Below are 70,445 nucleotides of genomic sequence, written 5' to 3'. Positions count from 1 at the left end.
TGGCAGACTTGCGTCTGAATCCAGTTCAAACTGAGTTGGACTGGGCCACACTGGACTGGAACAGGCCAGAGGTGTGTGAGCAAGCCTCAGGACATCAGATTTTATTTGGTTCAGGCTCTACTGGTAAGGTCCTTAGCTTCTGATGAGAGGGGGAGGTGGCCCAGAAGGACTAGGGAAGCCACCTGGGAGTCCATGCTGGCCATGGAACGTCCACATGCAGATAATTAAGAGTTTACTCTGTAGCTTTTGAATAAGGCATGAACGGTATGAAGATGTATTTAAATCAGCATTAATACCAATTAATATTCTCATATATGTCTGTAGATCTTACCAGAAAAAAAAAGAAAAGTATACCACTATTGGAATATTGCCGGTATTGGAAAATAAATGAATAAATGAAAGACTCATGTGTATCATGAGACCAGCTGATAAAGCAGCTGCCTGGAAGCTGGTGACTTTCCCCAACAGCCTCGTGAGAGCCTTCTCTCTCAGGAATCTCAAAGAAACCTAGGGACTCTGTTGGAAACATGCTGTGTGGCCTTCAGCCAGAACAGACCCGTCCATATCCTTAAAGGAACAAGTTTCATTATGTGCTAATTAAATAATTAGTTCAGCAGCCGTTTTCCTGGTGCTTGCTTTGTGCCAGCCCCTGGGCTGGGTCCTGGGACACAGAGGTTGTTCAGACATGATTTCTGCTCTAAGAGGGCTCACCATCAGGGGTGGCTGAGATGGGAGACAGAGTTCAGTACTGTAATGGAGGGAAGCATGGAGACCCCGGTTGGCTTGATGAGCCCAGGAAACTTCCTACTGGGTTAATTATGAGATGGGTCTTGATGAGTGAGTAGAAACTGGCTGGGTAGGAACAATGTGGGGGATAGGGAAAGTGGGCATTATTTCAGCTCCATTTAGTGAGCACCTGCTCCATATATCAAACCTTTTGAGAGATAGTAGCTGTATGAAAATAAGAAACACAAGAACCCTACTGCTGAGGAACTGGAGGCCCAGAGAGTAAAATGACGTGCTCGGAGTCACACAGCACATCAGGGGCAGAGCAAGGAGTGGAACTCTCCAAGTCCCAACTTTCCCCACCCTTCCTGGGCATATCTGGAGGACAGCACTAGGCAGCTGGTGGGAACACGGTTCCCCACTCTGAGTGCACCCATGCAGGCTGGTTCCAGGCCACCCCCTCTCTCTGACTCCTCAGCATGAATGGATGTTGGATATGCCTTTGATTTCTGTTTTCTGTGCCTTTCTCTACCTCTCAGGTTAGAGACTGTGAAAGCGTCTACCCTCAGGTAAGAAGACCAAGGCGGGTATCCAGGACAGGTAGTCCTGAGGGAGGGTTTTGCTGAGATAGCTGAAGAAGCCAAGTCCAAACAAATATTAGCATAGCACATGTGATGAAGCCAGGGTCTGAGACAGAAAGCAGCTCTGTGTCACCTGCAAGGTCAGAAGCAGGGGATGGAAGTTGATCTATATGGCTTTTTTATGACCTAGCTTTGGAAGTCACACAGAATCACTTTGGCTGTACCCTATTGGTCAAGGTAGTTAGTTGCAAGCACCTGCCAGATCCAAGAAGAAAGGACTTAAATTCTCCCTCTTGGTGGAGAGGCAAGGTTCTAAAAGAGCATGCAGGATGGGCGATACTGTCACAGCCATTTTTGGAAAATATGATTTCCCATACCACTTTGCAACTTCTATTTTCACTTCCTTTATGGTATCTTCTGATGAACGGGAGTTCTAAACTCTATAGTAGTCAAATTTTTTACACTTTTCCTTTATGTTTGCATTTTTCAATGTCTTGTTTAGGAAATCTTTTTCTGTGTTAAGTTCATAAAGGACTGTTTATATATTTTCTTCTAAAATTAACAAAAGAAGTTGGCACTCACATTTAAGTACTTGATCCATCTGGAATTGATTTTTATGTATAATGGCGTAAGGTGCAGATCACACTTTATTTTTTCCAGAAGGATAATCAGAACCAGAAGTGTCAGCACTGTTCAGTGAATAGTCCTTTCTTCACCTAGAATGCAGCTCTCATATATCAAGTTTTTTTAAAATCATGAATGAACATTGAATTTTATTGAATCCTTTTCATTTTCATCTATAAGATGAAAATACAGCTTTTCTCCTTTAATCTACTATTGTTGAATATTAGGATAGGATTCAGCTATGAATGACAGAAACCCAAACTAATAGCAGCTTAAACATAAAGGAGTTTGTCTTTGTCACATACAAGTCTGGAGTAGGCAATTCAGTGACAGTTTGGCAACTGTGCTCCAGAAAGTCCGCAATGTCCCAGGCTCTTCCAATTTGTACTGTCACCTCTCAGAGAGGCTTGCCTCCTGATCCAAGATGGTGTTCCTGTAGCACAGTCACCCGCTTCGGGGAGTGGAGGACCACAGGGCGAAGGGCTGGCCAGCTGGCTCTCAAGAAAGGCTCCTGGAGTCTGGTGCCCTAGACTTTGCTTGTATTTTATTTGGGATTTTTACATATATGTTCATAGTTTCTATAAGCTTATAATTTTCCTTTACCTCACCGACTTTGATATTTGTATGGAAAAGTTGTATAAATTAGGTTTATACATTCCTTGAAGGTTTGGCATTGCTTGTAAGAAAAACTCTTCATCTTGTGAGTTTTGTTGAGGGAAGATTTTTAAAAATTCTTTTTAGCAATTGCACATTTATAGAAAAGTTGCAGATAGGATACACATAATTTATTTTTTTCCAAATGAATATTTTATTGTTTCCCACAAACCAGAATAGGGCCATCGAAATCAGGAAATGAACACGTATATATTACCATATTACTATAATGCTTAGATTTCATTCATGTGTCTCCAGTTGTCCCAAAATGTCCTTTACAGACAAAGGATCCAGTTCAAAATCTTGTGTTATGTCATGTCTCTTAGTGTCCTTCAAATTGAAACAGTTCCTCGGTCTTTCCATGACTTTTATAACCTTGATACTTTTGAAGATTATAGGCCAGTTATTTAGTAGAATGCCTTTCAGTTTGGGCTTGTCTGATGTTTCCTCATGATTTGATTAAGGTTTTCAATCTTTAGCAGGAATATCACGGAAGTGACTCTGTTCTTCTCATTGCACCTTATCAGTGGCACCTAATTTTAGTTTGTTCCATTACTGGAGATGTTCACTTTGATTATTTGGATGGTGTTTGCCAAGCTTCTTCAAAGGAAAATTACTGCAGAATATTATTTCTTTTCCATTTGTAATGAAAAAGTATTTCACGGGGAGGTGTTTTGAAACTATATAAATACTCCATTCCTCATCGAATTCGTCCTCTCTCCTCCTTTCTTCCCTCCCTCTCTGACAGTTTGAACTCATGGCTTCTTATTTTATTCAGTGAATTGTAACCTGTTACTATCATTATTTATTTTGATGCACACAGCGTTCCAGAATTAACCAGTGACTTCTGTGTCTTCGGTAGAGCCCCATCATTCTTTGAGCACTTCCGCACTTTCCAGAACAACAGGCTGTTCCAGGCTCATCTTGTTCTTCCCCTGTCCCAGACCTGGAATAAGCCATTTCTACAAGGAGACCTGGTTCCTTTTAGAAGCCAAGATCTAAGTTTCAGGGGTGCTCATTGCAATGGGGGTGTTACTGTTCCCAGGTCCTCTTGATAGAGGGAGCTAGAAAGCATATCTATCTGGAAAACCATGAGTTCACAGTATGGATTAGTGTTCAGTCCAACAACAGAAGACTAATTCTGTTTTTTCCTTTTTCCATATTTATGACTTCCTCCTGTAATAATAAGAACCTGGCTCCCATCATCCTTAATATATTTACTTGTTTGATCATATATAACCAACCTCCCATCACAGCCAGTGTTCTCTCCTTCATGGGGACACCCTCCTCATCATTCTGTGCTCTGCTCTCCTATGCCAGGCCAGCTTCCCCGTGGGCCCAAGGCCTAGCAAAGGGGAAGTAAAAGTCGGCCTTTATTTACTAAGCCACTCGATGCTCAGGCTTTCTTGAATAACCCTGGCCAAGTCTTAGTCTATGAAAATCTCTGTTAATTTTGAATTGTTATAGAGGAAGAAACCATTTGCTTTCATAACTGAGAAGAGAATTTTAAAAATAATTCCATATAAGGAAAACACACTTAAAGATCCACATAGAAATTCTGTATCTTCAGAGTACATTGCCGGATTCCTGATTTGAGATCCTTTTTTTAAGATACATGCTATGCTTCCACAGCTTTGTGAGAGAGTTCACTAGGGTAGTTACTCATCCCTGATAAACTACAAACCGTTACTAAGCACACTCATTGCTGTAATTCTGATGCCCCTGCTCTGCATGGTTCCCGACTGACAATCGTGGCGACTTCTGGTATCTGTTGTTCACAGCTACACCATCTCCTTCCTCGCTGCCAGTGGACATTTGTGTGCTTCCTCCTGACTCACTGGTTTTAATCTAAAGAGCTCTGAGGAGCCAAATCGCTAGGCCCAATAAAAGCATGTGGAAATAATCTGTTAGTATTTGTTCAGTCCACACCAAACCTGGCTTCTCTGCCTGTTGCCACTGCCAGACCCCCGGCTTAGGGAGAGGTCAGGTGCTCACTGCTCTGGGTGTCCTGGGTGTCCCTGCCACAGCAGCCCAGTCTATGGGCGAGACCTTGGCTCTCTCTTTATGCTCTCTTTGAGACTTTCCATGGGGCTCTCAGCTCTTCTCCAGGTTTCATTTTCCTTTCACTATCTTTGTCGCCTGGATTCTAAGCCTGATTCTGCTACTGATTTGCTGGGCCTCGGTTTTTTCATCGGGAAAATAGGAGAGGGTTGAATGGGAAAGATTCTAAGGCCCCTGCTGGCTCTGCCTTCTCTCAGTTCCTGTCTCTGGCACGTGGCCTTTTATTTGGCCACTTTCTGCTCCCTGTCTTATCACACACTTTCCTTTCTGCCTCTGATTCTCTTGCAGCATCTCTCCTTCTTCTGATTATGACTTTATTTCCCTCTCTGAACATCTGCTTCTTAACCTGACTTTTCTTTCTTGAATCCATTTCTTTCTCCCTTTCTCTATTTCTACTGCTTCTGACGCTATAGTCTCTGTCTCTGCCTACCCTTCTCTCTGGCTTTCTACTTCTTTCTTGTATATGACAACTTTGTTCTGGATTCTGTTTCTCTTTCTTATCCCATTACTATTTAAGTCTTTGCCTCCCAAGTCTCTGCACAACATTGCTTTCTAAGCCTATTTTTGAACCAATGTTTCTGAGCCCCCACCTCTTTCCTATCCCTGCCCAGAGTCCCCCTTCCCATTTGTGCCCTGACCTAAGGCTGAGAGCTGGTGCCACGTGGCCCCTACCAGAGCCAGGCTCCTCCCCATAATGGATATAGCAGCTGTGTGGCTGGCTCCAGGAAGGATGTTGGGCCCAGTTGGCTGTCTCTATCTCAAAGAAGGCTCAGAAAATCAGACACAGCACTCACTCATATGGGGTGTCCTAGAGCAGAAGCCCGGGCAGTCATCTCTCATTGGGAACTGCTACTGGCATTCAAGTTCACCTCAAGAGTACTTCCTCTCTTTGAGTCTACTCTGGCCTTAATTGCCAGCTTTCAGCCCTTGAAATGTTCTCTATGAAGACATGGATTAAGACTCAGTAGGGAGAGAAAATTCTGACCCATTCATTAGGATCTGGCTTCATTCCCATCAAACCCACAGGTTCTACACTTAACAGTCTGTTCCCATGCGTTCCAGAATCCAGATCTAACAGACATTTACTGGGTACCTCTTTACTAGTACCAGGCATAACTGTAACCCCATACAAACCCCACAGCAACCCTGGAGATAGGCACAACTATTTTCCATTTTACAGTGAGGAGACAGGCTCCCAAGTTCACATACCAATCAGAGACAGAATTTTTAGTCCAGTGCAAGTCTGATCTGCCCATATTGTCCTCTACCCACCCTAACCCAATGATGGAAATTTAACAGTGGAAAGAGAAGCTGAGAGATCCTGTAGAAGCCAACCATTGATCGCTGATTCTAGTCCCAGAAAAGGAACAGCAGAACGAAAGTCAGTCAGAGCTGATGTCCTAGTAGGTGCCATGTTACAGTTAGATCTCTGACCAAAGGCTCGGATCTGCATTTTAGGGGTGAGAGAGTATGGCCATCAGGGTTGAGGGACAGGCCGCATCACTGGTAGTAAGTACAGCCTTAAGTGAAGCAAGAAGGCCTAAAGAGTCAGATGTCAGAGCGAAGAGTGGCAGGGCCTGTTGGAAGCACCCATCTGCTAGTACAGGGAGGAGCTGCCTCCTTCCCCAGCTCACTGCCCAGGCTCCTTGACATCGAGTCAGAGTGGGCTCCTCAGGCCTCCATGACATACTGTGCATTCCAGCCCTGTCCATTCCTGTCCTGCTCCCAGCCTGTGGTTAGTTCTATAGACACTGTGCTGGGCCTGCCCTCTCTGAGGTACTGGGGCCACGGAGAATCATTTAACAGTGCTTCAGGCTGCAAATTCTCAGCCCTATGCCCTCCAGGGCACTGGTAGGGGCCCACCTGGTGAGTGTGGCTCACTTTCTCGTCATGGTTTTCTAGACTCTCCGGTATACTCCTTGCTATTTGTTGCTGGCCCTGTGTCAGCTGGCAGGTCTCCATTGCCTCTGGTCCTTCTCGATCATTTTCCTGGAGATTGGGGTAAAGCATCAGGCAGACTCAGCAACCAATACATGCTTGATATGGGGAGGGGCTGAGCTTCATCAGACCTTAGGATCCATTCCAAAGCCAGTGTTCCCGCCTCCTTTTGTGCCTCCACTCTCCACTAGGTTGCAATCCTCTGCCTCCTCATCTAGATTATAGCAGGGGCCCTGGTTTAGTCACCTGTCCTCCAAGGACAGAGCTGGCATAAAGGGGTTCAGAAAACATTGAAGTCACAGATGAATGAACACAAGCTGGACTCATGAATGGGAAGTGCCGGAAAAACTTCATCAAGAACAAATGCAAAGGTCCTGTTTGAGCTGGAACAGGTTGTTGGTCCCGGTGCTGCTGGTGGAAAAGGCTGACTTTCCATGTGGCACCCTGGTGAGAAGCACTAGAGGTTGCTGAAATCCAAAGATGGTCTTGGACCTCAGCAAAAGCAGGTTTAGACCAGGGCAGGTATGATCCCACTCAACTCTTCATTGGTCTGCATCACTTCAGCAGGTTCTAGACACCGCCTTATGAGAAGAAAAAGGCCCCCACCTTTGGTCCTCTCCCAATTTCAAGGCCTGCCCCATACAAGCCACTTTCTGAAGAAGGAACACTACAGAGTGGATGATATTCTTCCTCAGGATCAGGGCCACGGCCCAGGCCAGGAACCAGCTTATGATCTGAAACTCACTCACTGTGTTCAGGGCCGGACACTCCCTCAGCCCAGCAAGGTTGCTTGCTCCAGAAAACATTGGTTTTCTATTTATTTTTTGAAGCTTGTGGAACTGGGCTTGCTTTTCTGCAGGGTGCCTCCTGCAGAAAAGCTCATTCTGAGGCAATACAAGCCAGGCCTGGTCCCTGAGACAAATCCCTGGCAGGGGTCAGGAGTGACAGCAACACATAAAAAAATGCTGAAGGAAAAGCTCAGCTTCCTGAAACACTTTGTTAAGTTGGCCAATTCATACCAGCCACGGGGAGATGAAAGTCAAGTTCCACATTAAAATGTTAATTTCCCACATTACAGAAGTGTTCCTGGAGCTCCTGGACTGGCTGTTAAGTGGGTACTTGGTATTCCCCCTGGGTGGCAGGATGGACTCACTTAATTCCGTCTCTAAGAATCTTACCCAGTCTCTGAGCGGCTTCCCCCCTTGAAAATTTCCACACTTGCCTAGACCGGTCTCCGTTCCCCAGAACCACTTTTATTCTCGTAGAACTTTCTGTATTCTCATAGAAATCTCATTAGGTCCTTACAGACTTTCCACTTTGTACTTTCTAGGTGGCCTTGGATAAGTCACACAAACCTCTCTGAGCCACGAATGCCTCACCTGCGAGTGTTGAGGGCCTTTAGTGTACTTTAGCTCCATGTCCACACGCCCTCTCTTCTTCGTGGAGCACCTTCACATCCATTATATTGTTTGTCTCCTCTGTAGCCATAAGGAGACTTAAGATGCCCATTTAACTGGAGAGGAAGCTGATGCCCAAAGGGGCCAAGCATGGTGCAGTAGAAACAGTCTTTGGGACAGTCTAGAGTGTATCTTGTTTAATCCTCCTGACAAGCCTAGAAGGTACACTTATTTTTTCATTTTACAAAAGGGAACCAGGCTCTGAAGTATGAAGTACTCTCCCCAAGGCCCCTGGCACCAGGGGTCGGTCTCTAAGCCTGTGTCCTTTATACCTCACCCCTGCTCCCCGCAGACTCTGACCTGTCCTCTTTGTCTCAATTCTTTCATCTGCCAAGGCTGTCAACAAGCTATAGGCCAGGCCCTGTGTTGGCTACAGGTGTACTCTCCTGCAAGACGCTTTTTACTGCCAAGAAACTCTAGTCTAAGCCAATTATTGGAACGAAGGTGCCCTCTACTGGATAGATACTAAAATACCAGCCTGAGTGCACACTTGTATACGAATGTCTTTTTCTGATGAGCGTTTATTTCTCCATCCATCTATCTATCAACCTTTTGATTCACCCATTCACCTACTCATCCATCTACCCATCTGCCCATATATCCATCCATCCAACTATTCATCCATCCATCCATCCATCCATCTTATCCATTCATATCCATTCATCCATTCACTCCACTCACCCATCCATCCATCCATCCATCCATCCATCATCCCAGTTTCACTGATATCTTATAGGCATCACCCTCATTCACTGGGGCTCTCGTTGCAGCACCCCCACCTCCTGCTCTGCACCAGGACTTGTGTAAGCTTCAGTGACACAGAAACAGAAACAAGAAAGCCCCATATTATGTGCCCCTCTCCTTTTTGTGGAGCACCTTCACATCTATTATATTGTTTGTCCCCCCTGCAGCCCTAAGGGGACTTAGGATGCCCATTTAACTAGAGAAGAAGCTGATGCCCAGAGAGGCCAGGCATGGTTCAGTAGAAATACTCTTTGGGATAGCGACTGGTTTCAAATCAGGGCTTTGTAATTTACTAATTCTGGCATCTCAGCAACGTTTCTTAAACTACATGAACCTCAGTTGTTCATCTTTAAAGTTAACCCACCCAACTTAATATTTATTGTGCATATACTATGTGCCAGGCTTGGCTTTGGGGGTTAAGTAATGAACAGGATTGGACAGCTCTTATTCCTCCAAATCTTACACTGTAGAGATTAGAATTAGGCTTAAATGAAATGAGAATATGTCACAGTGCCATATAAATGCCACTAATGTCACGTCATTGTTATTACCTATATGAGGAACATGGAGGGATTTGGGGATGTTTTCCTGGGAAAAGAAAAGGTGAGGGAATGGTTGATGTTATGTTTGTTTGTTTGTTTTTAAAGCAGCACATTTGGGGTTTGAGGGGATGCATTCTGGAGCTAGGCTGCCTGGTTCTAAATCCCAGACTCTGTCCTTTAAGAGCTGCATGATCTTCAGCAAAACCGTGCTTCAGTTTTCTTTTCAGCAAAATGGAGATAAAAATTCAACATATACTTATGTATATTTAATAAGTGCCAAGCAGGGTCTTGGGGGCCCAGATATGAATAAGACAGGGAAGGGCTGTCCTATCTCATAGGAGTGTGATGATTAAATAAATCATTACATGTTAAGCACCTAGAACAGTCCTAACTGAATGTGTATAGTATGTTTGCTATTTTGATTATCCTGACTGTTTCAAAGGCTCTATGGATGTTTTTTATTGGTACTTCATGTAGGTGACACTTCTTGACTATCTGGAGTTGATGAGGACAGAGGCTCGCTCTTTTGGCAGAGAAAGTAGAACAAGGGCCAGAGTGTTGAGGTCAGAGGGAGGCAGATTCTCAACTCAACAGGACAGAAACTTTACTAGCTAAGTGGCCTACAACTGGACAGCCAACCCAGGGAGCATTGAGTGGCCAGTGACTAGTGGAAATGTGCAAACATGGTTGGAGCTACCACAGGGAGTTCCTGCCCTGTCTGAGAGGTGGCATAGAGACCACTTAAAGCTCCTTCTTCAGTTAAGGGCTTCCATTTTTCTGGGACAGATGAAGTGAACTCTAGCATCCCTGGAGAAAGTCCCCAAGATGGGGAGGAACCAACCAGGGCAGTACTGCTTCCTGTCCATGGCCACTAGAGCATCTGGCTGCCACCTCCTGGTCTCAACTCTGATGCCAGGCAACTGCCCTCTGCTTGTGTCCAAGACCTAGAAGACTAGTGCAGACTTGGCTACCCTTTCTGGTCCTACACATGCACTCCTCCCAACTTGCCTCAGTCAACTGTCCCAGTAGATGCTGTGGCGTAGAACCAAACCTTCCCTGCCAAACCTTGTCCAAATGGCAGATTTACAAGCAAAATAAACAGTTGTGGTGGTGGTAAGCCTTTAAGTTTGAGGTGTTTCCTAGTATTAAATAACTAGAGCACAACACCTCCTTGAATCCTTCCTTGCCTCTGCCCAGGCAGTTCATCCCTTCCTTTGGCTCTGAACACACTTTGTACTTTCTTCTATAAGAGCTGTTATTGCCACAGGACGTTCCCTCTGGAGGCAAACACCAGATCATGGCCCCCATAGAAACCATGTCTGATTGCAGGGCTGGGCACCCAGGACAAATTGCTTAAAGGCTAAGTTTGGTCAGATGAATCCTGGCAAGAGCAGGGCCTGAAAGGCTGGGTATATTGGGTGAATGGCAGAGCAGAATGTGTGGGGCCTTAGCTGGGGGTAGACCACTGTGAATAGAGTCTCCTGAGGTCTTTGGATGCCCACTGCGGGAGGTGCCAAGTCAGGTAAATGGACAAACTTCAGAAATAGCATGTCTTCCAAATGAAAGGAGATTTGGACTCAAGTTTGATCCCAGGCCTGCTTGTCAACTGTGTGTGTTGACCCTGACCTTTTCCTTTCAGGCATGTAGCCAACATCTGGATGTACCTGAACTCTCTGGTTTGCACATTTGCTTGTGTCACTTTTTTTTTTTTTCTTAGGTGACCTCCTACAATCTGCTCCTGGGAAAACCTCCCTTTCTTCAAAGCCTCATGGGCTAAAGCTGCCTGACCCCTGACTCTTTCAGGGTAAAATGGTTGTGCCGATATCTTCCATTTGCCCATCTAGATCCTCTGTCTGCTCTTCCCAACCCCTTCTGGGCCCCAAGAAGCTGGTTTGTATGAACAATATCACTGGGGTCTCTTGCCTCACTGAATGAGGTTGAAATGCCAGAACTTCCTTGGAACACTATGAAGGAAAAAGTCTGAAGGCTCAGGAAAATGGACACGTGGATCTATTGCATGCCACCTGCTCACACCCTTAAGAGAAGCTGAAGACACTCCCTTCACCAAAGCATTAAGGAATATATTCATGGCAGTGTGAGTGTGTGTGGAGGGCCTGTCACCATCCTTGAAAAGCTCCATAGTGGTTGCCCCTCGTAAGCCAGAGGGTGCCAAAGTGGGTGTTATAATGGAAGTTCTTGATCTCACTGTAAATAATGGAAGTCCAGATAGATGGCAGCACTTAACCATTATAAACAAGATGAACACAATTACCGTAATAAGCCACAGATATGGAGTGGTTATTGGCTATTGGAATGCTTTAGGAATCTGTGGTAATAGCTAATTTATTACAGGGTCCCAAGAGGGGAAACACATGGAAGCCTTCCAAGGTGTTGCTAGACATATATAGAAAGAAAATTTCTAGGTATGCTGGGTAGAAACCTATCCTGAGTCATCACTACGTGGATGTGTTGCCTCTTACCCAGGTCTCAGACTCAGCAGCTCACAGGTTCAGAGTGCTGACTGAGCAGGATTCTGGGTCCCTTTGAGGAAAATGTATATCATAAATTTCTTTCCAAGGGGTTCTGGGGTTACTTACCAGGGTGACTGTTCTCCGGGAAAAGAGAAATACTCAGACCATCCAGGAAGTTACTAGATACTGGCTTTGAAGAAGCGAGCTGCCATGAATCTTACTGCCAACAACTTGAGGGAGTTTGGAAGGGACCCGTCCCTACTCAAGCCTCCAAATGAGAACTCAGCCTTGACTGACACCTTGATTGCAGCCTGTGAGACTCTGACAGAGGTCCCGGTTAAACCGTGCCCAGACTTCTGACCTACAGAAACTGGAATATATGTGTGTTAAGTTGCTAAGGTTGTGGTAATTTGTTATACAACATGGAAAACTAATATAATGCATGGTATTTAAAAATGCTGGTTTTATTTAGAAAAAATTAGAATACTGAATGCTGAAGAGAATATAATGAAACTTGTACACTGTTAATGGGTATTAACACTTTTTTTTCATATAAAAGTTTTTAAACATACACAAAAGTAGGAAGAATAGTGTTATGAACCCAAGTACAACCATTGCCTAGATTCAAAAATTAAGGTTTTTCTATATTTCATTTATCCCGCCTTTTGTATAATAATTTCAAATAAATCCCAGACATCATGTCATTTCCCCTACATACATTCGAGTATACATACTTGAGAAAATGTCTAATTTCTTACATAACTTCCTTCCCATTATCACACTCTGAAAAACTTAAAAACAACCTGTATCAGCTAATGCTCAGTCCATATTCAAATAGCTCCAGTTATCTAAAAAATATCTTGACTCAATACATTTTTTTTTGGAACTTACAATATAAAGCAGTATGTAACAAGAGCCTTAATAATGTTCCTATTCTTTGATACCAGTATGGCTATTCCTGAGAATTTATCATAAAGAAAAATTCAAAAGATGAAAAATCATATCTATTAAAGAATTATTTATAATGGTGAGAAATTGCAAACAAATCAGTTATATAGTGTATCAGTCAGGGTACACTCTGGAAAACAGTCCTTACCAGCAGTTCAATAGTAGGAAATTAGAATGGGGAAGTGACTGCAAAGTTGTTGGGATATGAAACAGTTCAGAGATTGGTAACAGCAAGATGCCTCTCCTACACCTGGTGGTGAGAGACAAAGGGAGGAAGGAGGTTGGGATACCTACAGCCTTTTTTGGAGAGAGAGAGAGAGAGAGAGAGAGAGAGAGAGAGAGAAAGAGAGAGAGAGAGAATCTCCGGGCTTCTCCCTTTCTTCTGTCTTCCAGTTTCCTGTGAGTGTTTCCTATTGGCTCAATCTGACTGAGGCCAGTGGCAAAGGATGCTGGGAAGTGAAGTTTTCAGGGTCAGTTCCCTGGGGGATAGATAACCTCTCTCTTGGGAGCCCAGTTAGCTTTGGGCAGGTCAGAGAATGGATCTGAGAGCAAGCAGGCATATGTCTGGCACATCAACAGGGGCCCTAAAACCCTTCCAGAATGGAATAAGGGCTAAATAAAAATATCCAACGAAAAGATAATTACTAAGTTATGACACATCTACTGAATGTGTTCCTTAACCAATGAAATTATAATGATAAAAATTGTATAGCAATATGGAAAACACATATTGAATTATACTATAATGTTATTATCTTTCTCTATTTTTTCTTTTTTATATCACTTATCACTTTCTTTAACATAAAAAACAAATCTACTTTATCATGTTTATTGTTTGTTGACTCACACGTCACTCCCTACCCCTGATATAAAGTTAGCTCTGCGAGGGGCAAAATCTTTGGGGCATTTTTGTTTCTTTTTTTAGCTTTATTCATTTAATTTGTATGTGTCAAAATACACTTTTATTTCCAAAATAGTAGGTTTGGGGGTTTTTTCTTTGTTGATGTATCTCAAGTGAACAGTGCCTGAAACATAACTGGTGCTCAGTAAATATTGTTGAATGAATAAAGTGATGTGAAGAAGGCAAAATATAACACCCATTTCATAAGATTGTTGTAAGGGTTAAATGAGATTGCGTATGTAGGATCCCTACCACATAGTAGATACTTAGTGTACTTAGCGAAGATTAATTTCACTTAGGTAGAAAAGAGCAGGTGGAGAAAGAATTGAAAGTCCACTGATTCATCCTCTGTGCTGTATTTTCCTTATCTTTAAAGTGGGAACACATTAATAATAATACCTATCTCAGAGGATTGAATCAATGGTGTTCAGCATAGGCCTTGGCACATAATGCTCAATAATGCTGCTTTCTTTAGTGCTGGCTCATCCCTTCCTCCTGGGAGTCCCAGCCAGTCTGGAGCTGTCCGGAGTGCTGAAGACATTCTCCTTCCCTCAGGTCCTCTCTCCTTCATTTTCTCCTTCCTTTCTGGCCTGGCTCCCCAGAGCCTTAGGGTTTGAACAGATCAAATTTTCCAAGTGGCTTCTTCAGGCCCCTGCGGGGGACAGGGAGAGAATGAGCCATATATAAAGCACTTCCCAGGCAGGAGTCTCTGGAAGCTGAAAGGCAGCAGGAGTGGTGACTGCACAGGTGGTGGTGGCAATGGGAGCTCCCCTGGCCAGAGCCTGTTTGAAGAGTTTGACATCGGAGGGCCCTGGTGCAAGAACCTTAGGATCCCCAAAGAGGCAGTGAATCAGCCCCAGCTGCAAAACATGGCAGGTGGGTCTTCAGGAAGCTTGCCCTGAAGGAAGGCAAGAAGGACCAGGTTGGGGGTCAGGAGAGTTACCTTTCGCTACAGAAGTTGAAGGAAAACCCTATCTTCCTTCCCTGGGTTCCTATCACCTTCTCTATTTTGGTCATTTGTCTGTTAATGCAGCTAAAGGAATCTTTATCTTTCGGGGTTATGATAGTATGGAGTTGACTAACTCCATGAACTTGCCTCTGAGCCAAGCAATCTGTGGCTAATCCTTGGTGTCCATCTCTTTGAGTGTAAAAATACAAATGGTCTCTCCCCAGGAGTGTGACGTATTAACCCATTGTGCTGGAGGTGACATTGGCAGCCCACATATTCCTGGGGGAAGGGTTACGAGAGGGGACATGGCCAGCTTCAGAGACAAAAGTCACCTATTTCCTGATTTTTATTGACAACTAGAACATCAGAACTGAAGGATCTCTGGAGACCTAAACATCTAAACTAAGTCCTCCCTATATAGATGGGAAAAACTGCAGCACAAAAAGAGGTGTAGACTCCAACCCACAAATCAGCAGCAGAGCTGGGACTAAAGTGAGCTCCTGACCTGGCCCCAGGCTGAGCCTGCTACAGGCCTGAGCCTTCTGTGAGTCCCTGCAGCCCATCAGCAAGAGAATCCCTGAGACACTGAGTGCTGCCAGCAGGACCACAGGGCCAGGGGATCCTGCTGCTGCTTTGAAGGACTGAAAGAAAGCTCTTCTAATTTCCCCTTTCTGTGCCTCAGTTTCCCCATCTGTACTCAGAGGAGTTGGTTTAGATGTTCAGATCTTCAGGGATCCTTCAGCTCTGATTTTTCTAGGTGTTCAATAAAAAAGGTAATTTTGCCCTTGGCTGGGAGGTGAAAAGTCAAGCCCTGGTCCCAACTCAGCCTTAACTTTTGGTGAGACCTCAGACAAGTTGCCATTCCAACCAGAGTCAGCTTCTTCCCCTGAAAAAGAGGGTAAGAGGTCACTTCTCAGGGCCTCTGGGGGGACAGGCAAAGCAGTGGATCACAGGTGCTTTGGAAAGTGCAAATTGAGGGGAGATGTGGCTGTCATTAACATCAGCCGCATATGCTTATGTTCGTAACCAGGAATGATTAGCTCTCTGTGAGCCCGGAACTCACCCAGCTGCTCTGAGGGGCTCATCTGGAGAGGTGGGGATGTTAGGAGACCACTTAGAGCATCACAGCAGAAGAGAAGGAAGGGTACAGAGGGCCCCTCAGAGGTTGACAGAAGAGCAGCCACCCCCAAGTCCCTGGACCTGAGCTGGGAGAACGGTAGCATCACAGGCCCGAAGGAACCACGGTCGGCCAGCCCTGCAAACTGGCTTCTTTAACAGGTAAGGAGGCTGAGGCTTTGAGTAGGGCAAGGGCAGGACTGGACTGAAATTTGGACCTTAACCTCCCTGTCCAGCTCTCTTTACACTACAATGCACCTGCCTCCCCTCTAGGATCCAAAGATAGCGACAATGATGATGGTGATCACTGTCATTTAGTAAGTACCTATTTACTTCCATTTAGTGAGTACTACTTACCTACTTAGCACAACATCTCCATTGTAGATACTCTACTCATTTCAGTCCTCACCACAACTCTTCCAGATAGCTCTTCCCATCTCTACTTTACAGACAAGGAAACTGAGGCGCCGAGAAGTTAAGCGCCTTGCCCCAGGTTAGGAGCTAGTGAGTCCTAAAATCAGGATTTAATCCTCTGTGAGAGTTCAAGGTCTTTCTTATTCCTCTGCTTGGAACATAATTTCTAAAGAGCTACTCTGCACAGACCATTGCTGTTGGCTTCGGGAGGGCATCCTCTTACTCTCCTGATCTACACTTCCAAGTACAGGCTGGTTCTAGCTGGGTCTCCCCTGGAAGCCCACCCTGAGCCTCTTCAGGAGGACCCCATATCCTCCCCCAACAATCCTGCCTACTGCCTGTACTGTAGTCAGCTCTGCTTTTGGCTCAGACCCACCTCCCTACCAGCCTGGCAGTTTCTGAAGTGTGAGATGGAACCCTTTGCCTTCCTGGGGCACCCACAGTGGAAGGGTGCTGGCTGCATAAGTGGTGCGGGAGGACGTGGCTGAGTCCTGTGGGTGAGAGAGGGGCAATGGCAGGAACGCAAAATGAGGCCAGGCAGGAGTTTCAGGGCTGTAGGATGGGCATCGAGGTCCTGAAACAGTAAAATGAAGTGGGGAATGCCCCAGTCCAAGTGTCCGAGTCAAGGAAGCCCAGTGTGAGTGACAGATGAGCTGAACAGATTTGTCCAAATCCTGTCTCTCTGCCACTCCGTTCAGTTCCCCTTGGTTTCCTCATCTGTACAATGGGGATAAAAAGACATTCATCTGCCCAGGGCTATAAGGGGATCAGAGATTTGACTTTGCACACACAATGTGAACCCTCTAGCCGCAGATACACAATGCGGGAGCTACAGTACCCAGGCCCTGCTTATGATATAGGGCCCACGGAATCTGGCAGAGTCAAGTGCTGTGAAATGGTGCTGGGCTTGAGGTTAAGAAGCAAGGGAGGCTCAGAAGAGCACCAGGAGAACTTGGCCCACCTTGGAGGATGACTGCAGGAAGAATTCATAGTAACAGATTGTAAGAGGCAGGGTTTACTGAACGCCTAAGTACCAGGGACTGTGCTAAGTGCTTCACATTATGTCGTTTAATCATCACATTAACTTTATAAAGTAAGTTTCATCATCCACATTTTACAGAAGAGGAAAGTGAGGCTTCAGAGATTGGCCTAGGGCCACTCGAATGGGAAGCAGTGAGCAGGTCTGGTCAGCTCGGACTCCAGAGCCCATACGCCAAGCCATTGAGCTCCAGCCCAGGACCCTGCATAGACATCATGAGGCTGTTAACCAGTCCTGGGGAGGATGTTAGCCCCCAAATGCTGGAGTCCTCAGACATCATGGGTCCAAATCTCTCATTTTACCAATGAGGAAGCTGAAGTTCCTGGAGGAGGTATCTGCCTCAAAATCATGTAGGAAGCACTGACAGAAAATGCTAGAAAGGAAACCTTTTTCTTATTCCCCAGGACTGCAGGGGTGCTTGTACCCTGAAGGTTGGTACTGGATGCTGCCTCTCAGAAAGACCTGCCCGCCCTGCCGGAGCCCACGGGAGTCTACTCTTGGCCATTCAAAAACTGTCCCTTCTCTACCCCTTCTCTCTGTGGTGCTTTGGGGTGCCCTCCTGTGGGCTGGCTCTCTCCCTGATCTTGCCTGGGGGGCAAGGACATTCACCTTGGGGGTACTGGGTCCCTGGGACTGCGACCCAATCTTTGCCCAGGCTCTCCCCAATGCTGCTGCCCAGCTGGCTGTGGACCGAGCCAATCAGGACTCCTCGCTGGTGCTGGGCTTGCGGCTGGCTTCCGTGGTCCTCCCCACGGGCTGTGACACCCTTCATGCCCTGACCACATTCCTGGCCCACAAGAACACAGTAGCCGCTTTTGTGGGTCCTGTCAATCCTGGTTACTGCCCAGCAGCAGCCCTGCTGGCCCAGGGCTGGGACAAGACCCTCTTCTCCTGGGCATGTGGGGCTCCAGAGGGAGGAGGTAAGCTGGTGCCCACCTTGCCTTCAGCTGCCCAAGTGCTGCTGTCTATCATGAGATACTTTGGCTGGGCTCGTGTGGCCATTGTGTCCTCTCACCAGGACATCTGGGTGGCTACGGCCCGAGAGGTAGCCATGACTCTCAGGACACACGGGCTGCCTGTGGGGCTGGTGACCTCTCTGGGACCTGGGGAGCAGGGGGCCACAGAAGTCCTGAAGCAGCTCTGCAGCGTAGACGGCCTGAAAAGTAAGTGTATGTGGTGCCTTCTTTCTACGGGCAGCCTGGACTTCATATGGTGGTTGATGGAGAGTTTCCTTGGCGTCAGACACTGGCTGAGCACTTGACAATGGCCCCACATTTAACCTCCCGGCAGCCATGTGAGCTGGTCCTGCTGAGGTCTGCACTTTGCAGCTCAGATAAGGGAAGTAATATGTCCAAGTCACACAGTCGGCATTTGGTGCAGCCAGATTTTTGAGCTCTGATTCAAATGTTAGTTGTGAAATGGGAGACAAGGGCTTTGTTCTTGCCTGGTACGATGAAGGAAACGAAAGAGTAGAAGTACCTGAGCCTCGGGAAAGGAATTAGAGCCATTCTTAGTTTCACAGTGACTGGTCTCTAAGGGATGACTGTGGAGTGGAGGGGCAGGTTTGTAAGCCGGCGGTTATGACAGAGAAGTCAAGACCATCCCAGGGAGCAGAAGCCTGGTGATCTGGAGGAGGCATGGGGCTGGGCCCTGGGAGATCTGAGGAGGCTTCCTGGAGGAGGCATGGAGGAATGGGGTATAGGGGAGGCAGCACCAAAAAGACACAAGAAACCTGAGAATTAATCTACACTGGGGTTTTTTGAACTGTGAGTCATTTGTGTCAAGAAACCAGTCTGGTGAATCAAGACTAGCATTACAAACAAGGGAAGAAAAAGAATGAATAGAAAGCAATAGAGAAGACTGGAATTGAGTGGAATAGAATGAAATAGAATCAAAGTAGTGAATATGAGAGTGCATTGCAGATAACAGGAGAGAGTCTCGTTCTGTGAAACTTCCCTTCAGTTTTGTGAAAATCAATTTTATACACTCAGCTATGAGAGCATACCAAAGTAAGACGTATTTATTACATCTTGAGTACTGGGAACGCAGTTTGAAAGCCACCGAGACTAACCACCAAGTGTTCTAGATTTGAGGGAGTTGAAGCCAGCACCAGTGAGGAGGAGTGGGTTGGGCAGTCCCTGAGCTCTGGTGGCCAGTTAGTGAGTTAGAGCAGAGTGGAGCATGAGACGTGGCTCAGGTGTGCCCACTGCCACTCAGGAATGGTGCCTCACTTCTGTGAGCCCCAGTTTTCCAGCAAGTGAAATGGGGATAATAAAACCTATCTCACAGGGTCACAAGGAGCAGATAGATATATGTGACTGAGTGTTTTGTAAAGACCTTTCAATCAAGAGTCACTGAGCGCTGTTCTGTGCCTGACCCTGGCTGGGCTAGGGAGGAAATGGCTGGGCCCCAGCAGTGAGGAGCTTGAGTTTGACAGGAGACAGATACCTATACAGGTGACAGAGGAGCCCAGAGGCTAGGGGAGTTGATCTACTTAAAGGTGAGCAGGGATTCACAGGGAAGGTGACATCAGGGCAGGGCATGAAAATGAGAAATCAATTGCAGGTGGGAATGAGAGGGGATGCATTCTGAGCGGAGGGATCAGCTAGTGCAAAGGGACAGAGGCAGCATGTTAATGGGACTAGCAGAATGAACAGGTCACTTCTGTGTGGCTGGAGCACAGTGGAAGTGGGTAGGGGGAACCTCATCAGACTCCTTCTCCACCCTGTTTCAGGGGATTGAGTCCTAGCCACGGGAGCCAGGAGGCAGAGTGGTTACAGGTACATTTTCTGGAATCAGATTGCCAGGACCCCACTCCTGGCCCCACCTCCTACCAGCTGTGTGACTTCAGGCAAGTCACTAAACCTCTCTGTGCTATAGTTTCCTCATCAATAATATGAGGCTAACAAAAGCCCCTACTTCACAGGGTTGTGAAGATGAAATGGACTATGGCAGATAAAGGGATTACAACAATGCCGCTAGTGCAGTGAGCCCTGTTTACAATCAGTAGAGGCTTTTACCCTTTAATTGACCCACATGTGCAGATCAGCGCTCCCTTGTGGCCAAGTGCAGAACACGGTTCTGACTTCTGAAAGAAGGGAGATTTGGTGAGAAGTTGAACAGAAACCTGGCAGAGACGGGGTAAAGGAAGCCCTGGTTCTGTTTCCCCCCAGTCCTGTGGAGCTCTCTTCGAGGGCCCTCCCCATTATTCTGGGGGCAAGAGCAGGTGGCTCCTGCCCATGGCTTACATAGCATGGCCACCTAGGGGCTCAGCAGAGGCAGGGGCTCCAGGTTCTTACTTCTACATGCCCCTCGGCCTTCCTTGGTTGCTCCATGTTCTGCATTTTCTGGAGAAAGAGATTGCAGTAGGAACGTGGGCCACATCCAAAGAAAGTGGTGGCCCTTTTTTGGTGGGCGTTGCAGCCCTGGTCAGGTACCTAAGATGCAGAGAACCTTTACTTTGGGCAGATATGTGGGACCCTTACCTTGGGCAGGGCTCCCTTCTGTCCTTGGTGCCTGGGGGTGAAATTGGCTGCCTTATTACCTAGGGCTGATTTCTTTTACTATGGTAAAGGGGAATGCATTCGTGTCTGCTTAGACCTTGAGGATGCCACCCAGGGCCACAGTCGGGATTACAAACTGATGGTACATGAATAAACAAAATGTAGTCTATCCATAGAGTGGAATATTGAGCAGCCATAAGAGTGAATGAAATACTGATTCATGCTACAACGTGGACGAACCCGGAGAACATTATGTTAGTGAAAGAAGAAAATAGCCACAAAGGACCACATACTGTATGATCCCACTTATGTGAAATGTCCCGATTAGGCAAATCGATAGAAATAGAAAGTAGATGAGTGGCTTACTGGGGTTAGGGGGAAGGAGTAATGGGGAGTGGCTGCTAATGGGTACAAGGTTGCTTTTTGGGATGATGAAAATGTTCTAGAATTAAATAGTAGTGATGGTTACACAACCGTGTATATACGCTGAGTTGTACACTTTTAAAGGCTGTATTTGATGGTATATGAATTATCTCAATTTTTTAAAAGGCTTAAAAAAGCAGATGACAGCCTAGGAGCCAGACTACCCAGGTTTAGATCTGGCCCTGCCACCAAGGGGGTTATATACCTGGGGTAACTCCTTAAGTTCCTATGCCTTGGTTTCCTCCTCTGAAAGTAGAATAATGATAAATATACTTCTCAGTACTGTTATAATATCAAATTTGTAAAAGTACTTTAGGACAACACAGAGCAAGCTGTCAATAAATATTAACAATTGTCAGAGTCAGCAGGGCAGAGAGAGGGTGGGAAGTTAGTCAAAATGATTGGGCATGCAGGCTGAAAGGGACATATTAATACAAATCTATCTTCAGCACCAGGCCAAGCTCAGATTTGGTGGCGTTGGCTGTTATCGTTACAGAGGGAACAGATAAAGGGGATAGTCCTCTTTTCCCCAGACTGATAGGGAGGGGTCTGGGCAGTGGCTGCATAGGAGTAGGGAATGAACCTAAGAGTTCTGAGCAGCTCTCCAGGCCAGAGACTTCTGGGTTTCAGAGAAGGCCTGCGAAGGTGAGCCTGTCACCTCTGTCCGCAGTCGTGGTGCTGTGCATGCACTCGGCGCTCCTGGGTGGCTCCGAGCAGACGGCCCTGCTGAGGCGAGTGTGGGCCCAGGGCCTGGCAGATGGAAGGCTGGTCTTCTTGCCCTATGACACCATGCTCTTCTCCCTGCCCTACCGCAACCGCTCCTACCCCGCCCTCGGCCACATGGGGCCCCTGAGAGAAGTCTATGATGCAGTGCTCACCGTCAGCCTGGAGTCTAGTCCCACGGATAAGGCCTTCGAAGCTGCTGGGGCCAATGAAAATGTGGCAGTCCACCTGGAGACACAGCAGGTAGGTCGGTGCAGGCCCTGAGAGCAGGGCTATGGGCTGGTGTGCTCCTCACCCACTCCAGGTCTTCCTGGGCTTGGCCAGCTGCCAACTAGTCCTATCTCCACTGTGGGCATGTGATCCATCCCTTATTTGACAAAGTGACTCTCTACCTAGTCCCGGGCGTACTCTCTCTCTTTTGCTCTCATAGGAGTGTGTGTGTGTGTGTGTGTGTGTGTGTGTGTGTCTTCTTTTTTGTTTTCACTCTTTTGGCTTGCTTGATCAATTCTCCTCTTGTGTCTGTTTTGCTTCTAGTTTTCTGTCACTGACTCAGTTCCTCTAATTCTGATTTCTGGCTTAGCTGCTCTTTCTCTTGCAGCCATTCTTCCTTTCCTTTATCTATATCTCTCTAGCAAATTGTGAAGATCAGAAAGAGAGAGTGTCAGGGATGTGAGAAAGCAGGAAAGTTTGGGATGTCACTGCTGTGAATCTGAAGAGTGTTGGGTGTGGGGTGCAGCTGCCACTCAGTTGTGGCTTATAGAATTCAGCTGCTTGAGTGTCCCTGGGATAGCTGCTTCTTGGTGATAGGAAGATAATGGTGTCTGGAGGTGGTAACAGGGATGCAGATGCTGACGGAGGGTCATTCAACCCATCAGTCATCTGACAAATGTGAATTGAGTTCTCATGTGACACTGTTCCAAGCATCAAAGACACAATAATGGACAAGACAGATCTGGCCTTTGAGGAGCTTCTATTCTGTTAAGGCGAGACAGACAGTAGCCAAACAACCCAGTAACCCAATTCATATAGTGATAACATCATCAAGAAAATAAAACAGGATAAAGTGGCAGAGAGTGGCTAGGACGGAGTAGTGGGCAACAACAGTTAGGACAGGAAGGGAAGCCCACTGTAGAAGGTAGCACTTGAGCCAAGTGTTGAGTGATAAGGAGGCAGCCAGGTGAAGATCTGGGTGAAGAGCAACCAGGCCGGGGAAATAGCAAGCACAAAGGTCCTGAGGCAGCATGAACTCCAATGGCTAGAGGAGCAGGCAGAGGGGAGTGTAGGATGGCTAGATTGTCATGAGGAATGAGGAAAAGGATCTGAGATAAGTGTAGGGCCTGACCATGTGGGGCATTGTAGGCTAGGTTAATAAGTCTGAACTTATAAGTGAAATGGGAAACCATCCGTGGGTTTTAAGTAAGAAAAGGTTTGACTTATGTTAAAAAAAAAAAAAATCACTTCTGTTGCTTTATGGGGAATGGCCTGAGAGGGCAGGAAGCAAGTTGGCCCTTAGGAAGCTCCTGTGTGGTTCAGGTGAGCAGAGAGAGGGCTCGGACCCAGGTGAAGGAGTAAAGGGGGTGAGAGGTCAATTGGGCTGGGAATAAATTTTGAAAAAGCCAAAGAGACTTGGTGAACTAGAAGAGAGAGATGAGTCAAGAATCAAGCCAAGGCTTGAGAGGCACTGTGGTTCTATTTCCTAGAATATGGGAAGCGGGGGGTGGGGTTGGTGTGGTAGAGTCAGGTGAAAACTTACAGAACCAGGAGTTCTGTTTTGGACATATTAGGTAAGTTCGAGATGCCTGTGAGACAGCAGAGTCAGTGGTTGTGGTGGCCATGGAGACTGTGAGGCTGCTTAGTGGGGACAGAGGTAACTGTGGGACCAAAGAGAGGCGTGTGTTGGTGGCGGGGCATTAAGGAGATGATAATTCAAACAATTGCTGCTGGCAGGAGGGCCAGGACTCAGAGATGTCTGGGAGCCTGTGCCATGGGGTTATGGGGTTGAGGGACCTTCTCTTCCACAGGCGTCCCCGCTTTTTGGAACCATCTATGATGCTGTTATCCTGCTGGCCCATGCCCTGAACCGCTCTGAGAGCCATGGGGCAGGGCTCTTGGGGGCCCACTTAGGGGACCACATAGGGGCTCTGGACGTAGCTGGCTTTAGCCAGAGGATCCGGACGGATGAGAAGGGCAGGAGGCTGGCTCAGTACGTCATTTTGGACACAGATGGTCAAGAAAGCCAACTGGTCCCCACCCACATCTTAGACACTGGCACATGGCAAGTGCAGCCCCTGGGCAGGGCCATACACTTTCCAGGAGGGGCCCCTCCAGCACGTGACTCCAGCTGCTGGTTTGACCCCAATACGCTGTGCATGAGAGGTAATTCATCATCCATCCATACACACATCCACCCATCCATCTGTCCATCTGACCATCCATCCATCCATCCATCCATCCATTTATCCATCTATCCATCCATCATTCATTCATAAGGCTTTCCATGTGGACAGTCATATGAGAAGTGGGAATGGGTGCAAAGAAAAGGCTTGACTCTCTATTGAGAAGATTGAACTAAGAGTTGTATAATGCCAGGGAAGGCTAGCAAGGCCTCCTCTCAGCTGAGCAGGGCTAAAACACTCACAGAGCACATGGTCCTAAGCAGCCACTTTTCATCCAACTCCTGGCTTGAGGGCTGGAGATTTAGATTCAGAATTAGGAAGCCTCTTCTAACAGTCAAAGTGAATGACAATAAAGCTGACTGCCAAAACAGGTAGTGAGTGGCCCATTGTAAAGGGCATGCAAGAAGTAGGATAATAATTGACAGGGATACACAACTTTTATCCAGCATCTGCCATGTCCAGGCCCTGTATTAGGTGCCAGAGACACAAAGATATATAAGACACAGGTCCCGCTGTCCAGCTGCTCTCAGTCTAGCGGGAAAGGACCTGACATCCGGCAGATAAAAGGCCATAGTGTGACCAAGACTGTAATGGGGTCTGAGCAGGGTCCATGAGGTCCAAAAGCAGGGAGCTTGAGGTGAGAACCGAGACAATAATACTGGAAATCAATATCTGTGCCTGATGATCTGTCCGCAGATAGGATTTTCCGTGTCAAGGACCATTCTGAGCCTTATCCCTGGGGAGGGAGCTGGGCAGGGATCACGTCCCTATTTCTCAGAGGAGTACTGAAGAATACATACAGGAGCTGAGTGAAGGGGCCGTATTCCTTGTGCAGTTGTGACTGTCGGGACTCATATCTGCCCAGCTTCCCCCACAGGTACGGAGCCCCCAGGCAGCCTCCTTGCTCTGGCCCTGGCTTGTGTCCTGGTGCTGACCGGCGGGGCTCTCATTTGCCTCATCAGGTGAGAATCTGTGTACTCGCCTCATTTTGCTCCTCTGTGTCCTTGCCCCGCAGGGTCTCTCTCCTGTGTGCACAGCCCTCGCAATCTGCAGGGGGCTTTTCCATCCTCTATCCCAAGACCTCAAGAGTGTCCCATAGTTTTGTCCATCTGAGAACCTTGGTCAGGCTCTGTGAAGGCTGGGTGCCTCTTGGAAGGCTCATTTGAAACTTGGAGAAGAAGCCTGGGACTTGGACAAGACCTGGTCCTCCCTGAGCTACAGGCCACGCATCTATACCATGAGGGCTTGGCCAGGATGATCCCCAGGGACTTTCAGCTTTGAAAACAATTCTTCCTGGATTTGAAGTCCCCTGTGTTCCCTGAGCCTCGGCCACATCTAGGAGGGGCACCCCTCTACTCTCAGCCCTCACCCCAGGCTCTGGCCATCCCATGAGGCCTCTAGGTGTGGGAACACTGAGGCCAGGACCAGCAGGTGCATCAGGCTAACAGTCCAGCCCTGAGCCAAGGCTGAGGGACTTTGTGGAGTGCACTGCTTGGTGGTGCCCTCTCAGCCCAGCTGGGACTGCTGGGGAAATAGGAAAGGAAAAAGGGAGAGGATAGGGGAGAGCTCTGGATTTGAGGCAGGTCCAAGGGGCCAGAGCTAGGGGAGAGTGATGTTCATGCCATCTCTTTTGCCCTGAACTTTCTCTCACTTGCAGATTGGGCATCCAGCAGCTGCGGCTGGCGAGGGCACCCCACAGGATCCTGCTGACAGCCCAGGAGCTCACTTTCATCCATCGGGCCCTAAGCAGACAAGTAGGTGGGGCAGGTGCTGGGCTAGGTGGGCAGGCAGTGGACCATGGCTCAATCTAGGCTCTTGACCATGTCTGCCCCCTCCAGAGGCTGCATGTGGACAGTGCAAGTGAATCAAGAAGTGCGACGGATGGTGGAAGCCGGAGGTCAGTGTCCCAGGGGTCAGCAAGAAGCCTGCCAGCACCCCAGGAGCCTACCAATGTGGCTCTCTACCAGGTGAGGGCCTCCGCCACTACTATTCCCAGATCTAGAGAGCTGTAGTCAGTTTGGGAGAAGCCAAGGGAGCCCACAATCTCTTGGGCCTCTGCATGCCCCACTTCTGTTACAGAATGGGAAATCGAGGCCCAAAGATGGCCAGTGTCCTTCTTGGGTCCCAAAGCAAATTGGTGTCAGGACTAGAAGTGGGAAGCAGGACTCCCGGCTCCTAGTCTGGCATGGTTCATGATCTGACCTTGGGAAAAAATCAGGGCCTGGACACATGGACCTGGCCACTGCCAGCAGTGGGTCCACCTCAGGGCCTATCTCAGCACATGGTCCAGCCTAGGTCACCCTCCTGCCTGCTTTGGTGAAGGACAGTGAGATCCTGGGTCCCTGAGGCCCTGACTTGTGGGGGCAGCACCAACCCCAGAACTGCCTCCTGGCAGAGCCTGGGCCACCAGCTGACAGGGAGGCTGGAAGATCAGAGGTTAGACAGGCAAAATTCTAAAGTTGCTGAGAACACTGCTATTCCCCAGGTGCTGTGTTCTCAAATGCAGCAACTCACTGATGTTCCATTTCTTCTATTCCGTGACTCATGCTTGACGAGCTGAACTAATTGTTTCTACAGGAAATAACATGAAGCTCTTGCTCCTTCTTTTCTACCTTCTCCTCTGGGGAATTCCGGTTTTTTGTTTTTTGTTTTTTGTGTTTTTTTTTCTTTTCTACTGAAAGGAGGCTTTAATGATGTGCAAAGCATGTTTTATCTGCTCCTTTGAGTTAGCTGACAGGCTGCTGCTGAGGTTGAGGAGGCAGAAATCCACCATTAAGAGGAGAGATGGGCCCGAGCTCACTCTGGGCCTGAGACCTCCACCTCTCCCATCCTCCTCTGTCCTCCCCTAGAGTCCCTGAGCCACAGAACCCCCCTCACCTACAGGGTTTGGTGTATTGTTAGGAGCCTGAGGCCTGCAGAATAAAGTTGACCTTGAGGCCCGGAGCAAACACTTTTATATTCCCCACCTCATTTGCTCCCGTAGTGTGGGTGGGGGTATATCATTTTCACTTTACAGAACTGGAATATGAGGCTTAGAGAACTGAAGTACGTGCCCACGGTCACAGAGCTAGAAAGTGGTGGCGTTAGGACTGGAACTCAGGTCTGTTAGCCAAAGCTGGGCCCTTGGCCCTGCCCAGGCTATAGTAAAGTTCAACTTTTGTTTCTGCTGGCTAGGCTCTGCCAGCCTTGGAGCACAAAAAAAGAGCATGTTTGTGGGGAAGAAGCTGAGGCTGAGAGAGGCTGAGGGATTTGCCCGAAGTCACACGGCTGCGGACGAGCAGTGGATGAACTCTTGTTCTGCCTTGAACAGGGAGAGTGCGTATGGCTGAAGAAGTTTGAAGCTGGCACAGCCCCTGAGCTGGGGCCAAACTGCCTCAGCCTCCTGAGAAAGGTAGGACTGCAGAGGGCCTGGAAGGTGGGCTGGGAGCGGGTGCTGTGAGGAGACCCCCACTGGTCTGGATAGGTTCCTACTCAATGTGGAAGCGTCTAGCTTTAGAAAGGAAGTCCCTCTTGTCATCATGGTCGCTTCCCCACTGTCACACCTTGATCGCAGTCATACACCATCACTGTCACTATCACACACCAGCATACCTAAAGTCATGTCACCACCCCAACAGATTTATCGCCATAACCACCAGAGGCACAGTCTCCCCCACCAGTATCACCACATGCATAATTAATACCTCCATGCCTCCACCCATTTACCTACTTAGTCACTATTCATCGAGCACCACTTGTGTGCCAGGCCATGTTCTGGGTTTGGGAGAGACAGCTGTAAAGAGGAGAGACACGGTTCCTTTTCCTGGGGGGCTTCAGTCACTTGTCATCTCTAATATCATAAACCCCTTCATCCCTGAGATTGTCACCATCCTGAGAGGCACTGTAGAGTGGAGTACAGAGCACAGGATTTGCGTCAGAAAGGTCCCAGATGGAATTATGCCTCCACAGGGCACGTAGCTTTCCTGTAAAATGGAGCTAATGAAACCACGCAGGGGGATTCTGAGGATTGGAGACAGTATACAAAATAACCTAGCACTGCCCTTGGAAAGTAGCGTGCCTTTGATAAATGATGAATTGCATTATTATTTCCAATGTCGCCACTTTCTGAAGTCAGGTTGGTAGAGATTCAGTGACTGGAGGTTAGGTTAGACATTTCCCAGTGGGCGTCTTACAACCAACGCGTGTAGACGTTTCTTAAAAGAAAAGGCCCTACATGTGATCAAACAAGTTTGGAAATTGCTTAGGTTAGCGATAGAACTTCTCAGACCTTTCGATATGCTCTTCTGGTTCTCTATGACTGTGTAACAACTTACCCCAAAATGTAGTGTCTTAAAGCAACAACTCTCAATACTCTCCCAAATGATTTTATAATATCTTACAATTTTGAAGGTAGGAAATTTGCGCAGGGCTCAGCTGGGCAATTTTTCAGTTCTACTTGGCATTGGCAGGGATCACTCAGTGTATTCAGCTTATAAACAGGCTGTCAGAGGTTGGCAAACTATGGCCCATGTGCCATATCAGGCTCACTGCCTATTTTCATAAAGTTTTATTAGAACACAACCATGCTCATTTGTTCATGTTTTGTCTCTGCTACTTTTGCCCTACAACAGCAGAGGTGGGTATTTGTGACAAAGACTGTATGACCCACAAATTTTTACCATCTGAACTTTTACAGAAAAATTTGCTGACCCCCGGTCCAAAGGGCCTCTGTGGCTTCACTCTCATGCTCAGGGCTTTGGCAGGGCAATTGGAAGAGTGGGCTCCGCTGGACCTGTCTCCCCACTCTGTGCAGTCTCAGGGCTTCTTCATGTCATCTCTCCAGTGTGGTGACTCTGGGTAGGGAGACTTCTTATGGCCATTCAGGGCTCCAACAGAGAGGACAACAAGAGACAGAAAATAGAAGCTGCCAGTCTTCTAAACCCAGACCAGAAACTCGCATTTCTACCATGTTCTATTGGTCACAGTGTCACAGAGCATGCTCAGATTCAAAGGGAGGGAACAGAGTCCCCACCTCTTGATAAGAGTGCCAAAGGATTTGAGGCCATTCTTACCTCATCACATATGTTAATATGCGTGTGACTCTCTATGCGTGAGGATAACTAGGTCTTCCCCTCTTAGATGACCCCCAAACGTTTTTGTGAGGTTCCATCTTTCCTGCTTGGGCAAATACTGGCATCGCTCATTGGGTTCGAGTTCTCTGACCTGTTGGTCAGCTATCAGGGAGGCTGCTTTCTGCTTGGACATGATCCCTCCTGCACCTTTTCTTTTCCTCATCAGTCTCTGAGTCTTGGAGAAAGAATTGACAGTTTCCAGGTCCATGGCGCCACTTAGGTTGGGAAACAGGCTTAGATCCCTGTACTGTGAAATTGCTTACAGCTCATTCACTTATTCATCTATGCTGCTTCCACTCACCCATTCATCCATCCTTCCATCTGCCCACTCATCTGCTCATCCATCCATCCAGCCACCTACCCATTCATCCATCCATCACTCCATCATCCATCCATCCATCCATCCATCCATCCATCCATCCATCCATCCATCCATCCATCCATTATTTCCGATGCCTCTCTGTGCTCAGCTCTGTGCTGGGTGCTAACTACTGAAGGTCCAGATGCTGACTGCACCTAGTCCAGCCTCCAAGAGACCCCTGGGGGCTACTAAGGTGCTCACTGCCCCAGCAGATGCGAGAGCTGCGGCATGATAATGTTGCCGCCTGCCTGGGCTTCTTCACGGCCCCTGGGATCAGTGCTCTGGTGCTGGAGCATTGTGCCCGAGGCAGCCTGGAGGACCTGCTGCGGAATGAGGCTCTGCGGCTGGACTGGACCTTCAAGGCCTCCCTGCTGCTGGATTTGATCCAAGTGAGAACCCTCCCCTGGGCCTGGAGTTGTGGGGGATGGGGGTGGGGAGTTCAGGGAGACAAGAGATGCTCAGAATTCCCAGACCCAAACTCTTTCCATTTTGTCTGAGGAAAATCTGAACAGTGTGGCAAAAGGTGAGGGGAGGCAGGAGAGCTTTCTGGGACCTGAGGGAATTCTGAGAGGACCAGAGGCCCCTCCTATGTCCACCCTAGGGCGTGCGGTATCTGCACCATCAACGTTTCCCTCATGGCCGCCTCAAGTCCCGAAACTGTGTGGTGGATGGCCGCTTTGTGCTAAAGGTCACGGACCATGGTTATGCAGAGCTCCTGGACACTCAGCGGGCTCCCCGCCCCCGGCCAGTCCCAGAAGGTCAGCTCAGGGTGGGCAGGGGGCTGCCAGTAGGTTCTGAGGCAGGAGGAGAGGGGAAGATCTCCCATCTTTTGGCACCTCCTGTGGTGTGACCTGAAGATGATGGCGTTTCCTCTCTGAGCCACAGGCCACTTATCTGTAAGTGGCGAGGAGCCTACCTCCCCCAGTGCTGTGGGTAGAGGGCAGTGACACAACACATTCGAAGTGCCTGCCTAGCTTGGCCCGCCTTGGGTGGTCAGTGGGTGACGTTGTGTGGACGTGCCCTGTGACTGCAGAGCTGCTATGGACGGCTCCAGAGCTGCTGCGGGACCCCGGCAAGGGCACCCTCAAAGGAGACGTCTTCAGCATTGGCATCATCCTGCAGGAGGTGCTGACTCGAGGGCCACCCTATGGTTCTTCAGGGCTCTCAGCAGAAGGTACGGAATCCTCCTCATCCTTCCTTGGCCTGTCCCTGGTAGGAGTCTGCACATAGTCGGGGAACTCTGTGACCATCAGGAAATCTGGGCCTGAAAATAACTACACAGATACACTTGTCTGTTTTGACCACAAAAATTGGGTTTCTTTGGTTTCAGCCAGGCAGCCTTCAGCAACTCTGCCAAAATGGCAGCTGAACACCTCAGGGCTAGAGATACCGGTTTCTGGGTGAAAGCCTCAACCCTTTTCTGTCTCTCCCAGTGTCACTGCCACATGTTCAGATGCTTATGCCCTAACCACCCCACTGCCCAGCACAGCCTCTGTGTCTATACAGACCTCAATTCTTCCCCAGTTGTATCACTTACTTACTCTGTGACCTTACACAAATCGCTTACCCTCTCTGAGCCTCAGTTTTCTCATCTTTAAAATGAGAATCAAAGATGTACCAGACATCCGACCCACATCTGCTGTGGCCGGGTTGCTCAGCGTTGGGAGTTTGGTTCTCTCTCCGGGTGGGGTTCCTTCAAGAGCATCTCTGTCCCCACACTTTTGGGAGTATAGGATGATTACTCACACCTTCCCTATCATCTCCTGGTCTTAAATATTTTCTCTCTTCTGACCCAGTGCCAGGGCCATTTGCAGAAACATTTTCTCGCCTTCCGTGTTTTCCGTCAGGGCATCCAGGACCACAGGCTGCTCTTCTAGGTGTGCCCCTCCTGCCTCTGTTCAGTTCCAAGGGACCTGTCCCCACAGGTACCCTGTCATCTCAGCCCACAGTGCAGGGCAGTGGGGGAACCCAACCCACCATCCCCTCGCACCCCTAGGAGATAATTTTTAACTCATGGGGAGGCCTAGCCCATTTCCTTTCTCCATCAAAGCACAGCACAGTGAATAATGAGCATTCTAGACCCAAATTTATGAGGTGGAGGAGTGAGAAGGAGGTAGGGTTTTCAGGCCATTTGTTCAACACTACTCAACTGTCTATCCCCACCATCTGCCCACTGAGAGAGGGAAGACCAACCAAATGGGGCCTGCAAACCATGCCACCAGTGCATGCCCCTTCAGGCTGGGGCCCCAGCTGGCTTTAGGTGCAGGGACCAAGCCTGGAACCCCATGGCCACCCCTTGGGTCAGGCTGTCAGACCACAGCCTACTACTTCCTGGGCTGCTTTCCCTGGTCTCAGGGAGAAAAATGTTAAGAGCATAGGTGCTGGGGGACACCTAACCCCAGCTCTATACCAATTCACCTCATGACTTTGAATAAATCCCTTTAGTGCTCTGATCCTCAGTTTCCTCATCTATAAAATGAGAACCATCATGCGTGGCTCCCAGAGTAATTGTGAGGATTCAGTGAAATGCTTTAGACTAAGTGCCTGGCTCATGATGGGCACCCAATAAATATCTGCCTCAGTGGTTTTAGGGTTGTGCTAATGGGATCTCGAGTTCTCTCCTGACTCTCCTGCTTAGAAGCAGATCCTGTTAGAAATAACATCTTGCGGTTCCCCCAGCTTTCATATGCATTACTCCATTGCATCACCCTGTGAGTTGGGTAAATGTACTCTTTTCAGGGGCTCAGAGAGAAGAAGGGACTTCGCAGTGGGAAGCAGGGGGTCTGGGATTTAGAGAAAAGTCCCCTGATCCAAGCTTAGTGCTCACGCCCTAATATCTCTTGGTGTCACCCAAGGAGCATCTTCCCCATGGAGCTGGATGTACAGCCTCCTCCCTCAGTTGACAGCAGGGCCCATCAGTCACTGTAATGCATGGGGTGTGGATAGCGGGCCTGGCACAGTGGGGGAACACGAGGCCCCGCCTGGCCTGGGCCAGTGGTTCCCAGCATGTTCGCATATGAGAACTCCATTTCAATGTCAACAAAGATTGGAACCTCACATGCTACTATTTGAAAATACCCAAAGACAAAATCTGCTCTGAAATCAGCACACTTTGAAATAGTATTTTATTCATCACAACAGCATCTGAATACTTTTGAAAAAGTGTGTGCACAATGTGTTATTGGTTCCATCTGCTCACACTCCTTTGAGCTCATACAGCTTTCAGACCCTTTACTCGGGGCCCTCAGGTCTGATGCCTGTAGGCCTGGAACCTCTGGGTGGAGGAAATCCTGCAGGTCAGGAGCTGATCTGGCTCAGTTCTAGATTTTGCTTTCTAGCAGCCTTGTGGCTGTGGGTGACCTACTTCACCCCCAGGAACCTCAGTTACCCTGTCTGTAAAATGGGACAGTGACACAGGCACTACCCTTGACAAGGAGGCCAACGAAGAGATGGGGAGGAGATTAAAATCCAGAAAGAATCTTCTCCTCATTGGCTCCAAGCACGCCCACCTCCTCATTCAGGAGAGGAGGATTCCAGCCCTCCTCGGAAGAGATGCCTCATAACAGCCCTATGAGGTCTGTGCTATTATTATGCCCCTTTCATCAATGAAGAAACTGAGGCTCAGAGAGATGATATGACTTGTGCAGAAGGTAAATGGATAATCTCCATCCTACTCTGCTGAAAGCCTGAGCTTGAGACCCAGCCCTTCTTCCTCCCAGTGTCTTTGTGAATCTCTCAGCACCCCTGGCTCCCCCACAGACTCCTGAGATGAGAGTCATTTCCAGCCATTGTTAGGTGGGGAGACAGAGGCACAGAGTGATAGCAAGTGGCAGAGCCAGAACGAAAACACTAATCTATCTGACCTCGACTTTGGTGGCCTTTATCATATGAAGTGGGAACAAGAAGATTCATGGCAGGGTTGGTTGTCTTGGGAAAATAATGATGGTGATGATAATAAGCAGATAGTTTTGCTTCACACTTGTAGGGGATTGGCCCCAGAAAGTCTCCAGGAGGCAGGGCTGGTGAAAAGAGCCAGGTGGGCGTCACCGGCAGCAGAACGGCAACCGTTGTTTTAGGGTCTGGGTGACGTGGAGAGACTGCTGGGTGCCAGGCATCTAACAACATCCATCGCCTCCTCCTTCCCTGCCCCTCTCAGGAAGGCAGTTTATTAAGCTCATGTCAGGGATGGGGAGACGGAGGCGCAGAGAAGTCGCTGCCTTGTTCACCACCTCACAGAAAGGTGATGGCCGACCCAGAATTCAAACCCCACTTTCCCAGCTATACCTGAGGTAGACCCTTTCCTGAGACCTGAGACCCTTTTCCTTAGACCCTTTTCTTGGCCACACCATGGGGTGAACCCAGGAAAGCAATAATCCTGGGTCTACTGGGCAGGATGCGCTGAGGCCCGGAGCAGGGGCCAAGGAGTAGCTTCAAGGCCTGATCCCTGTACCCCTACACACCTACCTGCCCTCCCTCTCAGGAACCCAGGACATCCCCCTCCCATGAACCCTCCTGGGGACTTCAAGCCCACCACCCACATCATGTTTATTGTAGAAATCATCAGAAAGGTGGCATCGCCCCCTCCCCTGTGCCGGCCACTGGTGTCCCCTGACCATGGGCCACCCGAATGCATCCAGCTGATGGAGCAGTGCTGGGAAGAGGCTCCGGAGCACAGACCCAGCCTGGACCAGATCTACACCCAGGTCAGTGCTTTCCAGTGGAGCCTGGTGTTCACAAGAAATAACTGATCGGTTCACTTAGCTTTGCCCAGGGGGAGCTCCATGCTACCCCTGGGGTCCAGAACCCCATGCAAAAAGGGCACAATGGGCCAATACCATCATCCCTGAGGGTGGAGCCTGAAGTCCTTCTTCTGAGGCAGTGGTCCCCAACCGTTTTGGCACCAGGGACCGGTGTTCCTATGAGAATCTAATGCCTGATGATCTGAGGTGGAGCTGAGGTGGTGATGCTACTACCAGGGAGTGGCTACAAATACAGATGAGGCTTTGCTGACTTGCCTGCCTCTCACCTCTTGCTGTGCAGACCAGTTCCTAACAGGCTATGGACCAGAACTGGGATGCAGCCCAAGGATTGGGGACCCTGCTCTAAGGAAAGCTTTTTCAGAACTCCAGGTGCTAGGGACACTGGCTGAGTTCCTGAGTGCCAAGCCCTGTGCTAAGTGCTGTGCTGATTTCATTTAATCTTTGTGATAGTCCTCCAAAGAAGCATTGTTATCACTTGGGCTTTACAGGAGAGAAACTGAGGCACAGAGAGGTAAGGGGATTTGCTCAAAGTAGCTGAGAGAGCGGAAGGTGGCACTGGAGTCCAAACCTGGGTTTGTCTTTCTGCAGAGCAAACCTGTACTGGGCCTCCTGGCACCAGAGCAGAAAGGCCATTTGTGGCTGTGGAGCCACACTGGTTCCCTGCAGAGAGAGTGGAAGATGTGAGGAGGGCTGGGGGCCCCAGGCCTGCCTTGGGGACTGCAGCAGGAGGGGTGAGGCAAGTCTGTACGAGTTTGTGGGGCAATGGAGTGAGTGGGCCTGACTGAACTGGTTAATGGCTCCCACAAGGCCAACGCATCAAGCTTGAGGTGACATCTTTGTGCCTCCCCTTTCCAGCCAGCCACAGCAGAATGTTGTCAAGGAGAGGTTGTCAGGTAGTTATTGAAGGTACGATTTATAACCACACGTGGATGTCCTCATACAAAGACCTAAGAGAGGCAATTCTCTCTACTCAGTGCCAGCAGTAGTTGTGTTTGTTTTGAGCAACTAGTTTAATGGTCTATTGTCTCATGGATGCCATGGGTATTGTAATCTATATATCCCTCTTTGCTTTGTTGCTAGGAAGCTCATATCTGAACTTGTGACCACATTCTAGCATGCATTTTGCAAATAGACTGCACTTCTAGATTAGTTTCTTTTTTAAACCTTTACTCTCTTTTGGTCTCAATGTCCTTATATATGTATTATTTTATTTTGTGGCATTGCTTTATTTTTCTTGCTACTTAAAATTTGTTTTTGGAATACAGGGAGAAATAGAGAGGTAGAAATACATTATTATGTAATCTACACATATTCTTTCTACCTGTCTATCCACCCATCTATCCATCTACTTATTCATCCATCCATCCATCTATTACCTAGTGACTGATCCATCCATCCATCCATCCATCCATCCATCCATCCATCCATCCATCCATCCATCCATCTTTGAGAGGAGCAAAGAATGCCTTTCCACAGTGTGGTTGTGAGAATCGATGCAGTCGGGTTAGTGTTCCTTAGCAATAATGCTGTACTGGACTCAGGCTCTTTTTTAAAGTTCTCTTTGCTCACCCCACACAGAACTAACCCATTCTTCTTCCCAGTTTTCTGTGCTTTCCCTTGTCAGAGCTGCCATCTCATCTATTACATACCCGGTCCCCAATAACCCAGCTCCTCCAGGCAAGGACTGGGTCTGGTTCATTCCTGTAGCCTAGACTCCTAAGCCGCAGGCTGAATGTGCTGACTTTCATGGATAAGTTTGGATTTTTGTTCCATCTTCAGTTCAAAAGCATCAACCAAGGCAAGAAAACCAGTGTTGCCGACTCTATGCTGCGGATGTTGGAGAAGTATTCCCAGAACCTGGAGGACTTGATTCAAGAGCGAACTGAGGAACTGGAGCTAGAGAGGCAGAAGACGGAAAAGCTGCTCTCTCAGATGCTCCCTCTGTGAGTGGCCTCTTAGGACTCAATTGTGTCTCTAGCCTCAGTAGCTCTAAGCATGGGACCTGGATGTAGTAGGTGCTCAGTAAATCTGGGTTCCATGAGTTCATTTGATTCATTCATTGTTTACTTACCCAACATATTTTCCTAAAGCCTTTATATGCTTTAGACACTGTGCTGGGCACACGAGAATTGAATTTCTCCGACTTCACTCCCGTGGGTGCCAAGGAGAGGGTATAATGTCCCCCATCTCACTTCAGAGGAAGTAATAATGTCCAGAGAGGGACAGGTATAACCTGCAGGCCAGCACACCAGCAGGCCTGTCCCAGATCCCCTGACCCTCAACCCAGGATTTCCCCCAAATATCTCTCCCTTATCTGCAAACTGTGGAAAGGGGGTCCTCCTACCTTGTGACTCTGACCCTTCCCATCCCTCCAGGTCTGTGGCCAAAGCTCTGAAAATGGGGGTGACTGTGGAGCCGGAGTACTTTGACCAGGTTACCATTTACTTCAGTGACATTGTGGGTTTTACTACCATCTCAGCTCTGAGTGAGCCCATTGAGGTAGTGGGCTTGCTCAACGACCTCTATACACTGTTCGATGCTATTCTGGGCAGCCATGACGTGTATAAGGTGAGAGTACCAGGAGGCTGGCATTCCATCCCTCCTTCCTTTACCACTATGTTTGTCATACATTTATTTCCAGTCATTTATTCATGTGTTTCTATCAGGTAGCTATTGTTGTGTAACAAATAATCCCCAAATCCAGGCGTGTAAAACGATAAGTTTTTATTATTGCTCGCAAACCTATAGTTGAGCTGGAAAGTTCTCTGGACTCGGCTGGACTCATGCCTACATCTGTGGTCAGTTGTGGGTGAGAAAGGAAGCACTGCTGTTCCTGGCTGGGCTCTCTCACATCTCTGGAGCCTTCGCTGAAACAACTCAGTTCTGGTCCACATGATCTTTCAGCCTCCAGCGGGCCAGCTGGACAAGGGAAACCAGATGAGGCAGCTCCTGTGCCTGCTCTCAGGGAGCTCTTGGTGCTGTAGGTAAAAGATGAAGGCAACTCACAGTCAAAGTGATGATCAGGGGAGGTAGAGAAGGCTGAGAGGACCCTCGATCCAGCCAGGGGTAGATGTGCAGAGTAAAGAACAAGGAAGACTTCTTGGAGGAGGTGCTGTCTTCCTAGTATTATCCAGTCTGGGCGTGGCGGCTTTAGGTAAGCACTGGGGTAATGCCTAAGGCTTGAGAGGGTGGGCTGGTGATTGTGAGGAATGCTGAATGGGTTGTGATGGCTCTGTGTGAAGTGGGCCAGTGGTGAGAGTGAGTGGGTGGGCGGGGGCACTGAAGAGGCAGCAGGGGCCTTGGCAGAGCCGTTGAGACCATCTGCGACCTAGTCCCTTTGCACCTCTTGATCCTGGCTTTGAGTCCCAGCCTGGCATCCAGCTTCTGTGTGGCTTTGGGCAAATCACTTCCCTTCTCTGTTCCTTTATCTATAAAACAAAAATAACAACCCCAGTCCCAGAGAGGGGATTCACAGACAATGGGAGGATTCTATCCGCCTTGCAGAAGTGCTGTGTAAACCATTTCCCTCTGAGCCTGCCGTGGGGATCTTCTCACCTCAAGCCTGCCCCTTATTCTGATCCATTTACTGGGGGACTTGAGTCAGCTTCAGACATGGTGAAGATGGAGGTGGGAGGTTGGTCCCAGGAAATGGCCACACTCAGGATCCACTGGCCTTAGCCTTGATTTGTGACCAGCCATCCCCCTTCCAGCCACAGCTCTCCAAGGATGCAGGGGAATAGGGAAAGGCCAGGCCCTGAGGATGAAGTCAGAGTAGGAAGGTTGCCTAGACAGGAAGTTTCAGAGGAGAAAACTGTTTGAGATGCCAGGCAATCTGCTGATAGCATTAGGTACAGTATCCCAACAACAATAATCAGTACTTATTGAGTGCTTACTGTATACTGGGCACTAGTTTAAGCACTTGATATGTATTAATCCACTTAATAATCATAACAATCTGTGAGGTAGGTACTGGTACTCCTAATTTATAGATGAGGAAATCGAGGTAACTAAGTGGCTTGTCTAGTTACATATTCCCAGTGGGATATGATGCTAAAATTTGAACTTGGGCATTCTGGTCCTAAGACCCCTCTTCAGGTGGGTCTCACCATTCCTGTGATTTGGATGTCCTGAGTATATCCAGGGTCATAGTGGCCCACAAGGCTCTCCAGAAGCTGGCCCTGCCTACCTCCCTGGCTGCATCTCTGGCCCTCCACCTATGCAGACCTCTATATATTCCTCACACATGCTTTGCTTTCTCTAGCCACTAGGCCTTTGTACTTGCTGTTCTCTCATCCTGGAACACTGCTCTTCCTCTTCTTTACCTGGCTCCCTCCTTGTCATCCTTCTAGTCTAAGGTTAGTTTCCTTGCCCTTGCAGGCATGGTTAAGAGCTCCTGTGTGATGCTCTCATAATTACCTGTGGACAACACAGACACATGTTATGGTTCCAACCTAAACCACTCTGTCCCCAGTGCCTGGCAATGTCTAACACATGGTGGGTTCTCAGGAGCTCATCAAGGCACAGAGTAGAAGTGACTTACCCAAGGTCACACAGCTGGTAGGCGGCAGAGCCAGAACAGGCATCTGGAGCATCCACCACCACCTGGCTCTGTCTGCTGCATCACAATGCCCAACACTGACCCGTGGAGACCTGAGCCATCGACATTCCAGGGATGCAGCTTCCCTCCTGTTCCCCGTTCAGGACCCCGCTTTCCTACCCTGGCCCATGGTTCTGAGGCATTGTCTCCCATGCTGGCTGAGTTTCCCTCTTTCCTCCAGAGCCGCCCTGGCCTCATGGACCCCCGCAAAAGATTCCTCATCTTGTCTCATCTCGCTGAGCCCTGCAGCTTTGATCTGTCCTGAGTCACCCCTGGGCCTTGTCTCTTCCTCTCCTGCTAATCTTTTCTCACACATGTGTCCCTCCCAGCTCTGAATCACGCCTTCTGATCTGCTCTGAACTCTGGCCAAGAGGTCTGCATCTTTCTGGCAGAGTGAAATGAAATAAAACAAGGCCCGCACACCCCTCCAGATGTGGGGAAACAGGAGGCCCATTCCTCACGATGTGTGAGCCCGTCTCTCATCACTCACACCGTCCGCCTTGGTTTCCCCTCTGTCCCCAGCAGGATCTGGTTACTGCTCTTTAATCCAGTCTGAGTTGGGAGGCAGCCAGGCAATCATTTCCTGGTTCCTCGGGGGTCTGCGATTCTCTCCCAGCATGCGTGGAGTGAGCATTTTTATGGACAGAACTCTAGAGCAGAGCCCATGTGGGCTGCCCCGGGGTTGCATCTGGCCCCGGCCATACTGCCGAGCAACCATGGACAAATCACTTCACCACTCCGAGCCTTAGGCTCCCATTTGTAAACAGAGATGAAAAGTGTTTATGGCTTAGAATCATTCTGCAAAGTAAGCAATGTGAAAGAAAGTGCTATCGTTCATTCATTCACCAACACGATGTAGCACTGCAGGCGCGGGTGCTGAGGCCCCTCCCGGAAAGCACAGACTAGGGCTAGGAAGCATTAGTTAAGCATCTAAAGAGTGCTGACCCAGTCTAGGGATTGTCACTGGGTATCTCATTTAAACTTTGCAGTGCTCCTCAGAGGGATGGATCACTATCCCTACCGCACAGGCTCAGAGAGGTAAGTGACTTGCCCAAGGTCACACAGTAAGCCAGTGGTAGAGTTAAAATTCACATGGAAACCTTTTCTTTTACCTCTCCCCTGGCCGTGTTCTCCCATCTGCAAAAGGACCACACCTGTGTACAAGAAGCCATGGCCCTTGCTTGCAGCCATGATCTAAGATCTAAGTCTTTAGAGATCATCTTTACGAGTCTGGGCTCCTAGAGAGCAGAGCCTGTGACTGGTCTCTGTCACTGGGGTTGTACAGGTGATTACTGATTATACCACACTCTCCCCTCCAGTTTAGCCTGCTGGCAGGTGGAGGGATAGAGGTCAGCTTTAGCAGTTTGGAGAATGTGGCCTGAATGTGTGGCCACCATGGATATTTCTACCGCTCCTCTTTCCCAGTCTGGACCTTGGGTCACCCATCTGAGGCAGTACTGGGTCCCTAGAGTAGATGCCCTGCCCCTGACTCACAGTTGCATACCTGGTAGGCCAGTGGTGGGACAAGCGAGCAACGGATCTCCCGGGCTGCCTCTGTGAGGCAGGATTCAGCCCAGATGCACGAGCTAACCATGTGCAGGGCAGGATCAGAGGGAAATTCCACACAGCAGGCAGATCCCGCCTCCCCAAAAGAGAGGGAGAAAGGGTCAGGCCAAATGCATCAAGAGGCAGCATAGCACATGAGCTCTGGAGCTGAGCTGATCAAGTTCAAATCTGTGATGCGGGATGTTGGTGAATGACTTAACCTCTCTGGCCCAGTTTCCATCTGCAAAATGGCAAGAGTAATAATACCTATTTCACAGAATTCTTGTGAAGATCTAATGTACAATATTTGTAAAGGATTTGGAACAGTGTCTGACACATAATAATTGCTATACAAACACTTAGGCACCTAATCTTACCTTCTTCCAATTTTGTCAATCAAATAAGGCCTTCTTCCTCCTGTGTGGAAGAAAGAGGTGGGCAGAGGGAAAGCCAGGGTTCACTCATATTTTTTCTTTCTGGGGTGCGGGGTATGAAGTTTCTCTCATCTGTGGAAATGTACATAGTTGGGGGTAGCCCTACCCCCAACCTGCCACATTCACTGCCAGACCACAAATGCTGGGGGGACAACCACACGTGACAGGGAAGGAGAAGGAGGTCACAGCCCCAAAGGGGTAAAAATCTTTTCCCCAGCTGGTAACTGGGAAGATTTTATGGACTCGATCAAGTGTGAGCTGGGCTGATGGAGGGCTCAGGTCTCAACAGATAGTGATTTGAGGAGAGCATTTCAGGCAGAGGGAACGGGTGATCAGGGCCTGGAAGAGAACAAGTGCCCTGTGTCTCTACGGAGAGTAGAAAGGTTCTTGTTAGGCTGAAGCGTGGGGAACCAGGAGCAGCTAACTGTTAAGAATAAGTCAAGAAATTCTGCAAATCATGGGAGTCCCTGATTGCTAGGCTGTGGGGCGTGAATTTTAAGCCATTGGCCATGGAGAGTATGAGTAAATTTACGTATATGAGCAGAATATGGCATGGTTAGGGCAGATTACTTCTTGCTGTCCAGGTAGAGATAGCCTGGATGAGGGAGAGATTTGGGAGACACAGGTAGGAGGACACAATCCACAGTTAATGTTGTATATTGAATTGCAGCACCCTATGGGCAGGGATAACATTATCACTAATATTATTGTCCACCAGGTGCTAAGGGAGAGTGGATGTGCCTGGCCAGGGATGGCTGTGCTCCCTGGCACAAGTGGTGCCAGCATGTGCCAGCTGTACGAATGTGGGAACTAAGCTTGTTAGCCTGCAAAGGGGAAGACACAGGAGGGAGAATTGCTATATTTACCTTGATTGGCCTGGCCTGTAGCAGGGGAAGGCCACGGTATACATCTGTATCCCTAGCACCTGGAACAAGGCCTTTGGAAGAGAGAAGGTGCTTAGGAAAGGTTTACGAATTGAATTCAAGAAGTAGAGCTAAAACCATCGAATGAGAGACAGGTTTCAATTCAACTCAACTTTTGAAAATCAGGGTTACCTAAAGGGAGAAGTGGCCACCTCAAGAAGGAGGGACCTTCCTATTAAGAGACATGAGTAGGCCAGGACAGCCACTGTAGCTGGTGAGGTGGGTGGGTGGCCTTTAAAGTCCCTTCCAATTCTGAGATTCTGTGACTCTATCTTCTCCAAAATCACTAGCCAAGGAGATGATGATGATGATGATGATGATGATGATGATGGAGACAGAAGTCTTTGTTTATCGAGCATCTATGATGAGCCTTGTTCTTTAAATACTTTATCTTTAATATGCATTCCACATAAGAGGAAACAGGCTCACACAGGTGAAGTTGTCTGCCCAAGGTAAATGGCAGAGCCAGGGTTTGAATCCACATCTATCTGATTCCAAAATCTACATTTTTTTCAGCACACATTTGAAGGCCAGTGGGGTTTGGAAATGGTGTATATTCAATACGTACATGCTCTTCTCCAGATGAAGCCCTGACTTGGCACTGTGACATTGTACAGATGGGACACCCGGGTCTGCCACCAAAGAGCTCATGGCTTGGGATCAAAAGAGATAGGACAGGCATGGCTGCCTGTGTTCAGACAAAAGTGATCTAAAATGTACAGATCTAAAATGGCAGAGATGGCCCTGTGGGCCAGAGACTAGAGGGGTCAACAGGGGCCCCCCAGAAGTGGCTTTGTGCGGGATGTGGGGCAGACCAGGGAGGGCGTGTTTTCATGCTGGAGTGTGAAGGCTATGATTTCTAGGTGGAGACCATTGGGGACGCCTACATGGTGGCATCGGGGCTGCCCCGGCGCAACGGGAGCCGGCACGCAGCAGAGATTGCCAACATGGCCCTGGACATCCTCAGCTCTGTGCGGGGCTTTCGGATGAGGCATGCGCCCAACGTGCCCATTCGCGTCAGGGCCGGCCTGCACTCAGGTATGGGCTGGGGGCTGCGGGGCGATGAGCTAGACCAGTCTCCCAACCCTGCCTGCAGCATTGGCTGAGGCCACCCCATTGATGTGCTTCTGGAATTCAGAGGTCCTAAAACTCTATGATTGATTTTTTTTACATTTCTCATTCTCTTCTAATATTTTAAGGTTCTAAGATATGATAAATCCCGGAATCTGTGATACTCAGATTCACATATCTTTGTTTTGGTCTCAGCATCTGTCAAGGGCATCCAAGTTCATGCTGAGATACTGATAGTTTGATGGAAGAGATAGGATCTTCTGTGGTCATGCAAACTAAATGTTTGCTGGGATGGGTCTGGGAGAGACCTCAAGGTCTCTGATATATTCTTCTCATGGCCCTACTTCTCTCTCCCTCCATGGTTCCCCTGAAGGATAAAGTCCAAACGCTCTGCCCTCCTAGTCACCAAGGCCCTTGGTAATCTCTTCAACCTCATCTCCCAACACTCCCCGCTTGGCCCTCCACCCAAATTCAGCTGCTTGCAGTTTCCCAGAAACACATGGGCTCTCTGCTTCTGTGCCTTGGCACCTGCTTTCTCTGCCTACTCATTCTCTCATTCTTCAAGACACAGCTCATGCACTTCCTCCTCCAGGAAGTCCTCTGAGCTGGGTTTAGGTTCTCTTTCTGGGTTGGCACAGCCCTGGTGCTTCCCTTTTCACAGCATTGATCACAGTTTACACGTCTCCCCTCTCCCCCAAGAGCAGAGACTGGTTTCGATTTATCTGTGTCCCCATACCTTCAGCCCAGAGCCTGGCACAGATGTCATCTCCTCTTTGGGTGTTGTTGGAGGCTCCAGATAGCTTCATTCTCACCCCACCCTCACCCCACCCCCCCGCCCCAGCTTGAGCCCAGGATGTGGACTGGACCTGGCAGTGGGAGTAGGGAAGGGCAAGACTGTCATAGGAACTTCTCTGTGGTCCAGGACCTGCTGGAGCTCACTGGACACGTTTCGGTTTCAGGGCCCTGCGTGGCGGGGGTCGTGGGTCTCACCATGCCTCGCTACTGCCTCTTTGGGGACACTGTTAACATTGCATCCCGGATGGAGTCCACAGGGCTACGTGAGTGTCTCCTATTTCTATCCTGCCCAGGAAAGGATTCTCTTTCTCAATGACTCCTGCAGCCTGGCTATTTGAAACAGTGCTTAGGAACCAAATCACCACCTGGTGGCAGCGTACAGTAAAGTAACTATAGTGAGGTGAAGTATGTCATTGGTTCTTTTAACTTTCCTTGATTTTGTGACGATCTCATAAGAGAATTAGCAGAGAAAACAATGATTCAAGAGGCAGGAAACCTGGGTCCTAGCCCTGACTGCAACTGGTTTGCTTAGTGTCCTTAACAAAATGCTTTTTGTCTAGGTCTTGGTTTCTCTCGTTTTACAATGAGGAGACCCCTTTCAATTTTTTAAAATGCCATTTTAGGTTTTTTTTTCTGGCAGCAGAAGCTACTGTGTGGCTTGGTTAGAGCAGCCAAAAAAGTTGAAGTCCTAGGACCCTCTGCTTCTGGCTGCATAGTTTGTGTGCTGCATGAGGTCATTCAGTGCCCATCCTGCACAACTAGACATGGTGGCCCGATTGGGGTGTCCTGCTTTTAAAAGAAAAAAAAAAACCTGCTTGTCTGCTCTGACTCAGCTGTCACAGACTTCCCTCCAAGTGGTAATTATGTTCCTAGAGGTTCTGACTTCATCTTGAGTTCCTCTTAACACTCAATCTATGTAATGTGCTTTTCCTTGAGGCTTCTATTTTAGTGACGAACTACTTACTAAAAGAGCAAGAGAAACAGGAAAAGAGTAGCACATGAATCAGAATTGTGTGTGTTACTGGCTAGAACTGGGGCACTTAAGGTGTTGACATTACCTTTCTTCTCAGCATACAGAATTCATCTCAGCAGAAGCACTGTCCAGACACTGCTCAGCCTGGATAAAGGCTACAAAATTGACATCAGAGGCCAGACCGAGCTAAAGGTGAGAGACTTTCTTTTCTTGGATTGGTGGGAAAAGTCCCCAAAGGCCTAGTTTCCGTGGGCATACAGGAAACGTCCGCTTGGAGCTAGGGATGGAGCTGATCACCTTTACGTGTTCTCCACTCTCCAAATTCTAAGGAAACATTTCTCCCTGGAGCCATTCCTTCACTGGTTTCTCACGTGAAGGGCCAGGGCAGAGACGTTACTTCTATTGATGATCTACCCGGGTAGCATGCTGGTGCACAACATGTATTAATGTACTAATTACTCACAGCAATAATGAAAGGGGGATCAATGCCCCCATTATAGTTGAGGAAATTCCAGCAACTTGTCCAGAGTCTCACAGCTTATATCCCAGGTCTGGTTGCTCCAAAGCCTGTGCTTTCTCCATAGTACCGTTGGGCTCCTACTCATCCCTCAGAACCCTAACACAAACATCGGGTCTCACTGAAGTCTTCCCGACCCAAGAACACTCTTCTTCCTTTCCCCAGCAGTAACTATCATGCCTTCTCCCCACCCACCAGTCCCAAGACCAGCCTTCTGCTGTTGTAGATGTGGTATTGAGTTGTATTTGCCCCTGAGCACCGCAAGGGCAGAGACGACTCTGTAACCTCTGCATTCTTTTTATTAATGTTAATGTTCATTAAATGGAACTGTATACCTATGAATGATTTTTCTTCCTACCCCATCTCTTCTCCTTCCCCCAATTCCTCAGCTAGAGTCAGGCCTGGTTGGGAGGTGGGGGCAGCCTAGCCAGTTAAAGGCCCAGGGCTGAGACTGGGCCTCAGAAATGGGGTGCTCCAGGGGACTCGCTTCATTATGCTGTGAAATACCAGAGCAGGAGGGTACATTCAGGGAGGGGCAGTGACTTGTCCATGGTCACAGAGTCTATGAGGGCCAGTGATATGGAATCCTTTGCTCTGGAGCCTGGGGTTATGGAAGAGTGAGCTGAAGTAAGTCAGGGCAGGTGTATCTTGTTTGGAGGAGTGGGCACTGGGTGTCCTGAGGAACAGAGACACTCTGATGACAGAAAGTGATGCAGAGTGGGAGTGGGGAGGACAGCAGGCCGACCTCAGGTTCTTCAGGCTGGTGTGGGGGCCCCGAGGGGCAACATCCATTCCTGTCCCAGGGTGAGTATGGAACCTCTAGATCAGCCAGCCCTGACCCTAGCCCCTCCTAACCTTCAGGCAGCTGTACCCCCATCCCATGGGAGGCCACCAGGTCCCTCGATAGTTGGGTAGAATCATAGATCATAGAATCCTGGCATCTTAGCATTCCAGATCTGCTGGTCATAAAATTCATGATTTATTATTTATTTCTCTGACAGATAAATATTAACTCATTTAATCTTCACCACAACTCTATGAGGTATTGGGGAAACTGGGGTACAGAAAGGTGAAGTAAGCTGGCCAAAGTCACACAGCTAGCAAGTGACAAAGCCAGGATTTGGACCCATACAGCTCTTCTCCAGGCTCTAGGCTGCTCTCCACTGACTGCTGGAATTGCGTGCCTCTGCCTTGCTCTCTGCTTGTGAAGATCGCTCAATCTCCTTTCCTGTCTCTTCCAGGGGAAGGGCACGGAGGAGACCTATTGGCTGGTAGGGAAAGCAGGCTTCCCCAGACCCTTCCCCACACCTCTGGACATCAAACCTGGGTGAGTAAGAGGGATTTCTCCAGAAGCTTGGCATCTTCTGTTCGAAATTTGATATTTGTTATTTTTCTGATTATAAAAGTCTTATCTGCCTAGTGTGGGATACTTAGAAAATACAGAATTCTTTAACAATTAAATAATCACCATTTTTCCAACCCTGAGAGACAGCTACCATTAGCACTGTAGCACAGTTCCTGCCAGCCTGTTTCTGATGCATTTGTTGTGGATGAGATCATGCTGCCTCGATAACTTCTCATTCTGATCTGTGCTCTCAGCTCGACATCCCAAGCGCCTTCCATATTGTTCAGAGAGCTTTATAAACACACTCATAGTGACAGCATCAGGATTATAACATTTGTGTGTGCCATGATTAGCTCAACCTTTGTCCCGTTGCTGAGCATGTAGAATCTTCCCATTTTGAGCAGCTTACAGCTAATGCATTGATAGATATTATTGGGCATTCGTCACCATTCAGACTATTTCTGCAGAGGTTGAAGGGCAAGGGACATAGGTGTTGCCAATTGCTGAGAACTATAGTTTCCTAGAAATAAGAAGGTTCCAGGGACCAGAGGGGCCCACGGGTCATTTCACCAGTGGGGAGGTTGAGCTTGGGGATGGGCAGAGCCCACCCGGGGTCCCACAACGTGACCACAGCAGAGCTCCCTGCCCAGAGTTTTTCCTTTATCAGAACTCCCCACCGACTCCTCTCAGCTATTCTAGGATGGCCTTCTGCCCATGGTTGCCGCCTCCCATCTCTCAAAGATGAGAAATACATAGGGCACACATGGGCTTCCTGGGAAAGGACCGGTGCTAGAGCAGCCTGAGCTGTGTGGATGAACTGGCATGGGCAGGGGTGACCGGCAGGGAGCAGGTAGCAGCAGCCATTTCCTTTCCACCCTGCTGTCAGGGTACCCGAAGGCCTCAGGACCCCCGGTAACTCAAGGCAGAGCAGTGCCAGAGGGCAAAAACTGCCTCCATTCATCTCTTAGTGCCCTTCCCCAAAAGGCAGTGTGGGAGGGGACCAGGGTGGGGATGGGCACGCACTAGCATACAGAGAAGCTGCCGGGGTACAGAACACACAGATGTCCTCCTCCTTAAGGACAGGTCAGCCTCCTGGGTGCGGAACCAGCCTATGTTCACAGAAAGGCCACCGCACAGCCCAGGGTCCCTCGCCTCTGCAGACAGTCTTTGTGTGATGGCTTGCTGGGGTGGCAGAGAGGTATGAGGATGGGGCTTAGGTCCGGGGCATGGACTGTCTGCGTGACTTTGGGCAGGTCCCTCTCCTCTCTGGGCCTTCCCACGTGCCACAGCAGCCTTGGCTCACCTATCCCCGGGAGAGCAGCTGTGGCCGTTTGTTCCCTTTCCCCATCCATCAAGGTCCTGTACTCCAGCCAGCCCCTCAAAGAGCAAGCCGTCCTCTGACGTCACAGCCCTCTGCTGCCCACCCCACTTCTCACCTCCACTCGGAGCTACACTTCTCAGAAGGCCTGTCTGCTGACGCTGACTTCACTTCCTCACCTCCCACTCCCTGCCCAGCCCCCGCAGTCTGACTTCCAACCCATCCACCTAGAAAGCTCTGTGAAGGTCACCTGTGACCTCTGCCCATGTCACTGGATCCGTGGGGAGTTTTAGTTCTCAACCTGACTCCAGCAGCATTTCTCCTCTGCCCTCCCGCTTCCTAGAAATGGGCTCTTGTCAGCCTCCTCGGCACCTGGCCGTGTTCCCTCCTCTCCAACTCGTCCTCCTCTGGTTCCTCTCTTCTCCATAACCCTTAAATGCTGGGGTAGCAGATCGTTCCTCCCTGGGATGTCCTATCCAGATGCTGACACACCCCTTGTAGGCCTTGGGCCCCCACCACCCCTCTGAGCTCCAGGACCATGCAGCTCACACTGCCCTCTCAGCGATTCTCTTTGGAGACCTCACGGCATCTCAGACCCCCTTGGTCCACCTGGCAGCTGGGCCCTCCTCCAGAGTTCTTACTCAGAAAGCTGGACGCTGTCCGGGAATCCTCAGCAATCCTGCAGCTCTGCCTCCATCACACCCCCCGTCTGCGGGCTTCTCTACCTCCACACCTCTCTCCTGGCCACTGCAGGGGCTCCTGGCCCTTTTTCTTCATCCACTGAGTCCCTCCATTCATCTCCACTAGAAGCCAAAGTAATCTTTTAAAGAAAACACAAACACGATCAATATGAAACTTTCCTATTTAACCATGTGGGGCTTCCTACATCTCTGAGGCTCAAACCCAAACTCTTTCATGCTACCTCTTAAGGCCCGGCTCTCTCTGGCCCCTCAGCTTCATCCCTCCTGCCACCTTCTGCCACCAAGCCACCTACTCAGGGCTTTCTCGTCATTCTTTAAAATACACTGAGCCTCTTCCCACCGCAGAGCCTTTGCTCTCATAGTCCCCTGAACCTGGAACACCCGGATCTGGTCCCTTCTTATACTGCAGGTCTTAGCCTCCTTCATGTGACAGCTCTGATCACACACTCTAAATGGAGCTCTGCGGTCATCCTGTACCCCATCTCCCAGCATTGTGTCCCCTCAGCACTTGCCACTCCCTGGTATTTCCTACTGACACGTTTATAGAACTTTCCCCTGCCAGCAGCACAAGCTGGAGATTCCGGCCAGCATGTGCCTGCACATTCCCCAGTGCCCAGTGCCCAGGGAGGGTGAGTTCTTGAGCTCCTGCCCCTCCCCAGTGGGGCCCTGGCCATGCAGGCCCTAGGCAGCCCAGCTCCCAGCCCTTCCTGACCCATCCCGTCCTGGGAGTGGAAATTGGCAGGCCTGGCAGCCATTTGTCATCCTGAGCTCTCTCAGCTGATGACTTTCCCACTCTCGAACAGAAATTTTAGAATGTGCCAGAAACGTTTTCATCTTCTTGGCTCAAGGAGGGAGGAGGGCGGAGATCAGCCCCAGTGAGCTTCACCTGACTTAGGAGCCTCCCAAGCCTCCAGGCAGGCAAGGGAGAATTCCACACTCATCTAGGCCCACGGGCTCAGATCCGCATGTGGGCGCACAGGGGACCATGCACGTGTGCACATGGGCACACATACAAGTGCACGCGCACACACGTGCATACACACTACACCCATCGTAGGCATCAGGCACATACACATATAGAAACATCACCACATGCCCCTCTGCCTGCCTGGAGATGAGATCACAGACAGACCAACAGACACACAGACACACAGAATCTCTACAGGAAGGGCTAGGATGCCAGTTGCATGGGAACTTGTCTTAGAGTTGTGTTTACAAGGCAGTTACCAAATTTTACTTGAACTGCATGCTATAGCTTGATTTTTTTTTTAATTCAAATTTTCTAAAGATGCTTTGATCTTCACTTTCTGTATTTGCCATATGTGCAGAAGTTATTCATCTTTATATATGGGGATGTTTGGGGAGACTGGTGGAGATCAGGGGAAGGGGGCAAAAGCCCCTCCATGTCTTGGTATAGCGACGACGCAAGCAGCAGTGCTCACAGAAGTGCTTCCTGTCATGTGTCACAGAGACACTGCACAGAGTGGCCCCTTCTCTCCCCTCTGCTTCTGCCAACAGCCTCAAAAGTATCCCCTGCCAGGTTGCTGTGAGGTCCTGGCTGTCTCTAGGAGCCTTGCTCCCTGTTCTGTGCAAAAGGGATAACTCCATTCAACCCTCCTCCAGACACGTGTGGGAAGCAAATGAGAAATGAGTGTGTGCAGGATGGGGGTCCAGTGTCCCTTCCCCGGATTTGCATAATACCCAGAGAGTTACATAGCCCCTTAACCCTTGGCCTTATGGCCTCCCAAGGTCACATCCTAAGCAAGGAATAGAGCTGGGTCTAGCTTCCCTTCTCCTGAGAGGCCTCTGGACTTGAGGCTGCACATGTACCTCTCTGAGCATTGGTCTCCTAAATTTCAAAGTGGGAAGACCACTGGTCTGCCCATGGCAGGGTTAGTGCAGGGATCAGGAAAAGCCAGGGAAGTAAAAGGGGCTCCTTATGAGCAGCTGTGGGCTCTAAACGCCCACCATTGTTATTCTGGGTGGGGTTTTATTATTCTTGTTTTTCCTTTTTTCCCTAGGGACCCCTGGCAGGACCTCATAAACCAAGAAATCAGGGCAGCCTTTGCTGAAGTCCACCAGTGCTCAGCTGGGCCTTCGAGCTCAGAGAAGGCCATGGCTGGGCCCTGAGGTGAGGGACAGAGTAGGGTAGGGGCCAGCAGCAGCCCAGTGACTCTTGTGTTTGGACACCTGCAACTCCTCTCCCCACTTCACACCCCTCGAAAAATTCTCTTGCTGAACTCCCTGGCAGCCACCAGGTGCTCATTAATGAGTGCCCTGGAGTGATATTAATTGATATGTTCCAGTGTGAATCCTATGGGTAAACTTGCCTCTTGACACGAAAACATTAAAAATAGAAATATTCCCTTCAGTTCTCTCAGCGCTTTGTTCTTGACAAATAGTTTTTTACTTTGGGAGCTCGTTATTGTAGAACACTATCCCCATCATACAGCTAAGGCGCCCAGGCGCAGAGGGAGGAGGTCATTTGCCCCAGGTGGCACGAGCAGAAGCAAGATGGAGACCAGGAACTGGAGCCAGACAGATCAGGCCTCCAGACTCAGCCAGGCCACCTACTCACATGACATCTTTTCTCAGAGCCTCTGTTTTGTCATCTCTAAAGTGGGCCTTGAGAGGACCCACACAAGGCTTCTTCCTAACACAGGTCTTGGCCTACAACCAATGCTCAAAAAATGCTGCCTCCTTCCCTGCCTCTCCTCTCCAAGCCAGCCTAAGCCTTTGGCCATCTGTGAGCACTGTGCTGGGAGCACAGTCCTTGGGCTCCCAGAATCTCTAGGCGGAGGAGGGGTGTGTGAAAATTCCTTGGTTCTTAGGAAAATGAGACTTCTGTCTTACAGAAAAAAAACCCAAACCCACAACCAACTCATTAAACTGGCTTCTGACATCAAAGAGTGTTCACCAAAACCCCCGGGCAGACCAGGCACATGTGGAATTCATTTCCCTGACAGAGGGGAGAGGGCTGGGGGCCAGGGGCAGGTTAAGCCCTAAACAAACTCGTCCTTCTTCAAAAGACCCCTTGGGAGTTGTTGGGAAAATGTTCTGCCAGGCTGTGTTCACAGAGGCCAGGCCGAGTGTGTGTGTGTGCGCGTGTGTGTGTGCGCGCGCACGCGTGTGTGTGTGCGGTGGTGGGGAGATGTGAAAAGGATATGGGCGATGTGTGTTTGGAGCCACGAGCTGCTGTGTGGTAGAAAATGCTGAAATTGGCTTTGGGAGATGCCACTGCCTGTCCTGACCTGTACGACTTTGGGCCTAACCTTTTTATGCCTCAGTTTCCTCAAATGCGAAACGAGGCTAGTCACCCTTACCTCCCATGTTGTTGTGAGAATTAACCAGACCCCTCTCGTGAGTCTGGCCCCTAGTGAGACTGCAGGAGTCTTGAAGAGGGAGGATATGCATGGGCTCGTCTGCGGGACCTGCTCATGGCTGTGGGTGTTATTGTGTCTGTGCGTGTAGTGCAGCCATGGGGTGGAAAACAGAAGCAGGGTCCTGGTTCCTCCAGTGACCACTGTGCAGTCCCCCTTAGGTCTGTGGATTTTCTCTTGGGGCCTCAGTCTCTTCCTCTGTAAAAGGAGCATCTGGTCTAGGTGACCGTGGGGTCCCTCTGGGTGTCAGGATCCATGAGCAGCACACTGTGGGTAAGTGGAAACTCAGCCTAGTGAGCAGACACAAGGAGAACAGAATTTAAACCAGGACCCAGCTGTCCTACCAGGAGCCAGTCAATGAGCCTCCCTAAGCCCTCAGCTCCTCACTGCACAACAGGATCCGGGCTCCCTTTCCTGCCTGAGTTATGGGCTGCTGTTAGGTCCAGAGAGCAACGACCGTGAAACACGCTCTCAGCCGAGGAGTGTGTTGCAGTCAGGACTTAGGCGGCATTTAGGGTGTGTGATAGACCTGCTTTGTGCATGTTACGTGGCTATCAGAGCTCAAAGAGCCCCGAGCGGCAAGTGACAGAGCACCTGTGTGTGCGCACATGTGTGCTTGTCTATGAATGTCTGTGTGCGTGTTGTCCTTTCATGTATGTGTGCATTCATGTGTCTATGTGAGCTGTGTGTGTACACATTTGTGTATATGTGGGTCTTGGTGTGTCTGCATGTAGGCCGCTTTAGCTGTGTCCAAGTGTGTCTGTCTGGCACCGCAGTCTGGGAGCAGTGGCAGATCTTATACTGGTATCTGTGCCCGCAATGTGGGTCCACATGTGTGGCATGTCAAGTGCATGCCTTGTACACGTGTGAGTTGTATGTTGGGTATGTCTTGGTCCTGTCATGGATCTCCTTACTCTGGAGCCCTCCAGAATGATAGTATCGGGGGACAGCCCCGGCCTTCCGCCCACCCTCTGAGGATTTTGGCAGCTCTGTTCTCAGATGTCCCCTGCTCAGAATCCCCCTTCCCCAGCCTAGGGCAGAACCCCAGTAGGGGCAGGTCTCCAGGAGGGAACTCTGACTCCAAAGCAGACACATTGCATGTGAATAGACCCATCTGGGTCCTCACCTCTTCTCCACCTTCCCTCATCATTGGGGAGAAGGATACCAAGGAAGGCCAGTGCCCTCCTGGTTTCTGTGTTGTGCTCCTGCCAGAGGTTGGGCTAGTTTCCTCTGTGCCAGGAGGCTCTGGGCTTGTTTATTCCTTATTTCCCTCCTGCCTGCTGGGGGCCAGGCCCCATGCCTGGAGCTTCCACTCATATTAACTCAGCCATAACCACTCTCTGAGACAGGAGTTGTTAGCCCACTTTCTAGATGAGAAAATGGAGACTCAGAGGGGTGAAGTGACTTGTCCATGCCAGCCTCTGTCTATTTCCAAATCTGAGATAGTGCTATAACAGCCCAGAGATGGCAATAGTCCCTGGAAGGCTCCCAGAGAGGAGGGCCTCAGGGGGCACAGGTAAGGACAGGTGAGTCTGAGGAGGCTCTCCGAGCTGGCCTTCCTCTCACGAAGAGCCAGTCTAGCATTTGCATGGGGCTTCCGGGCACATGACCAGGTGGAACCCCAGAGATAGGGGCCCCACATCATGACTTTCATGATGAGTCAGTGCCAGCTGGTCCCTATGAAGTCCCCCTATCTTCCCCTGCCAGTCTAAGATCACCCTCCTGTCCTCTGGGGTTGGTTTCCAGCAATAGGACATCTCTAGGGGATAGGGTTTCACTATGGTAGATGGGGCCATGGGGCTCCAGAAGGTCCTCGCAGGACTAGGTGATCTGGAATTGTTTGATTCATGATCAAACAATTGTTTGATTCATGATCAAACAATAGGCAGGCACAATTTGGGATGGACTCCTTAGAAGTCTAAATACTTTAACCTGGCGTTCAAAGCCCCACACACGTTGCCCTCACCTCATCTGCCCCCTACACACCCAGCTCTCTGACCGTGACAGACTGCTTACCTTTCCCCAGCCCCTCACGAGGCTACGCCTTGCTCTTGCTGTTTTCTTTACCTGGATGACCTTATCCCTTTTTCAACATTGGTGAACTCTTTCAAAGGCCACCTGAGAAGCCATCTCCTCGTGAAACCCTTTCCCAAACTGCCCTGTATGCAATTAGTAGTAGCCATGCTTGACCCTCCCTTGATGGCAGCAATCTTATCTAGTTCATTCCTTTATTCCAATGCCAGGGAAGAGGTGTGCACTGGGAGCGTGAATGAGTGAGAGAATGAATAAGCTAATGAATTAGTTAGACCAAAGGCTCCTAATGAACAATCTCCGCTCCTGAGGTCTCCTGCTTAGTTTTTCCTCTGGGATTGCTTAGTCTGATGCTTAATTGGGATCCTGCACACCAGGTATGTCAGCCTATGGCTCCCCTGGCTGCTCTTTCTCTCCTCACCATCACCCCTCCTACTGCTATGGACACTCTCGCTTCCAACCCCTGCCCCAGCCTGGGTGCTCTTCCCCAGCTCTTCTGCTTCTCACCCCTTCTGGCTAACTACTCTTCACCATTCGTGCCTCTGCTCCTTTGCCGCTTCCTCCAGGGAGACTTCCTTGAAATCCTCCCTTCCATCTTTCTGACTTCTTGGGGAGGGGCACCTCCTCTGGCCCCTCAGCCCTTGGCCACCCTGTCTAGCCCTGTCCTGCAGACTGGGAGCTTCCTGAGCACAGGGCGCGGTCTAAGCCCTTTTTCTGTGACTTCGGTACAAGAAGAAATATAATAGGGCAGGGGAGAAGGAAAAGGCCGCTGCGGTGGCGGGTGATCTTAATTTTAAGAAAATTTACCCGCATGAACATATGAAAATCCAGATTTGCTCAAAGACTGTTAGAGCTGAGTCTATACTCTTACAAGGAGAAGTGAAGTAACGTAGAGCAGGAGGGAAGGGCCGCGTACGGACTGAGCGTGTTGTGTGTACATTGTCTCAGGGAGCTGCCCTTGCAGCCCTCGGAAGTGAATGTTACCATCCCCATTGCTGCTGAGATTGCCTGGGCTGTAGGACACCAAAGCCCCCATTCTTTCCTGGGGGCCAGCCACTGCTGCCTCTAGTTCTGGCTCAGCCCCTGGGCTCCCCTGCACAACTCACTCCTGCTCCGGGATTTCCATGAGTCCTTGAGGCACTTCAGAAATCCACTAGAGGGCAGGCAAGCTGTTCCAGAGAGAACCAGGAGCCCCTCCCGCAACCTGAGATTCCTAGCCCCTCCCTAGCCTGCAGACTCCCAGGGTTTGAGTGCTCATCAGCCCCGGGAGTAGGAAGGTGCTCCACAAAGGATTTTTGCTTGGGGAATCTCCCTGACAACTGAAGGACAATGAAAAGACAGTAGATCTCAGTGTCCTGTACCCATCCTATAGGCCTGGTCCAAGTCAGCATGTGTCAGAGGGTTGTGCATTCTCCAGCCATTTGCATTTCCTATTATATAATACATAGGTGACACTCAATCCTATCCAGGGCTTTCCTGGGTGCTGGCTTACACGGTCTAACACATCCTTTCCTGGGAGGCAGGTGTAGTGGTCCCCATGCAGACAGACAAATGAGGTTCTTGCTGGCAGTTCTCTTTCATTGCTGACTTAGATCTTCCTTTTGAGCTCTAGGTCCAGTGTCCAGCTGCCTGCTGGGCACTTCCCCAATGAGCCACAGATCACCCTGACTGTGTGTTGCCTTGTTCTGGCCAGAACCAGGGGTGATCACAATCTTCCCTGTCCTTTCCATGACCCTCTCCCCCACCCCTATGATCAATCCCGTGTCCATCCCACCCACCACAATGATCTCTGCCTTTGTCATCGGTGACAGCACCCGCCTCCATCCACCTCTTCTGTCTCCATTCCCCACTGGCCTGTGCTGTCCCCAGTTTACCTGCGGTACAGACCTTGCCATGTCGCTTTCCTACTTAGCATACTCCCTACTGCTGATGGCCGGGGCCCTTCGCCATGGAGTTCTGGCCAGTGGACCCTTCTCACTGTCTCTCCTGATGCCCAGCCCTTTACCACTCCCGTGCCTAGCTCTGTCTTGCCCTCTCAAATTTCTCAGATCCCCAATGTCAACCTAAAGGATTTTTACTATAAAAGTATTCCTATTAGTAGTTATAGATCCTCCCTCCACCTCCACCCAAGACCTGGAACCAGTGGCCTGGAGACTATGTAACTTTCTCCTGTTCCCATTGTCTGGGAGCAGCTTGAGGAACACCACAATACCTGCTTGGCTCATTTCCATAATTGACATGACGTACATGGCCCTATTTGTCTACTTTGAGCCCCACTTAGCACTTTAATATAGCCCTGAAACCAGATCCAACTTCCTAGTGTATCAATGAGAAGTGGAGATTTCCTGGAAACCAAGGAACAGAATATATCATCACACATCGTACAGCCAAGCTTCATGAACCCCTCCGAACCTCTAACTTCTCCCTCCCAGTGCCCTCCCCAGCAGTGCCCCTCTTCCATGTCTTCTTCTCACCACTCCCTTGTCTCCAAACTCCCTGTTGTCCCAAGCCAATCAGCACCCAGTCTCAGCGTTCGCCTTCATTGGTAGTTAGCCAAGAGCAACTACAAAATCTATTAAAGCCCAAGAGCCTTTTAAAGGGCAAATTCAGGCCTTCCCAGACACTGGGCAGGATATCTTCAAGGCTCCCTCTGCAGGCAGCCTATGGGTTGGGGGTGGTCTTTATGTCTCCGAAACAAGGGAATTGATATGAATGGAATATCTGCGCTTTAATCCTCACTACAATCATGCAAGGTAACATCATTCTCCCCTTATTTTTGATGAAGCTACTCAGACTCAGTCCAAGGTCACTCAGTCCAAGGCAGAACTGGACCTTGACTCCAAAGCCCCCATTACACACACCACCCTGGCTGCCTTGTCAGTTATAGCCACACACAACATGGAAAAAAGTGATGCAGACTCAGAACAGCCTCAATCAGCAGCCACAGGGTGGGACCAGCCAAAGGAAATGGGGTGAGTTCTGGGGTGAGGTCCAGAGAGCAGGCAGGTGAGACCGGGGCCGAGTGAAGCCAAGGTCAACAGCCAGGTGTCCGGATGGCGGATGGAGGAGCTGAATGGGGCAGACATCAGAGTGTGCTGTAGACAGAGGTCAAGGTCAGAACTTGCAGTGAAAGTGGGGCAGTGGGAGAGTGAAAAAGCAGGGAAGCCAAATAACTCTGGCCATCCAGCAGACTTAAAGAGCTGATTCGGGCCTTCCAAGCACTGGGTAAGCTGTCTTTAGGGCTATCCCTGCAGGTAGCCTGCGGGGAGGGTAATTTTCTCATGCCTGTGCAATCTCCCTTCTTTATGGGAGCCCTATAAACTAGTTCCTATGGTCCTCACCGCTGGCAATTTCAGATGGAGAGGGAGACAGACTAAGAGTGAGAGAGGAAAGGGAGTTTAACAAAGATAACTGAGCATAGTTGGGAGAGAGCAGGAAGGAGAGAAGAGATGCAAGAGGATGTATGTGGTACGTGATATGGAATCTGAACCCCTCGAGTAGTGAAAGAGACAGGGAAATGGGAAATGAGACATGTGTTTGGACCCCCAGGGCCATCAAAGGGTTTTAAGCAAGAGAGTGACCTAGTCAAATCTATGATTTGGAGAGACTCCATCTGGCCGCCATGTGGAGGATGAATGGCTCAATGGATGAAGAGGAAAGGGAGACCCCGGGGCAGGAGGAAGCTCCCTGGGGGAGGGGGAGGAGAGAAAGAAACCAAGGCTGAAGGGAGAGGGAAACCCAGGAGCTTCCACATTAAAGGTCAGGTGGGGGAAGAGGAGGAGGAAAAGGAGGGGCCAGTCCATGGATGCTGGACAAAGGATGCTGGAGTCACGAGCAATGTGAGATCACAGCCTAGCTTCCACAGGTGTGCACACACGCGCACGTGTGTCCATGCATGGCACGCTGATCTGTGCACTGTGTCTGGTATGTGTACTAGGTTTGGGAGCCTGGGCATTTTAAGCCTTCACTGTATATGTGGGATATGACATATATTTGTGGGCAATGTGTATGGTGTGTTGACTGTGGTATTTGTGTGGGAAATATATATAGATATATACACACACATACATATATAATATATAGCTATATATGTGTGTGTGTGTGTGTGTGTGTGTGTGTGTGTGTGTGTGTGTGTCCATGTTGATGGGAGAGCCTGCAGGGAGAGGAGTGTGTATATATATACCGTGTGTACATCATGTATGCTCAATGTGCATGCTTGTGATGTGTGCTGCATACGTGCTGTATACATAAGAGCTGAATTCGTGAGGGTGTGTGCATCCGTGTGTGGTGACTCTTGAGGGTGTCTCTGTGAAACGTAGGAAACGCTTGTGAATAGCATGTGTGCCTGAGTGAAATTTTTGTGTAAGTTTGATGCGTGCTTGTTGTTTTCATGAGTTGTGGCCCTGTGCGGCCTGTGCTATCTTTGAGGGTATATATGAACAGTGTGTGCATGTAACGGTGTGTGCTGTGTGTGTTGGGGGAAGAGTGCTTTTGCAGTTGCACTGTGTCCGTGTAGAGGTATGTCATGGGGGAAGTGTGACAGCACGACATAGTGGAGAGGAGCAGAGTTCCAGCCTCTAGTTTGCCCTCTCCTGGCTGTGTGCCCTGAGCTAGTTCCTGTGTCCCTCAAGCCTCAGATTACCTCCAAAGACCAATAATTGATGTATTCTAGGAAGGTCCTATAGTCAGGAGGAAGAAGACAAAGTGAGTAGGACAAGAAGGAGTTACAGTGGCCCATGCTAAAGAGGACAGTCCCAGTGAGAGCAGGGTGTGCCCAGGCCTCCACCCCCTCACCTGTCCTCTGGAGGAGTCCCGTATGTCACCCTGCGGAATGAGAATGCTGCCCACTCTCGATGCCCCTGAAAGGCAGGGGCCCCCTCCCCACATCCCTCAATCACAGCCAAGGGAAGTTCACAAACCACTTCATTTTGTCCCTGAACCAAATCAGCATGAAGAAGATAGAGCTGCTGCCAAAAATATGTAAACAATCACCTAGCCAGGAATCACAAGCCACGCCATCAATTGGGTGAGTACCATGGGTGGGTGGGCACTTGACACAAGAAGCTCACTCTTCAAACAGCCCTAGTCATCCATCATTGCTCCACTCTACAGCGCCAGAATGGGTCCAGAGAGGTGAAGTCACCCAGCAGTGGGCAGCATAGTGAGGATGGGAACCCACATGGGTCCTTCTCTGAAACCCGGGCTGCTTGTCTCCCTCAGCTATGCCCTCCTCAGGCCCCTCCTCACTCCACTCAGGAGGGAGGAAAACACAACTCTACACATGGGGGTATCATGGTAAATTTAAAGAGTTTTAGATTATTTTCTCTTTGGTTAATTAATGCTCCACCAAGTGACAATACAATAGAGTAAAAAGTAGACAGGCACTGGAGTTCCAATGGCTATACAGCTTGAGTTACTTAACCTATCTGGAGTTCCTCATATGTCATCTGTAAAATGGATATATAACAACAACAACAACAACAACAACAACAACAATAACATTTACCCTGTTATAGGATTACATGGGTTAGCACATGAAAACAGCATTAGGAAGCTCCTGGGCCAGGCCATCCCCTTCCTAACTTGAAAGTACACAGTGGCCTTACACTGACCTCAGAATTTCACTCATGGTGAGAAAGAGTCATAATCCTGTTGACCAGAACCTTTACATTTCATCCTTTCGTTTCTGTAACTCAGTGGGCAGGGGCTGTTGTTGGGGCCACTTCATAGAGGGGTAAAGGCTGCGCTGGAAGAGCCTCAGCACAGAGCCCGCTGCCCCACGCCCTCGCAGGCCCAGAGCTTCTCAAAGAGTGGCCTGTGGACTGGCAGCGTCAGCACCACTGGGAGTTTGCTCCACATTCAGACCTACTGAACCAAACTCTGGGGGTGGGGCCCGGCAATTTGTTTTAACAAGCCCTTGGGGATTCTGATACTCTTCAAAGTTTGAGAGGACATGGGCTAGAACCCCAAAGAGCCTGCTGTGTGAACAGGGAGTACCTCATGTGAGGCAAGTGAGAGAAAATAGGGTGGGGGGAGGGGAACCACACTCTCAGCCCTCTTGAGACCTCAGGCTTCTTTCTCACGTGCTCTGGGCCTAGAGTCAGCTGTCCTTGGAGTGGAAGTAGAGGAGGCAAGGATTCTCTGAGACTTCGAGAGGTGGCCATTATCTGTGGGGATCACCTGGGTGTACATGAGCCTAATTCCGGAAGCTCTGCCAGGCCCCTGGGCTTTGACCGCCCAGAGGAAGATGGGAGACCACAGACTGCTGGGAGCCCAGCACAGCAAAAATCTCAAAGTTGGGAAGGGTTGGGAAGCTGAGAAGGGACATCCAGGGAACCTCCGGAGGCAGGGTATGCTGTATCTGGGCCACAGCCCTTCTCACAAGAGCTGAGCCCTGCCTGAGGAGCCTGGGACCCACCTCTGCCCTGGGGCCACTAAGCCAGCAGTGCTAGGGTCCCTACTAGTCATTTTCTCCCCTCTCTCCATCTGTCAACAGTTCCCTTCATTCAACCACAGAGTCACAGACTTTCACATGAGGAAGACAGGATCAATAATCATATTGACCCAGTCCCTACTCCATTTGGGTTTTCACAGTGTCATGATCTCAACACCCCCTTGACATGGCAGAATGACTGCCCCAATTTTACAGATGAGAAGCTAAGACTGCCAGGAACAATTACCCCCGGATCATCAAGAAAAGGGTAGATCGGTTTTACTCGTCAAATGGTTAAAAGAGAGGAAAAAGTCGTGTGGCTCAAAGGGACAAACCCTCAGGTTCCCAGCAGCCAAGTGCTGCAGAGAGCTGTGGTTTCATGGTCCACGACGCAGCGTAGTCAAACTGTGGAAACGCTTCTGATCCTGCCCTGCCTGCTTCGCCCAGTCTCAAATTTTCTCACCTAACATCCCCCCTCTCCCTCGGGGCCTCTAGGAGCCTCCAGACTCCTCAGCCCCAGGCTCAGAGCCTAAAGCCTCTGAGGTGGTGGCTGAGGGGTACAAGGGGCCTCACCTGCTCCCCCTGCACTGGTGGTTCCAAGTGCCACAGTTGGGGGTGGGGGGAGGAGTGTTACTCGTGCCCCCGGTGAAAACAGAAAACCAGCCAAGCCAGTTTCTGGCCATGCAAGAGGGCCTCTGGAGTCTGAGGACTTGGATGGGAATGGCTGTTGTGCCATAACTTTTCTTGTCTGTCGACTGTGGACAAGTCACAGAATCATTTCAAGCCTCGGTCCCTCTTCTGCAAAAGTGGGGCAATGATAGTTCCCTTTTCATAGGATGGCTTTGAGGAGGTGATAATTCAAGTAGAGTACCTGGCACTGGGCCCAGTCCTGTAAGCCCTCATTATTCTCACTTAACACTTCAGCTATTCCTCAGAGCAAGGGACACACCACCTGTCTCTTTACAAGCATTCGTTTCCCAAGGATTCAGTGTTGGCTTCTGGCTCACAAACTCCCTACGGCTGACACCCAGCAACATTTGCTCTCTCCTCCTACTGTCCCACAGAAGGTGGCCCATAATGGGTATGGTCTGAGCCCAGTTGTCCTAGGGACCAAGGGAAGGTGGGGAGAAGAACTGGGGAACCCAGGGTTCTGCCCCAAAAGGCAGAGCCCCAATAGGAGCTGATGAGGGAACTTCCTGACACCCAAGGGCCCACAGAGCTGCTGGGCAGGAACAAGGAATGAGGACAGCCACACTCTTGCACAGAGATTTGGCCTGAGAGTCCAGATACCTGAGTTCAATTTCTGGCTCCAAAGCTGTGCGACTTGGGCTAGTTACCTAACTTCTCTGAGCCTCAGTTTCCTAGTGGGTAGTTGAAAATAAAGACACCTAACTGGAAGGTTGTCTGTGGCTGTCTTTTTCCTGAGTTGCTACACGAGATGAAGGACTGGCCCACAGTGGGTATTCAGCAACAAATAGTGGAAACTAAATTGGAAGTCCAGGGTGCCACGATCCTTCTCACTCCAGTTTTACAGTGAGATGAGGACAGCAAGGTTCAGAGAGGTTTAGCAACTTGTCCAAGGTCACACAGGATGTGCACATCATTACCTTCCTAGGCCACCCGCTCCTACTTGGGGCCCTTAGGTTTCATACTGGCCTGAGGTGAAACCCTCCCAGGGAGCCTTGAGAATGACTTGGTGCCTCATCACCTCAGGATGCTAGTCCTAAGGACACAGATAAAGATGTGTCTCTTATTTACATCAACAGATGAATGTGAGAATGGTAGCATATCCCAAAAAATACCAACACCGAAGACTGAACTGCCCATTGATGGGCTATAAAGGAGAACTTCCCATTCCTGGAGGTGTGAACAGAAGCTAAATAAGCAACATTGGATGGAAAGTTGGCTGTGGAGGCCTTTAAAGGATGCTATCTTTCACGTGGCTAAGCAAATCCTACCCTACTCAGTTCTTACCTCCCCTCCTCCTTCAGATCAAGTTCAGACTCCTGGATTTGGCCTTCGAGGCCTCTGGACTCAACATCCTACATCCTCTTCTGCCACCCATTTGGTCTGGTTGCTCCACAAGGTTAGATCCTGGACATTATTATTCACCAGCTCTCTGGGGCCCACCAGGGCAAGGTTCATATTTACTGAGCAAGGACCATGTGCCAGGCCTCAAACCAGGTACTTACACACATTGTTGCGTTTGATCTTCATAGCAAGCCAGAAAGTCAGGTGCTATTATTAGTGTCACTTTGCAGATCAGCAACCTGAGGTCAGAAAGATCAACCAACCTGCCAAAACTCACACTGCAACAACTGCTGAAGAAGCGAAGAGATGAAAGAAAGGGTGCTGAGCATGTGGGGTTCCCAGTTTTTAGCTCCTGTCCCAAGAGGCATTTGCAGCAGGTGGGCATACTTGGTTGCCCGTCTGTGTCTAACTCTTGGGGAGCCCCATCTGGGCACTGAGTGAGGTGGAACCCCATGAACTAACTAACCACAACCACAGCATTTGGGGGTGTGTGGGGAGGCAGGCCATTCTCCCCAACGTGCCATAGCCTCAGCTCTGCCCTACCCTAGCCCCAGTCAGAGCTATGAGCCAGCCCAGAGTTTTCTGCTTGGCAGCTGTTCAAGGAAGTGTGAGAAGGTGCTCAGCTGGCCTAGGGGAAACAGGTCAGGGGGTGAGCCAGGAACTGCCCGAATTCAGCTCAACCATATTCTGCCTATGCTGGAGGGTTGCTGGCAATCAGTTCCTGAACATTGGACAAAGATCTGGAAAATGAAGCCTGCAGGATATAGCAGAGGTATCACCAATTACCACCAAAAAGACAGTGAGAAGTAACCTAACACTCATTGGGTGCAGGCCCCAGGCTTGGTCCACTAAGTTCTGGCACCAACCATGAGAAGTAGCTACTATCTTCCTCACTTTACAGACAGAAAATCTGAGGTCCCATTTGGCCAGGTGAGCACTAGAGCCCAGAGAGAGAGGGGTATAGGATAACCAGCTGGGACCTCTATGAGCATAGATCTGGGAGAGAAGGCAGAGTTCTGGACATCCTGCCCAGATCCTGCAACTTTCCCTACACATACCCTCATTACAGCTTGGGCCCCTAAGGCAAGCTTTCCCTAATATTCTCTGAGGCTATGTTAGGCACCAGGCCATCCACTATCATAGCTCATTTTCTCTGGGCTGTGCCCATCTGCCCAGGCCCATTCTCATAATGCGCCAGATGGGAAGGAAAGACAGAAGCCATCTAACATTAAGGGAAATCAGCTTCTAAGCCCAGCTTTACCCTGATTTAGCATAAGGCTTTGCGTGGTCGCTTTCCCATCTGTAAAATGGGGCACCCTGTGCCACTCCATCCGGGAAGAGAAACACTGTGGAAGAGGAATTTCCTTCTACCCTGGGAACTGTGACCCTGCTCCCCCAGGCATCCCCATCCTCAAATCCACACCCATCAGGGCACCATATCTGTGATTTGGTTGAGCCAAGGCATCTAGAAGAGGGGGTGGCTTTGGGAAGATGTGCATCAACCTCTGATGTAAAAGACAGTAATAACACTATGCGACTTTGCACGGCACTTTAAAAGAACCCGAGCAAAATGGTGCCAGAAAAAGGGCACCCAGATTGGCCTGGATTTAGAGCTTTGTGGACAAATTGGGCTCAAATTTTTGCCTCTTATGGCCCATATGACTTTGCATATGCCATTTTACCTTCCTCGACTCGGTTTCTCAAAATATACATGGGGACCTTACCAGTCCTAAACCACTGATTTTGACTTATTTTCGCTGTCCCCATGCCTTACCTCAGTTTGTCAGCCTGGAAACTGGGCACTTCGATGGTACCGTTTCACACTGATGCTAAAGGGTCCGAGACAGGTCTGGGTAATAAACAGTACATCTGGATAATAAATAGAAAAAAAGTAACTTGCCTGGACTCGCCAGAAACTGCCGCGATGTGGGGAACCCCCTCTGTGGCTGCCCCAGGGCCAGTGAAGGGTCATTTCCTTCCGCGTTCAGCCCTGCAGTCACTTCTGTTTGTCCCCCCTAAGTGCGGCGGCGCCGGCAGCGGGGAAATCGGGGCCAGGCCGGATTTCCTCTGCGGACCTGCAGCTCTTAGAGCCGCCCGCCCCTCCGGGACCCTGCGGGGCCGTGAACTGCACGTGCAGCCGCTCGGGGCCGGGCCTCGCTCGTACTGGGCTCCCTCAGCTACTCCTCTCTCTCCGGCTCCTTCATCCCGCCCTCTTCAACCCGCCCCTTCCCAGCCGGGATTCCAGCGTAAAGAAGATGCTTCACTCCCTCGCAGGTTCCGGATAAACCGAGTCACGCCAGGGAGCCGTACGGGCGCTAGGACCCCGCGGCTTGACCGAGGGGGGGCGTGGTGGGGCGGGAGAGGTATTTAAATTGGAGCCCGAGCCGCCCCCTCGCGGGTCGGACTCCCGTGGGGCAGTGGAGCGGCCGTGCGCCTCCTCGGGCCGTGACCCCGGAGTCTGGCGCCGGGTGGGACCGGGGGATAGGTTTGCGCAAAATGTGCCGGGGCTGCCGGAGAGAGGAGCGGCGGCCGCGCTGAGCCAGGTAGGAGACGCCCAGCGGGCTAGGCTGGCCGACCCCCTAGGGAACCAGCTGTCCTGCGCCCCTCTTGAGCAGAGGGCGTGGAGCCGGTCTGGGGCTAGTCCACCGCGCTCGCCAACAGCCCCCTCCCGCCGCCGCCCCTCTTCTTGCGCGTGGAGCCAGGTTTGACCCTCCCCTTGGCCCCAGAGGTCTCCCAGGCTCCTGACTCAACGAATCTTTCCCGCGACGGGGTGAGGCTGGCGTTCCCATTTGACAGATGGGAAAACATTAGCAGAAAGGCCAGCACTTGGCGGGAACACACAGCTAGTCAAGAGCAGACCAAGATTTTAATCAAGGTCTCCTACCATCCTCTGACCTGGCCCCGCGTGGGGCTTCCCATTCCATCGCACCGGAGAGTCTGCCTACCTGGGTGGGGGGCACCCACCTCTTTCCAAGGGGCTCCAGAGCCAGCCTTCTTCATGGGTGGTAAGATGCGAGGGACCCCCACCCCCACCCTGAGCTGCCTGAAATTCTGCCATCACAGCCACATTCCTTTGGGTTAAGGTCTAATTCGTGGGATGCACATGTTTGCCCTTAGTGATTCACTGCTCTGTAGGGGCGTCCACAGCAGCTCTCCCAGGACCCCAGGCTGCCAGTGATCCCGGATGAAAGGAGGGGGAGGAACACCTAGAGCCTGTCTGCTTGTGGATGTTGGGGGCAGCGGGTATTGGAAGGGGTTAGAGAGGAAGATTTTGTCCTGGTGTACTGGAAACATTTGATTTGGAGGCAGACAGACTGGATTCTGATCCCGACTCTGCTATCTATTGCCTGTGTGACTTAGGGTAAGTCACCTCTCTGAGCCTCGTTCTCCTCATGGGCAAATTGTGGGCAGTTCTATAGGGGGCAGGCAACTCAACGCCTGCTGGAGAAAATACAGCATTTGTGTGGTGTAGACCTGGGCTAAATCCCAAAACACTAATGAGCTAAGTAACTATAGGCTAAGTCATTTTATCTGAGCCTCAGTTTTCTCATCTGTAAAATGAAAATCGTAACTATGTCATTGGGTTGTGAGAATTGATATGATATAGGTTAAGTGCTCAAAGAGTGTCTAATATCCTTAAATAAGGAAAAGCTTATTATGATAGTAAGCATTGCCCCCACCTCATCTCTCTCTCTCTCTCTCTCACACACACACACACACACACACACACACACACACACACACACACACACACATATTCTTTGGCACTTCTTACAGTCAGAGTCCTAGGTGGTCTCTCTCCTCCTCTTGCCTAGGCCACTTGTCCACAGGCCTTGGGCCTCTGTCCTCAGCACACCTTGCCTGGGCTGCTCAGCCCTGCAGGTCATTGTACCTGCTGGAAAGACCATATGTGTCCAGGGCACCTTCACAGCCATTCTCAACTTGATAATCACAACAGTTGAGAACAGTCAGTGGCAGAACAGGAACCAGGCTACTTGCCTTACCAGTGAAACACTGAAGCATGGAAGGGTTAAGGGACTTGTCCAAGGAACAGGCTAGGGAGCAGTAGAGTCTGGATGTAAGCCTACTTCTAAGTGACCCCGGTCCTCCCTCTTGAGAGTGAGTCGTCCACAAATTCTACACACTGTATCTTGGGCACTGCTGATGGATGCCCACAGCTGATGGACCTCCTTCTTTCCAATGCCATCACAAAATTCCACTATTAGAGTGATGGTTCCTGCTGGGTGCTCTGATGCCCACCTTGGGGGCAGGGTGGGATTTGGCAGGCAGAGGAGGGGAAAATGAGGGCCCCTTCAGGCAGCAATTCAGGTTCAGAACTAAGCCAGGCCTTTCCTTGTCCGTACCTCAAACTCACCCCTCAACCCATTTCAGTAGAGCTTCTATCCCTTGCTCTGCCTTTTGTTCAATAGATCTTTAGTGAGAACCACTTAAAAGACTCCTGTTCTCATATAATAAAAAATTAATTATCAGGAAATGATCAACGCAAGGAAAATAAAGCATATGGGGATGTGGGAGAAGAGCATTCCAGGTGGAAGGAACTGTAGGGCAAAGGCCCTGAGGCAGAAATGCACTTGCTGTGTTTGAGGAATGGCAAGAAGAATGGTGAGAAAGCTAGAATTTGGTGAGGGAAGGGCAAGTGGTAGATGAAGTCAAAGAGGAGAGAAGCAAAGCCTGGCTTATATTGGAGGGTTTCAAGCAGTGAGATTCATGATCCGATCTATGATTTAACTTCACCGCTCTGGCTACTCTGTGTAGGATAGTCTGAAAGGGGTCCGGGTGGGAGCAGGGTGTTGCTGTGGTTGAGGCCCAGGGTCATGGTGGTGCCTCTGTCTGTGGCAATGATGTAGGGGGCAGGTAGGCAGATCTGGGGGCTGTTTCTCAAGGAGAACAGATGGAACTTGCTGACAGAGAGAAGGAGTGTGGCAGGGAGGTGAAGGGAGAGTCAAGGAGAACTGCTCTTGCCAGTGTCACCAGGTCACTGAGACTCCTCATGTCAATTCTCAACACCTCCCCCTGCCTGCCCAGTGGTTTGAGATAGGTCCCAGAGAAAAGAGATGCCCCTCTGCCCTCGGGGCACTTCCCACAGGAGTGTGTGGGGACGGGCAAACCACAGAATGCTCAGTGCTGCGCTCAGTGACAGCTCAGGGGCCACACTTGGGCAACCAGAGGAGCCTTCTCGGAGATGACATCTAAGCTGAGACCCAAAGGATGAGGAGGTATTCAGCACAAGAGAGGGGAGGAAGTGAGGGTTTGGGGCAGTGAAGGAAAATAGGAAGCGTCCGGAACCCAGAGCGGGAGAAGGGGCAGTGAGAGATGAAGCTGGAAAGAAGAGTCGGCCAAGCACAGTTCACTCCCCAAGGGCCTCACGGCCCCATCGAGGGGTTTCCACTCAGTTCTGAGTATACCAGCTTTCAGATGGGCGGTGATGTTCTGCTTTTTAAACAGCAGAACAAAATTTCCTGTGAAAGCCCAACCTGTGATGCAGGTGAGAAGAGAGCAGCTGTGGCGGCAGAGGCCCGGCTGAGGGCAACCCGAGGGGCAGGGTTTAAAGATCGCTGTGGCCCTGGCCCATCTGAACAAGAAAGGACCTCACAGAGAAATGCCTCTTCTAAAGCATCCTCAATTCAGCGCTCATTTATTGAGTACTCGTGGGAGACCTTATAGTGTAGAGGTGAAGGGCACAGACCTCGAAGCCAGACTTGTTAGCTGTGAGACTTTGAATATGTCACTTAATCTCTCTGAGCCTCGGTTTCCCAGTCTGCAAAATGGAAATGGTAATCATGGAGCCAAACTGTTGAATTATCGTGAGGATTAAATGAGTTAATACATGTAAAATGTCGAGAAGAGTGCCTGGTGCATAAGGGCTCTGCGCATGGCACTTTCATAGAATATATCTTACTTGATCTTTAGCAAAATGTGGCGAGGTTGGCATTAACCTCAGAAAAGGAAACAGGTTCAGAGAGGTGAAGTGTCTTGTACAAGTCACATAGCTAGTAAGTGGAAGAGACATAGGGAATAGTTGAGTTGGGTGACTCAGTCCATTGCTTTTGGAGGGCTTTATGTGTTCCTCCTTCGTAATGCTCTGTATGTATTGTGGTCACTTCTGTGCATTTATTTGTATCCCTAGTTCCCAGCATAGAGCCAGACATGAGGAGGAATTCAGTAAAGGTGCGAATGAACGAATGAAATTTATTAATTGATCTGTGTATTCCTAGCACTTGGCCCAGGTCCTCAGTGAGTGAGCCCTTAGCAGCACTGGGATTCCACCCCGCTGAGAGCTTCTGTGCTCTCCCTCAACCTCTCAGTGGCTGCTTATAGAAAGAAGGGCTGGTCCAGCAAGCCTGCATGTCTCTCTGCACTGGTGCTGGTGGTGGCTTCAGTGAAAGTAAAGGGCCTGGCAGTCTGCTCCTGGGGAAGTTCACTGCCACAGTGCTGGGGGCAGGGCAAGCCTCCTGGTGGGGCTTCCTGTCAAGGCTTCAGGCCCAGCATTCAAACAATGGCCAGACCTGAAGAATCAGAAAATCAAAAGAAAAAGGGCAAATAAAAGTCCAGGAGTAGGGACCTTAAGGAATTCTGTTTGGGGCCTGAGGAGCTAGGATGGGGAGACCTGCTTGTGGCTTGGGTAAAAATGGAGTCAGAGGCCCAGCTCCCCATCTCACCCCACTCCAGGCCTGAGGTTGGCCCAGATTAGCCCTTAGGGTCCTTCTGCCTCCTGCTTACCACCTCCAGATTGTCTTCCACCTGGTAAGGTCTTTCGAAACCCAAATCTGACCATGTCACCCACTGCTTAAAAAATCTTGCAGAGGGTGAGGGTGGTGAGGGATGACCTAGCTCCTTGGCTTAGCATTGGAGGCAGTTTATGATGGGCTATGGCCCATTTCCAACCCCCTTCATAAGGTGCCCTATTCACAGCACCTTAATTCTGGATACCTCTTTGGTCTGGGGTTCCCTAAGGGCAGGCACAAACAGGACGGGAGGGTGGGGACTGGCAGTGGGAAGGAGCCTGAGATTTTACGGTGTTCCCCCTTTCTCCCGCCCTATGCAGAGCCATGAGCCACCAGATTCTGCTGCTCCTGGCCGTGCTGATCCTGGGCCTGGCTACCTCCCAACACCGAGACAAGGTGCCCTGTAAGATGGTAAGAAGCCCTGCCCAGGCAGGGTAAGCTTCCTCCAGCACCCTCCCTCCCCAGGCCCTCAAAATGCCCCACTGTCCCAGATCCAGAAGCCAGAAGTTAGAGGAGTCAAAGAGGAAAGAGAATGCATTTAATGCATTTAAACTTTGCATTTAATGCACACCTGGTAGAATATTTAAATATCTTATTTATTATTAATCTTGCCAGATTAAGCACCATTATTTCTATTTTACAGAGTTGGAAACTGAGGCTTAGAGAGGTTAGATAACTTGTCTAAGGTCATTCAACTAGGACCAGTTGGGCCAATATTGAACTCTTCCCCCAGCTGCCTCCATAGGGCATTGGGTCCAGCTGGATGATGCAGAATGTGTGTGTGTGTGTGTGTGTGTGTGTGTGTGTGTGTGTGTGTGTGTGTGGGGAATTTGGGGTAGGCCAGCTGGAAAGGGCTCTTCTGTACTAGGTCCCTCCCGAGGACAAATCCTCTTTTCTAACTGGGCTTCTTGACTTGGGCCTATCTTCCACATCCCTCCTGGGAACTCTTCCACTCATTACTGCCCAGGTCAAATGGGAAGCCTGTTACAGGAAGCCTTCCTTGATCTGTCCCAGGCTGGCCTGGTTCCGTTTGTTCCATTTTTCTTGGCTTCCGCAGCCCCAAGCTTCCCTCCATTGCAATACTGACCACGTGGTATAGTTGACAAATGGGTCCAAGCCTGTCTTACCTGCCAGACCAAGAACTTTTTAATGGCAGGGACCAG

At 49.7% G+C, this 70,445-nt stretch overlaps 2 protein-coding genes and 1 long non-coding RNA gene across 6 annotated transcripts in view; 2 read left to right on the top strand and 1 right to left on the bottom strand.

Moving 5' to 3' along the window:
* The first annotated feature begins 17,607 nt into the window (after positions 1-17,607).
* On the top strand, positions 17,608-51,051 carry LOC120590531 (guanylate cyclase D-like). Its single transcript, XM_039848326.1, has 18 exons — positions 17,608-18,328; positions 21,762-22,057; positions 23,836-24,190; positions 25,088-25,172; positions 25,868-25,964; positions 26,049-26,177; positions 27,521-27,601; positions 29,895-30,071; positions 30,284-30,440; positions 30,716-30,856; positions 34,237-34,385; positions 36,222-36,385; positions 36,818-37,010; positions 42,805-42,979; positions 43,972-44,070; positions 44,878-44,972; positions 46,539-46,624; positions 50,683-51,051. The coding sequence occupies exons 1-18, from the start codon at positions 17,608-17,610 to the stop codon at positions 50,789-50,791; spliced, it is 3,309 nt and encodes a 1,102-aa protein (XP_039704260.1). The 3' UTR covers positions 50,792-51,051.
* Positions 37,152-41,876, bottom strand: LOC120590378 (uncharacterized). 2 transcript variants are annotated; one of them, XR_005649696.1, is made up of 2 exons: positions 40,544-41,876; positions 37,152-38,226 (listed from the first exon to the last, which is right to left on the bottom strand). It is a non-coding gene; the product is annotated as an uncharacterized LOC120590378 (long non-coding RNA). The 2 variants fall into 2 exon arrangements; XR_005649697.1 differs by having other exon boundaries at positions 40,962-41,876.
* Positions 51,052-64,616: 13,565 nt separating the features above from the next.
* The window catches only part of LRRC32 (leucine rich repeat containing 32), a 13,683-nt gene continuing 7,854 nt past the window's right edge, over positions 64,617-70,445 (top strand). Inside the window, exons 1-2 of one of the 3 annotated variants that reach the window (XM_039848111.1) lie at positions 64,617-65,079; positions 69,603-69,693. In XM_039848111.1, the coding sequence (XP_039704045.1) occupies positions 69,607-69,693 (87 nt within the window). In that variant the 5' untranslated portion in view covers positions 64,617-65,079; positions 69,603-69,606. Of the gene's footprint in view, positions 65,080-65,109; positions 65,542-65,568; positions 65,898-69,602; positions 69,694-70,445 lie in introns of those variants that run through there. The other 2 variants (XM_039848113.1, XM_039848112.1) reach the window with 2 other exon arrangements.

This window comes from Pteropus medius, unplaced genomic scaffold, assembly GCF_902729225.1.
Source record: "Pteropus medius unplaced genomic scaffold, Ma_sr-lr_union100, whole genome shotgun sequence".
NCBI classification, from domain to species: Eukaryota; Metazoa; Chordata; class Mammalia; order Chiroptera; family Pteropodidae; genus Pteropus; species Pteropus medius.
Note: the sequence above shows the minus strand (reverse complement) of the source record. Positions and strands in the feature narration are given on the sequence as shown.

Excerpts from the sequence above, each read along its gene's own strand:
- LOC120590531 (XM_039848326.1), top strand. The coding sequence starts at position 17,608 with ATGCTGCCTCTCAGAAAGACCTGCCCGCCCTGCCGGAGCCCACGGGAG. Across the intron at positions 22,058-23,835 it reads TCCACCTGGAGACACAGCAG|GCGTCCCCGCTTTTTGGAAC; the intron begins GTAGGTCGGTGC and ends TCTCTTCCACAG. Across the intron at positions 26,178-27,520 it reads CCAATGTGGCTCTCTACCAG|GGAGAGTGCGTATGGCTGAA; the intron begins GTGAGGGCCTCC and ends TGCCTTGAACAG.